This window comes from Hippocampus bargibanti, linkage group LG18 (genome assembly GCF_051943395.1).
Source record: "Hippocampus bargibanti isolate YZ-2025 linkage group LG18, ASM5194339v1, whole genome shotgun sequence".
NCBI lineage: Eukaryota > Metazoa > Chordata > Actinopteri > Syngnathiformes > Syngnathidae > Hippocampus > Hippocampus bargibanti.
The window spans coordinates 6,577-77,364 of NC_142751.1; the positions used below are offsets into that span (position 1 = coordinate 6,577).

Genomic DNA, 70,788 nt, shown 5'->3' on the forward strand with positions numbered 1-70,788 from the left:
TACATGTCATTGTTTCTATGTCTGCTTTTCAGGGTTATAAATAATGGCATACATTTTCATGTACGCTGATGCAAAATCAATAAACTGAATGTAAAAGTCACATTTGAGTGAAGAACGTTCAAAATGAAATAACTGCATTGGAACAAAACAAAATCACATTTACTCAACAAACCAAAGCGGCTATTTCATCCAAATAAGTGGGAATAAGTCAACACAACATTCAAAGAGAAACGAAACATGCATCCCAACATCCATTAACCGATTCAAATTTCCAAACAAGGGCCGCATTTTGTGTCAGGAAGGGCATCCGACGTAAAAGCCTGGCCAAAACAAACATGCCAATCAAACCTCTGATGGAGGAAACTGATTCGCTGTGGCGACACCTTGAAGGGAAATGCCGAAAGGAAAAGATTTATATGGTTTTATTTTGAAATCTAACATCAGATCCATTGTTCGATACCTGAGGTGGTTTTGTGTGCCTTTGACCTGGTCTAGTTGCGGGGAAACGTTTTTTTCATGATGTAAATTTGTCATTTTTTTATTGAGCGTTTATGTTAACTTTCTTTCCTGTCTTTTCTCCTTCGTGCTATTCAGAGACCGTTCTCATTGTGTCCGAGTGAACGCGTCGTTGCCTGAATTTTAAACATTATTTTAAATCAAAATCGCTGACGGTTTAGATCGCTTTTATGTCGAAGGTGTTGAACGGCGTTCACTGTGGACAGATTTCCGGTATGCAGAGTATTCACAATTGCTGACTTCACGCAAGGTCGCACGGATGCAGAGTCAGGAAGGGCATCCGACGTCAAAGCTTGACCACAACGCGGTCGACACCCGTTGACCAAATTCTCCTGAATTTGTCGGCGAAGTGCTCAAAACGCCTATTCTTCGCGCCCACCACTAAAACATCTTTCGTTGAAGCTTGTGTCCGATTAAAGTCGTCTCGGTGAACGTTGAACTTTCTAGGCCTCGTCTAGTTTAGCCAAGTTTGCTAGCCGCTAACAAAGAGGCCCACGGGCTCAACGCACCGCTCCGCAGAGATTGTCTGTGAACAGAGACTGTCGTGTGAACAATGTATGCAAGGAGGACACCAAAAGACGAGAAAGACCTTTGTGAAGAAAAAGATGGACACAAAGGAAAACGTCAACTGCAGGACGCCATTTTGAGGATGCAGCCAAGAATTGTTCCTCACGGATTAGGTTGGCTCTTACTGCCCGTCTCGCTTGTTTTCAAGTCTTTTTGAACAGACTTCGTGTGTTGTTTTTTTCCAAACCAGACCAAATGGAGCATTCGCTGCCAAATCAGTCTCTCTCGCGCTTTCTCTCTCTCTCTCGCTCTCTCATACCTGTCAACCTTGGCTAATAGCTGCCCTAATAAATGATTACAATTCCCATATAAAAGTTGTATTACGCCGTACATTATTTGAAATTATTAAAAAAGCAGTTTACCGCGCATGCGCACATTATGCTTTCATAATCGACCGTACGCAGCGATAAAAACATACCTGTTGTGCTAGTCCTTCTGGCAGCAGTCCTAGCGTTTTAACAGAAATCACAATGGTAACTTTTCGTAGCGATTGAAAATACTCACGAGAGAAAAATGATGCACAGCCGTGTCAATCATTGGTCTGGGAACTCGACAAACATTTTATTCTGCGCATGCTCTTAAAAAGGCTTCACAATTTCCGGGTATCACATGAACAGCTCGCAGGTGACATCAATCATGAAATTTCCCCAATCGTGTCTTTGCCTCACACACATTTACCCACGCACACTCAACACATGTCAACCTTGGCTAATAGCTGCCCTTAAATGATTACAATTCCCGTATAAAAGTTGTAGTACGCCGTACATTATTTGAAATGATAAAAAAACGCTAACACAAGCGGAAATGCAGTTTACCGTGCATGCACACATTATGCTTTCATAATCGACCGTATGCAGCGATAAAAAAATATATAATAATAATAATGGACATATGATTATTACTTTTGCTCCCCCTATTAATGATTGCAATTCCCCTTATTAAGCGATAATAAACCGTACAAACACAACCCGACACAATTATTTACTTATAGCAAGACTAAAAACAGAGATAGAATAAAAACAAATGTGTTTAAATTATGTTATTTACTTAATACACACTACAAGCAATTATTTCATTTTTTTTCTTGGTGCTCTCCCCACATGTGGTAAATTTAGTGTTGCTTATAATATGCAGCAGTGCAGGATTTCACAGACTTCATCTGTTCTTAAGATGGTTTTACTCTGTAGCACACACTGTCACAATTTAGCTTCATTCACCTTAGCTGCATTCACCTTGGAGACCATTCTTTTTGGTGGCCACCCGATCCGAGAGTTTTTCTCTTCTTACTTGCCGGTTCTCCCATGCTTACTTCTACGTTATAACTTGTTGATTCCTCTATTGCAACACAAATGCCGGACTTCAAATACGGAAACGGAAATACAAAATCAAACGAAAACAATGTAAAGCGCATGCGCATATCATGCTTCATCGACAGAGACTCGATAACCGCAGAAAATAAATGCCTGATCGAGGATAACTTGCTGCTATACCGCGGACACGTGACAAATTAAAAATTGACGAACGCGTTGTCGTTTACTACCAGTGACCGAGACAATCCGGATTGCAGCCAAAATGGGTAAGACAAGATCGGTCTTATTAAAATCGTTTTGTTTTTAAATTTTTGTCGTATACAAGTTGTTATACGGCGTACACAATTCAAAATGATGAAAAAAAACGTATAAAATACGGGGAAAACGTATAGGCTGGCAGGTATGCTCGCTCTCTCTGTCACCCTCCGTTTTTTTGTGTGTCTGTGCGTGTGTGTGTGTGTGTGTGTGTGTGTGTGTGTGTGTGTGTGTGTGTGTGTGTGTGGCGCGGAGTAGCATAGACGGAGATGCACACGAGAGGCAGAGATTCTCCCACAAGATTAACCTGTTGAAGCACCAGTAAACGCACACAGTAGAGCAGGGGTGGCCAACCAGTCAGAGGCTAAGAGCCACATTTTTTACTATGTTACTGCAAAGAGCCACATCAAGATGGCGGTGCGTGTACACGTAGCGGCTCCCCTCTCTCTCCTGGCAAATTGGCAGTTTTGTGTTTATTATGTTTGTTAAAGTCATTATAAGTGCCTTGCACGCTGGGTCCGAGAGCACAGTCATTTGATCTGTGCTGTATGTCATGCATATGAGCATATTCGACAATAACGCTGACTTTGATAAACATGGGCACACATGAACACTCCATCGCCCCATCCCTCACACACACAGACCTCTGCTCAGACAGATTTATTATAAGTATCACCTTTTAAATACTCTTAAATTAATCTTATCCAGGGTGTCGCTGGTGACTTGCCCGCTGGCTTTTAGCAGAGTGGAAAAATGTGTTAAATCTCCCTTTTGAATTAAGCGCCCTGAACGGCTTCAGTTTGTTGACAAACGCAAACACACTTTGCACCAAGTCAGGCAGAATTTTTGACTTACCCTGCAGGGTAAGGTTCAGTTTGTCCAAGTGACACAGCATGTCGACCAAAAAAAGCCAGATCCATAATCCACTCGTGGTCTGAGAGCACGGGACAGTCCTTGTCTTTCTCATCCATGACCAGTTTCACGGCATCCTACAGCTCAAAAAAGCAAGAAAGTACTTTGCCTTTTGACAGCCACCTCACAGTGCAGTGCAGCGGCAGGTCACCTGGAAGCCCTTGGTCCAGCTCAGCGATGAGATTCTTGAATTGTCTGTGGTGAAGCGCATGAGTGCGGATACACTTGACGATTTCCGTCACAGGCTTCATGACATTCTCTAAATTCAATGATTTAGACACGAGTTGCTCCCTGTGGATGATGCAGTGGAAATTCCAAAAATCAGGAAATGTTTGGTCAGCTTTGCACAGCCCCACAAGCCCGTTCACAGATCCGATCATGGCAGGTGCTCCATCCATGGCTATTGCAGTCAGTTTTGGGATGGGCAGATTTGCTTTTGCAAATGCAGCCATCATTGTTTCCTTCACATCTATGCCACGGGTTCTGTCTTTTAATGGCACAATATCAAGGAGTTCTTCTTTGAGCACACAATGCTTTGTCACACACCTTGCAAATATTGCCAACTGAGGCTTGTCTTGTATGTCACAACTTTCATCCAATGCGACACTAAAATACTCACATGCTTGAAGGTCAGAGTGCAGCTGTGATTCAATAGCGGTGCTAATGTCTGAAATTCTGTGTTCAACAGTGTGGCGGGACAGTTGGACATCTGCTACCATTTGTTTTAGTTTGTCGTTTTTAGGAGACAAGATTTCAACAGCGTCACTGAGGCATTTCTTAATAAACTCCCCTTCGTTGTATGGCTTTTTAGACTGTAGATGCAAGCGTTACGGTCTCTGGTTGCGTTGTACATTTTCGGAAAAAAATTATCTGCTTTTCAGTCTGAGTTTTTAAAGTGACCAACTTGTGCTTGCGAAGTTCAGTACCTTTGGGGAATTCTTGGTCGATGTTCGCGTGGAGTGAGCTGAAGTGGCGCTGAAGATTTGACGCTTTGAAATGCGCCAATGACGCCTGACATATAAGGCAGAATGGCTTGCCCTTACGCTCAACAAAAAAATATAAACTCTCCCACTGTTAAAAACGTCCTGTGTTCGTCTTCACATTTTCGTTTTGCTGTGCATTTTTTCCCTGCCATTTTGAGAGCGAACTTGACGCAAATTAATTGTTTACGTCGTAAACAACTTGTGTCGAGTCTCTGATTGGTTGGCCACCCTTGGTTTACGACATAAATGATTGATTTTCATCACACGCACATGCGTGTTAACGTCACATGGGCGCCTTGATACCGTAATTTCACGACTATCAGGTGCACTTAAAAGTCTTCACGATTCTTAGGTGCCCTAAAAAAAAGTCTTAAATTTTCTCCAAAATGTGCAGCGCGCGCTATGGTCACGAAATTACGGTACATAGAGGATGAATGGCAGCGTCATGTGGACCCCCCTTACGAGTCGGCCCCTTAAGAGCCGCATGAAATCAGCCAAAGAGCCGCATGCAGCTCGGGAGCCGCGGGTTGGCCGGGCCTGCAGTAGAGAATAATAATACATTTAATTTCCAAGCGCCTGTCATAATCCCCCTGGCTGCACCATGTAAACTAAGAAATTCGACCAAAAGACGCATAAGAACTCAAACACGCAAAAAAAAAAACGTTTGCATGCTTACCTTAGGCTTGTTTGAACAGTTTGGACCAGCACATCCAGACGTACAAGGACGAAAAAAGCTTTACATGCTTCGTGTTCTGCAAAATGTTCTAATTCAAGAAGTTCTTGCACACTAGACGCATCCGGGTGTGAAGCCCTTCGGCTGAGAACGCATGCGGGCGGTAAAAGCTGTGTATGTGAGTGTGTGTGTTGCTAGAGAAGTGTGTGAGCTGAGACAGACAAAGAGATTGTGTTTGCACGAAAAAAGTAGCACGTCTGGAAAAAGCAGCACTTATCTCAGTGCCTCCTTCATGATCGAAACATAAACACATTGGCTGCGAGAGGTGGAAGCAGCTGGCCAGCAGGTCGTTGCAGGCAAGGCAATTTTTCGCGTCAAAGTCTTTTGAAATCCACCACGAATGTGATGCTGTTCATGTCACATTTTGTGTTGGAATCTGAACTCATTTAGCTCTGAGTAACTTTCACCATAATTGCATGTATGTCTGTCTTTTTGTGTCATGCAGACATCAGCGAAGATGCTTGTCCTGCGCAGCTGAATGCAGAGCCCTCTCATTTTCAAGAGGAAGCCCGCGACATTAAAACAGAAGAGGAGCCAGAGCACCCTTGCACCAAAAATAACAACAGATCATCAAATGATGATGATCAAGATGTAGAGTCTGGCGGTGATCTGACATGTCACACTGACAACAAATCCTGCAAATCTTCTCTGTGTGACAAAACGTTTACTGATCAGAGTCATTTGAAAAAGCATGCGAGAACCCACTTTGGTGAGAAACATTTTGCCTGCTCGGTTTGTGGCAAAGGATTCTCTCAGAAGGGCCATTTAATTAGCCACACAATAATCCACACCGGTGAAAAACCTTTTGCCTGCTTAGTGTGTGGGAAAAAATTCTCCAAGAAGCAAACCTTAATTCGCCACACAAGAATCCACACAGGTGAAAAACCCTTTTCATGTTCCGTTTGTGGCCAAAGATTCTCTCTGAAGAAAACCTCAATTGTTCACAAGAGAACCCACACTGGTGAGAAACCGTTTTCCTGTTCAGATTGTGGCCAAAGATTCGCTGAGAAGCAAACCTTAATTAATCACACAAGAACGCACACTGGTGAGAAACCTTTTTCCTGTGCAGTATGTCACAAAGCATTCTCAAGGAAGGGCCATTTAATTAGCCACACAAGAATCCACACTGGTGAGAAACATTTTGTCTGCTCAGTTTGTGGCAAAGGATTCTCTCAGAAAGGCCATTTAATTAGCCACACAGGAATCCACACTGGTGAGAAACCGTTTGCCTGCTTAGTGTGTGGGCAAAGATTCTCTAAGAAGCAACCGTTAATTCGCCACACAAGAATCCACACTGGTGAGAAACCTTTTTCCTGTTCTGATTGTGGCCAAAGATTCTCTGAGAAGCAAACCTTAATTCACCACACAAGAATCCACACTGGTGAGACACCCTTTTCCTGTTCAGTATGTCACAAAGCATTCTCAAGGAAGGGCCATTTAATTAGCCACACAAGAATCCACACTAGTGAGAAACCTTTTTCTTGTTCAGTTTGTGGCAAAGGATTCTCTCACAAGGGCTCTTTAATTTGCCATACAAGAATCCACACTGGTGAGAAACCTTTTTCCTGTTCAGTTTGTGGCAAAGGATTCTCTCATAAGGGCCCTTTAATTTGCCACACAAGAATCCACACTGGCGAGAAACCTTTTTCCTGTTCAGTTTGTCGCAAAGGATTCTCAAGGAAGGGCAATTTAAATCGCCACGCAAGAACCCACACTGATGAGAAACATTTTGCCTGTTCAGATTGTGGTCAAACATTCTCAAGGATGAATCACTTAAAAGCGCACACAAGAACTCACACTGGTGAGAAACATTTTTCCTGTTCTTATTGTGGTCAAACATTCTCAAGGAAGGGTCATTTAATTCGCCACACAATAATCCACACTGGTGAGAAACCCTTTTCCTGTTCAGTTTGTGGCAAAGGATTCTCTCAGAAGGGCCATTTAATTAGCCACACAAGAATCCACACTACTGAGAAAGATTTTGCCTGTTAAGAATGTGGTCAAAGATTCTTAAGGAAGCATCACTTAAAACTGCACGTGAGAATCCACACCGGTGAGAAACCTTTTGCCTGCACAGTTTGTTGATGAGAAGGTTTCTTCAGCCGTCATCTGTACAAAAGTGAAGGTTTCGGACGTTTCGCCTCCTATCCAAGAGGCTTCGTCAGCGAACTAAAGTCTGACTGGTCGTATCGGCCCCATTTATATATCCCTAATGTCCAGACCTGGTGGCGCCGGACACAGCTATGATAGGTCCCTACTCTCAGGTTGGGGGAGGCGCGGGACCCCCCCCTGTGGCCCCACTGATTGTTCCTACATTCCTGACTAACGATTGGCCTATTACACCCACTCCCCCCGGTATCACCTCATCAGCATAACGACCCTCATCAGCATTGCGAAAGTTGCCTAACCTGTTTTGCCTGAGCAGGCTATTGTATGAACGATCCAAATTGAACCTCACACCACCAGACCGGTTTAATGAAGGATTTTGTTGTTTTATAAGAATCGCCTCTTTTACCCCCCTTTCAAACCATCTGGTGGTTTGAAAGGGGGGTAAAAGAGGCGATTTTAATCAAACCATCTGGTGGTTTGAAAGGGGGGTAAAAGAGGCGATTCTTATAAAACAACAAAATCCTTCATTAAACCGGTCTGGTGGTGTGAGGTTCAATTTGGATCGTTCATACAATAGCCTGCTCAGGCAAAACAGGTTAGGCAACTTTCGCAATGCTGATGAGGGTCGTTATGCTGATGAGGTGATACCGGGGGGAGTGGGTGTAATAGGCCAATCGTTAGTCAGGAATGTAGGAACAATCAGTGGGGCCACAGGGGGGGGTCCCGCGCCTCCCCCAACCTGAGAGTAGGGACCTATCATAGCTGTGTCCGGCGCCACCAGGTCTGGACATTAGGGATATATAAATGGGGCCGATACGACCAGTCAGACTTTAGTTCGCTGACGAAGCCTCTTGGATAGGAGGCGAAACGTCCGAAACCTTCACTTTTGTACAGATGACGGCTGAAGAAACCTTCTCATCGATGGACCACTCCTGTACGACTGAGAGCTTACACAGACGTATTGCACAGTTTGTTGCAAAGGATTCTCGAACAAGGGCAATTTAATTTGCCACACAATAATATGCGCTGCTGAGAAACCTTTTGCCTGGCCAGTTTGTGGCAAATAATTCTCTCAGAAGAGCCATTTACTGTAATTAGCCACACAAGAAAGAAGTGAGATTTTTGGAAGGCGCTTATAAATGAAATGTATTATTATTATTATTATTAAATACTTTTATGTTATTATTACTATAAGAATCCACACTGGTGAGAAAGCCTTTTCCTTCCCTGCTTGTGGCCAAAGAATTTCTGTGAAGGGACTACTAAAAACACACTCAAGAACCGATACTGGTGAGAAACTGATCAGAGCAGGCTTTATTAGGCTGGTTTTAATTTATTTACAATTCCAATTGGTTTCATTCAATTCTCTGAATAGCCACATCCATTTCAGATAATGATAACTCTAATGGTCCTTCGGCGGGTGTTTGGCAGATTTTGTGTGGCAGGGAAGTGGAGGCAGTATGGGGACCAACGGGGCATTATGACTAGACCTGAAAGAGGCTTTTATCTCTTTGATTTTAAATTAGCCCATAAACCAAAGCGGCGGAAGGAAGGAAGGAAGGAAGGAAGGAAGGAAGGAAGGAAGGAAGGAAGGAAGGAAGGAAAGAAGCAGGGTTACAGTAGGAAATGAAAATGGAAAGATAAAGAAGGAAAGAAGCTCAAATCTTTGGGCAGGCTTATAGGGGTACAGTATATTTGCTTTCTTGGAAGACAGTGGTCCTTTCCTGAGACATAAATATGTCTGAATAATTCAAATAATTGTAGAATAAAAACCACAATTAGGCTTTTTGTGTTCCCTGAAATGGCATCATCAAAGCTTGACGAGAGTTGCGCTAAATCTAAGATAGCCATCTTTGACGCCAGTGTGTGTCCCCCAAGAACACACATTTAACACAAGAAACATTTCTTAGTTTCGGTACACTCAACAGGATTAAGTCTTCACAAGAAGGAGAAACATCATCAAGATGCATATGCTAATGGAGCAACATCATTAAACCATGTGCGTGACTCAAGATGAATGTGCATGCAGTGATGACTTTCATGATGGGCACAAAATAGGAATTTCAGTTGCCAGTGTTTTTCTGCAAGCACTACACTGAAGAAACTTGCTTAGATATCCATGTCACCCCATTAGATGTTTGAATTAAGATACCATATTTATTCGAGTATAACGCACAAACATTTCGACCTGAAAATGAACTCAAAGTTTGGGTGTGCGTTTTAAACGAGGCCTGGGGGAAAAATATATACGTATATTTAATGCTTTATCCCTTGCAGGAGGGGGCAGCAATTCCATAGAAATTCTCCATAGTCGTGTTTGCCCTTCAGTTTCGATTCTCGGAAAGACCCGGATCACGGGCATTCCTTTTTTTTATTGTTGATGACAATTTCTTTAGCTTATATATACACTGTATATGTATTTGCTCTGTACGTCAATGTGCAACCACATGCTTTGTAATACTACTGTTGAATATATGTTTGAAAGGAACCAAGGTCTGTTCTCAGACATCTGTCCCAACTTATGTATATCTGATTGTTCTTTCTTTACACACGTAATAACCCCCATCACCCCTCCCCAGCAAGCCAGCTCAAACAAAGGCTAATGTTATTCTCATGAAATTAAAATAGAAAGTGTGTGTATAATGGAACAAAAATGGAACTGTATAGTGCCACTTAGCAGGTTTTTTTTTTTTTTTGACGACGATACTAGTGCAGCGTGTTCTACCGGAAACAAATTCCTTGTGTGTTCTACATACTTGGCAATAAAGATGATTCTGATTCTGATATTCTTGAAGAATACAGACAATAGCATATAAAACAAAGGAGAGGTTCTCAGCCAAGCTTTGTTATTTATTTTTTGAAATTGTCTACGAGTCACAAGATATGTCATCATGAGACTTAATGCTGTTTGGAATTTACTTCCCCATCTCGATACACTCCAAAGAAAGATGCAAAAAAAATCTGCAGAAAAGAATGCTCATTTTTGGAATGCCAATACTGTAATAAACAGAGATGCAAAATATGACAATAAAGTTGTACTTCACTTCATCTTCCAAAATACACACTGGGCACCTTTTAACAGAATGGAGCACTGTCAATTATAAAATTAATATAGTAATAATAAGAATCATCATCATACATTTATGCTCAGTTCACGGTACGATCAGAGCATTGTCATCAAATGGTGAGCATAGTTTTGCTTTTTTGAATGTTGCTGTGCCGATGACCATTTTGTGTTTTGGAGCCTTTGACTGAGCATCTTTGGGAGCTTTTGACTGAGCATGTGCCTGTCCCAAGCCCGGATAAATACAGAGGGTTGTGTCAGGGGCATCCGACGTAAAAGCTTGGCCAAAACAAACATGCGAATCAAACGTCTAAAGATGGAGGACACTGATTTGTTGTAATTTATTTACATTCTTTTTTTTTCCCCTTGGGAACATTGAAATATTTTTTTTAACTTTTAGTTATGGTTTTGGATTGGATTGGATATGCCTGTATTAGTCTCACAGTGGAGAAATTTACATTTCACAGTTCATTTCATGGTTTATTACAGTAAAGTCTCGTTATATCGATATCGGATATATCGATAGTCCCGGTTATATCGATACTATTTCTATGCACGCACGGAGAAAATTACATGCAAACAGGGTTGGATATATCGATAGTCCCGGTTATATCGATATTTTTTCGGACTCCCTTGAATATCGATATAACGAGACTTTACTGTACATGTTTTTTTTCACTCATTTTCAAGTATTTTTCCCCCCTGTACCATCGTTGACTGTACAGCACCCTACGTGTTGTGAAATATGTTTAATCATCTTTTATTATTAAAAAATCCTGGGAAAAAATGAATATATACTTTATAGTAAGGCGTTTTTCGGCCAAAAAACTCAGGCCCGCGGCCCAATCTTGGCCCACACTACAATTATATTTGGCCGGCGAGATGATTTCTAATATGTATTACATCTGACCCGCCGGCCCGTTATACAGAGCATGTACCGCTAAAGGTGCCTACACATTGAACACGTCAAGCGCTGGGTGGCGTGAGCGCAGCCATTTATTGTGTATGTGTGACGTCAGCGGTAGAGCAAGCGTGGCGTTTGACGCCTGATTTAAAACATTTTTAATTCGAGCGTCAAAACGCTGTGATTACATCTACGCGCAACCAATAGGAGAGCAGCCGGTGCAAGGGGCGGGAGTTCTCAATGTGGAGCAGGAAGCGAAGTTTAACTGCTGCTAAGCAATAGAAGGAGCACCGCCGTCCGTGACAATTCCGTTCGTGTCTTAAAAACAAACGGATGGGAAATGGAGCAGGCTCGATGTGCGACAGCCTCCATGTGTGGCCATCGTTCCCCAATTGCGGCAGCGTTTTTCGATGAGTGCCGGAACTGTCTGTTTTGATTGCCAAAAACGCCGCGGCATTGGCGATACTCTCGGTTCAAAGTGTCGGCATTTATAATAATAATAACACATTTCACTTATAAGCACCTTTCAATGCCCGCCGATTTGCTGACTTTCAAGTCCCAAAATGTAGATTTGAACTTTTTAGTTCAAATCTTAAGTTTGATGTGAATAACGCACAGAGAAATCTACAAACGGAGCTTATTGAGCTGCAGTGTCATTACACGCTCAAGTCAAAATATGACTGTCGGTGCTGCGCAATTTCCACTTGACTTCCCAGACACGCTACCGGAACTCCGTGCCCAAGCTGGGCAAATGCACTCTGTTCGGGAGCACATATCTGTGCGAGCAACTCTTTTGGTTCAAGAAGATGAACAAAACACCACATATGAGTGGTCTCACCGATGAATACCTTCATTCAGTCCTGAGGATTTCTTCTGAGCAGAGCCTGACTGCAGAAATTGATGCACTTGGACTTGCACTTAGACTTGGACCCATGTGCATCATCAGAGGAACTGAACATCGAACAATACAGTGAGACCTCAACTTACACACACCTTATCTTACAAACTTTTCGTCTTACAAACGTCAAATTTATGAAAATTAAACCTTATAATAAGCACTATTTTCATAATATACACCCACCACGGCTGGCGGAGTGATCTTCGGCGGAAGCACACGACCGAAGAGCACCAGAGGTTAAGTTACCAACAGTCCTTATGGAAGGTGACTCTCCTTCCATAAGCCATCAACGACCATCAAAAAGGTAAATAAAACTTTATTTTACAGCACAGTTTATTTCTTTAATTACAGTCCTCATGTAATGCGCCTCTCTTTCCAAACAGCAATTCCCTTTGACCTTCGACCTCCAACGCCATTCCATCAAGCCATAAATGACCATCACAAATGTAAATAAAATTACTTTATGATACAATGCAGTGTATTTCTTTCATTACAATACAATAGCACATTTATTATACATAGAATAAGGTATGTTGTGTGTAGTTTTAAGGCTTATTTAGTTGTAAAGTATATTTTATGGAAACCCGGGAAGGGATTATTCCCATTTTAATGGTTTCCTATGGGAATTTTTTTTTGAGATACACACTTTTCGCCTTACACACTCTGTCTGGGAACCAATTAAGTTCGTAAGTTGAGGTCTCACTGTACTAAAATGGATCTGTATCTACCCCGGTCAAGGATGACGCTTCGTACTGATGTCACAAACGTTTATTGTGGAACACTTGGAACACCGTGAAAACGCGTGCACCTTATAAACCGAAAGTAGATAAACTGTGAAGATGTCGAATTTAGACCAGGGGTCGGGAACCTATGGCTCTTTTGATGATTGCATATGGCTCACCGATAGATCTAAATCAGGGGTGCTCACACTTTTTCAGCATACGAGCTACTTATAAAAACTACCAAAATGATCTACCCATGACAAAAATGCAAAACATAATTATTTTCAAATGTTTTAAGGATTCTTTGTATGTACAATATATGTTGATGTACCTTGCATAACTGAATAAGCCAATATTGCACAACACACGTAATAACTACATATACACAACATAATAAATAACTATTAACATTTTTTTGTAATTACCTGAGTTTACTTTGATGACTTGCACTGAATTGAATCAGCCAGGGATGCATAGTCCGGACAGTACCTGCTGACAGCCAGCCTCAAGCACATTTCCAAATGTTCATCATTCATGGTGGAACGGTATTTGTACTTAATGATCTTCATGTAGGTGTCGTGCGGCAAGACAGCATGCACGTGGAAAGTTGATAAAAGTTCACTCAGCCAGATGCAGGAAGGGTATTGTGAGTTTTCTTTATTTGAAGTTGATATCAGTTTTCGGCAGACCCCAGGTAACACTGCTCTCCAGGTTGTCCTTTGTCCCTCTTCTTCCTCCTCGAAGTGACTGGCTCAGGCTGGCTTTAAAGGTGCTTCACCTGAGCTTCTGGCCAATCAGGTCCCAGCGGCAATTGGCCATTCCCAGGTGGTTGCAATCACCTTCTCAGAGTTAATTAGTGGTCGCCCAACTCTACTGTTTTGCATGGGGAGAAATGCGCACCTTTCTCCCATCCAAAATCCGGAAACACAAAATTATTTAACATTTCTTTTAGCATCATGACATCATTCACCCCCTCTCCTCAGAGTTCAGACATTCTTGTCAAATAATCAGCAATAACATTTGTTGTCAGGGCAGAGAATGTCATATGTGACAGGTCCTATTCTCCTAGTCACAGCGTATGGGCCCTGCCACTTTGCCAGTAGCTTACTTGATCCCATATGCAACAATATTAACACCTTCTGTCCAGGGTGCCAATCTCTCCCTGATAAATTCTTGCCATTATTCTCGCTGGAGATCCTCTTCCAGCTCCTGACGTTCTGCATCTTCCGTTTCTTTCTGGAATTCTGGGTTCAGAAACCATGGGAATTCCAGCTTGTCTTAGATGATGAAACTGTGGAGGTTGGGCATGTTAGGTAACCCAACTTGGAAGTTTCTTGTGCGGGAGGAAGGTTCGTTGGCCTGGATGTTCGAGAGTCAGCGCCCTGGGGCTGCGGTCCCAGAGGAGGATAATGTTGACTAGATCGACTGTCAAATGTCCATTCTTACTTGTTGGGTGCATCTGATCTCTAGATCTGTTCAATCAACATCACCTCTTGTCTGAGTCTTAGGCTTCACCACTGGTTCCATCTCACTCTACTCAGTTCCATCCTTGGCTTGGCAACTGTCAGACGCCTCATGGAAAAGAAGAACGGCATCTTCTTGGGGCAACTCAAGCTTCTGGTTTCCTTGATCCCCTTCAGAACTCTTCAGTCCAGTTTGGTTGGCCCGTGCTACACAACTTCTTACTCGTCCCACCTTCTTCCTCTCGGCTTCCTCTTATCCTTGTCCACTTCAGCAAGGCGTAACGATCCCACCTTCTTCATGCAGGGTGAAACGATCCCTTCGCTGCCACCAATTGTCGTGCGGCGAGACAGCAGGCAGGTGGAAAGTTGATAAAAGTTCACTCACCCAGATGCAGGAAGGGTATTGTGAGTTTTCTTTATTTGAAGTTGATATCAGTTTTCGGCAGACCCCAGGTAACACTGCTCTCCAGGTTGTCCTTTGTCCCTCTTCTTCCTCCTCGAAGTGACTGGCTCAGGCTGGCTTTAAAGGTGCTTCACCTGAGCTTCTGGCCAATCAGGTCCCAGCGGCAATTGGCCATTCCCAGGTGGTTGCAATCACCTTCTCAGAGTTAATTAGTGGTCGCCCAACTCTACTGTTTTGGATGGGGAGAAATGCGCACCTTTCTCCCATCCAAAATCCAGAAACACAAAATTATTTAACATTTCTTTTAGCATCATGACAGTAGGAAAAGGCTGACTCACATAAATAAGTGGAGCCGAATAATGCAGTCAAGGAGGTAGCACATTTCCTCATGTTGGGGTACTTTTTCTGTGTGAGTAAGTTACAGAACTGTCCATGAGCCCTGGACTTCAGCAGTGAGAACACTCACAATCTCCGATGTCTTTCCACATTTGCTGGGTTAAATCCTCAGCCGTGGCTTCACAGCGCCGTGTAACTGTATGTCTTGACAGCTGCAGAGCTTTGATTGAAGATAATATCTCTGAACAAGGAGTCAGCTGCTTCAACGAATAATTCTTTTACCATCTCTCCGTCTTGGAAGGACTTATTGTTTTTAACGTCTGTGTAAGCTCTCAGTCGTACAGGAGTGGTCCGTCGATGAGAAGGTTTCTTCAGCCGTCATCTGTACAAAAGTGAAGGTTTCGGACGTTTCGCCTCCTATCCAAGAGGCTTCGTCAGCGAACTAAAGTCTGACTGGTCGTATCGGCCCTATTTATATATCCCTAATGTCCAGACATGGTGGCGCCGGACACAGCTATGATAGGTCCCTACTCTCAGGTTGGGGGGGCAGAGGACCCCTCCCTGTGGCCCCACTGATTGTTCCTACATTCCTGACTAACGACTGGCCTATTACCCCCACTCCCCCCAGTATCACCTCATCAGCATAACCCCAACCTGAGAGTAGGGAGTAGGGTGTTACTTGAATAAGTGAAATCGGATCGCTAAAGGGAGAGGGCATTTCTCGGCCCAGAGAATTTGGGATGGCTTCAAAAAAAAAAAACGCTTACAGCACCTGATATTCCCAGACGGTCTCCCATCCAAGTACTAAGCAGGCCTGACCCTGCTCCGCTTCCGAGATCGGCCGTTCTCAGGGTAGTGCGGCCGTAGCGAGGAAATGCACCGGAATTGCGCTCGTTATAGTGTTTCAGGAGAGCGGCTTTCTTTCCCCGGCGTGTTCGTTATTGACGTAATCACCCAGCAGAGGGTGCTCTCAGTCTCAATCCAATGTATGCAATTCCAAGCAGGACATTTCCCCATTGTGGTCACTGACCTCCGTGCGCCGTGTCTATGCGTAGACGCGGTGGAAAGACGCGGCGCGACCGTTGCGGAAATACGTAAATTAAACATGCGCATGGGCAAATTATTTCGCTTTCCTGGCCCATTTTGTGACGTTCAAATATTTCTCGACAAATCAACGCTACTCAGACAGCGGAAAAGGAGGAACACCCGGTAGTACAAAATAATAATAATAATACATTTAATTTCAAGCGCCTTTCAAAACACCCAAGGACACTTTGCAAAAAAAAAAACAATAAAACAAAGCACATAATAAAACCATAAGTAAAATGATATATAATAAAATAGCATAATGAATTAGACATTGAAAGCAATTTTAAACAAATGGGTTTGAATATAAACAGAAGTATTTTGAATTTGATTCGATGTTTGACAGGTAGCCAGTGAAGTTGCTGGAGGACAGGGGTGATATGGTGTAAGGAGGGTGTTCTAGTGATGATCCGGGCTGAAGAATTTTGGACGAGTTGGAGTTTATGGAGAAATTTCTGATTGATACCGAAGAGAAGCGAGTTACAATAATCGATGCGGAAGGTGACGAGACTGTGGATAAGGATAGCAGCGGAGTGAGGGCTGAGCGAGGGATGGAGACGGTTAATATTACGGAGGTGGAAATAAGCAGACCGAGTTATGTTATTTATATGGGAGTGAAAAGATAGTGAGCTATCGAGGATGACACCCAGGCTCTTGACCTGAGGGGAGGGCCACACGGTTGAACTGTCAATGGTGAGAGAGAAACTGTTAGTTTTGTGGAGGGTGGATTTGGTGCCGACAAGGAGAAGTTCAGTTTTTTCACTGTTAAGCTTGAGAAAGTTATAGGAAAGCCAGGATTTAATTTCTGAGAGGCAAAGTGAGAGCGATGAAGGTGGAAGAGAGGCGTCGGGTTTGCTGGAGAGGTAGAGTTGGGTGTCATCCGCGAAGCATTGAAAGTGAATGCCAAACTTATGGAAAATATTGCCAAGAGGGAGTAGGTAGATAATAAAGAGAAGTGGCCCCAGGACAGACCCTTGAGGTACACCACAGGACACAGGAGAGGACCGTGAGGTGAACGAGTTGATTTGGATAAATTGTGAGCGATTAGAGAGATAGGAATGAAACCAGCGAAGTGGGGTGTGGGTGATGCCAAGGGTGGAAAGTCTGTCGAGCAGGATAGGGTGGGAAATGGTGTCAAAAGCTGAGGTCAGGTCGAGAAGGATGAGGATGGAGAGTGAACCGGCATCGGCTGCCATAAAAAGATCATTTGTGATTTTTATGAGAGCCGATTCAGTACTGTGGCGGGGGCGGAAACCAGACTGGTATTGTTCGTAGAGGTTCCACCTCTATTCCACCATGACGTCCCTGATCCACTGCTGACATGGATGCTTTGATCCTCTCCTCTTTTAACTAGAACTGCTTCATGTCATCATAAAGAGGGTACAGCAAGTCCTGAAGAATGAATGACTGTGTCTTTGTGTTGTCATATTTGTTATTTTTTCTTTTTTTTTTCCCAAGATGGCGGCGCGTGAACACGCAGCGGCTCCCCTCTCCCGGCAAATTGCCGTTTTCATGTTTATGTTTGTTAAAGTAATTATAAGTGCCTTGCATGCTGGGTCAGAGAGGACAGTAATTTCATCTGTGCTGTATGTCATGCATATTAGCATATTTGACAATAAAGCTGACTTTGACTTGACTTTGACTTATTGTGAGTGAGGTGAGAGTGAAGCTGGGACACAACTGTCATTTCAAGGATTTTGGCAACGAATGGAAGGTGGGAAATAGGGCGTAAATTATTGAAATCGTTTGGATCTGAGGCAGGTTTTTTCAGGATTGGAGTAACAGCTGCGGTTTTGAGTGGGATAGGAACAATTCCATTGATAATGAGGAGTGAATAATGGTTGAAATAAATGGGAGACGAGAGGGTAGGCAGGACTTGATAAGGATAGTAGGGAGTGGGTCGAGTTGACAGGAGGAGTTCTTGGATTTGGTGATAATGTCTGAGATTATAGAGGGATGGGGGAGTTCAAAAGCGGAAAGTAGTTGGGAAGGAGTAGAAAGGCTGGGAGAGGGGGGGGGGGCAGAGGACCCGAGGTGCTGATGGATTTTGTTGATCTTTTCACTAAAAAACATAAGCAGAGTGTTGCATGTATCAGAGGAATAAAAGTGTGAGGGGAGAGAGATAGGAGGTTGTATGATTTTGTGATAGAGGGAAAAGAGGACCCGTGAGTTTCCAGGTTTAGTGTCAATGAGTCCAGAGTAATATTGCGATTTTGCGCGTGAGATTGAGTCCTTGTAATGGGTGAGGTGAGTTGTGTACATGTCCTTGTGAGTAGTGAGCCCGGTCTTCCTGTAGTCTTTCCAGTAGGCGAGATTTTGTCTTGATGGAGCGGAGATAGGCGGTGAACCAGGGGGCAGACCGGGTAAATTGGACGGACCGGGACTTTACAGGAGCAAGGGCGTTGAGGGTGTTCGTGAGGTCCGCGTTGTACTGGGAGACAAGTTCATCAGGGGATGAGTTGTAGTCCGGAGTCAGGGTGGCAATCATTTCAGCGAGGGTGGCAACGTCGATGTCCTTGATGTTGCGATATGTGATGACACGGGGTGGTTTGGGGAGAGAGAGGGTGATGGAAACGTTGAATGAAACCAGGAAATGGTCTATTATAGGAAGTTCATTAGCCGTGCAATTCTTTGGGATAAGGCCAAACATGCAAATGAGGTCCAGGGTGTGGCCTTTTATGTGGGTGGGAAAGTCCGAGAATTGATGCAGACCAAAGCTGTCAAGTGAGGAGGTGAAATCTTTAGTGAGGGGAAGAGTGGAATTGTCCATGTGGGTTTTGTCCCACCGAAGTCCCCGAGAATAATTACATTTGGTGACAGGGTGGAGAGGTGTGTGAGGACATCAGAGAATTCTTTTTCTAAAGTCACAATGTGGTTTTGGTGCACGGTATACAGTGGGCGAGGGTCCAGAAATTTTACATGCAAGGCATTCGAATGATAAGGTTTCCTGGACAAAACAGCGCCAAATACAAAGGTACAGTGTGCCATGTCAGCGCGCTACTTCGATGTTTCCTTTTTGTGATCACAATTGTCTCTTGCAACACCGTGTCTGCCTTGATTGCCTCGCGTACTAATTGTGCACATTTCTCTTGTGTTGCAGCTTGTTCTCACGTAGCTGATTCAAAGTAAGTATTTTGTTTTTTTGACATTTTCGCCTTTGCTATTGCCTGTGATGCCTTTCGCACACCGGCAGTTTTGGCATGAAATTGTTATTTTGTGTATTCTGTAGCAACAAGAGGACATAAGTCTTCTTGTGCCGGTCCCAAACCCGGATAAATACAGAGGGTTGTGTCAGGAAGGGCATCCGACGTAAAAGCTTGGCCAAAACAAACATGTGAATCAAACCTCTGAAGATGGAGGACACTGATTCGCTGTGGCGACCCCTGAAGGGAAAAGCCGAAAGGAAAAGTAGTACAGTGAGACCTCAACTTACGAACACCTTATCTTAGGAACTTTTCGTCTTACGAACGTCAAATTAATGAAAATTAAACCTTATAATAAGCACTATTTTCCTTGGACCATGATGTTTGCAGATGACATTGTGATCTGTAGCGAGAACGGGGAGCAGATGGCGGAGAAACTAGAGTTGTGGAGATATGCCCTGGAAAGGAGAGGAATGAAGATCAGTCGCAGCAAGACGGAATATGTGTGAATGAGAGGGATCCAAGTGCAAGAGTGATGCTACAGGGGGAAGAGATAAAGAAGGTGGATGATTTTAAGTACTTGGGGTCAACTGTCCAGAGCAATGGAGAATGTGGAAAAGAGGTGAAGAAGCGTGGCCAGGCAGGCTGAAGCGGCTGGAAAAAAATGTCAGGTGTGATGTGTGATAGAAGGGTTTCAGCTAGGATGAAAGGAAAAGTGTATAAAACAGTGGTGAGACCAGCCATGATGTTTGGACTGGAGACAGTGCCGCTCAAGAAAAGACAGGAAGCAGAGCTGAAGGTAGCAGAGCTGAAGATGTTGAGGTTTTCTTTGGGAGTGACCAGGTTGGATAGGATTAGGAATGAGTACATTAGAGGGACAACTCATATTAGAGGCTTTGGAGAGAAAGTCAGACTGAGATGGTTTGGACATGTCCAGGGGAGAGAGAACGACTATATCGGGAGAAGGATGCTGAGCCTTGAACTGCCAGGCAGGAGACCGAGAGGAAGACCAAAGAGGAGGTTTTTGGATGTGGTCAAAGAGGACATGAAGGTAGCTGGTGTGAGGGAAGAGGATGCACAAAACCTGGTTAGATGGAGGACATTGATTCGCTGTGGCGACCCCTGAAAAGAAAAGCCGAAAGGAAAAGAAGAGAAGAAGATAATAAGCACTACTTTCATAATACACACCCACCACGCCTGGTGGAGTAATCTTCGGCGGAAGAACACCAAAGCACACGACCTTTGGATCTGGTGGAGTGATCTTCAGCGGAAGCACATGACCGAACAGCGCTCCAGCCGGCGCTACTTTCCACACGCCCTCTCATTGAATGCACACGCCTACTTGGAGCTTTTTGCTGATAATTTTACTATGATGGGACCGAAAAAAAACACCACACGCTCGTTCAGCCCAAGAAGACACAAAATAAAATCACCATCGCTGAGAAGAAGGAGATAATTGAAAAACACGAACGAGGTGTGCGTTTGTGTGATTTAGTGGCCGAGCACGGCTATGCTAAGTCAACCGTTGCTACCATTCTCCCGAACAGAGAAGCCATCAAAGGTGCGTCTGTTGCAAAAGGTGTTTCCGTGCTCTCAAAGCGACGGTCTCGGGCAATCGAAGAAGTTGTAAAACTTCAGTTAATTTGGATTAACGAAAAGCAGCTATCCGGCGACAGCGTTAGTAAAGCTATTTCATGCGAGAAAGCACGGCTAATTCACGCCGATATCGCCAACCTGGAAGTTCGGCGCTTATTGAGGATTTTAAAGCCAGTAACGGATGGTTCGCAAACATCTGAGCACAGGAGGAGATGGCTGCAGCATCAAGTGAGCACATAAATCCTTTCATCACTTTGCTGCAGTGAAATGTAAATTTCTCCACTGTGAGACTAATAAAGGCAAATCCAATCCAATCCAATCCAATAAAGGCAATGTTGGCAAAGTGGAATGATGTGCAGGCTTTTACCGAACAGTTCCATCCAGAAAAGACTGTGGCTATGACAATCATCAACATGATGAATGATAATGTGATGCCTCAGCTTCGTAAGACCTTACAAGTCCGAAAGCAACAGGTGCCAATTAAGAGATTTTTAATCAGCAAAAATGATGAGGAATCTCCAAAGAAAAAAGCCACACCAGAGGTTAAGTTACCAACAGTCCTTATGGAAGGTGACTCTCCTTCCATAAGCCATAAACAACCATCAAAAAGGTAAATAAAACTATTTTACAGCACTGTTTAATCCTTTAATTACAGTCCTCGTGTAATGTGCCTCTCTTTCCAAACAGCAATTCCCTTTGATCCTCGACCTCCAACGCCATTCCATCAAGCCATCAATGACCATTACAAATGTAAATAAAGTGACTTTAAGATACAATGCAGTGTATTTCTTTCATTACAATAGCAAATGTATTATACATAGAATAAGGTATGTTGTGTGTAGTTTAAAGGCTTATTTAGTTGAAAAGTATATTTTATGGAAACCCGGGAACGGATTATTCCCATTTTAATGGTTTCCTATGAGATTTTTTTTTAGATACACACTTTTCGCCTTACACACTCTTTCTGGGAACCAATTAAGTTTGTAAGTTGAGGTCTCACTGTATAGAGTAACTTTCTCCACCATTGCCACCATCCTTCGCCTAAAAGCTTTACAGTGTAAAGGTTCGGTGACACCGCCCCAGCTGTCAACTCGCACGTGACAATTTTGGCGTCAGTCACGTGAAAGCATCAACTAAATAACGCATTTGTGTAAACTTTACACAACACTGTAAAGCTTTTAGGTGAAGGATGGTGGAAATTGTGGAAATGAAGAATGTTACTCTCAGGGAAGTGACACACAGCGTGTGAGATGTGTCAGGCTGAGATTCACATGACAGCCGCGGTGTGCACATGTGACGGCACAAACGCACACCTCTTTCGTGTTTCTCACATCGACTAACGCCTTTGTGTAAAGTTTGCACAAAGGCGTTATTTAGTCGATGCTTTCACATGACTAATGACGCGTTTTATTCCGCATCCGTGGAATCATCGGACTCGCGCCTTTTGTTGTAATAAAATCTCTGCCAGCACCTACGGGACTCAAAGTGGATGCAGATGACATCGAGGAGCTTGTTGCTGACCCTAATGAGGTCCTCAACACTGAGGATTTGATTTGTGCAGGCTTTTATTAAACAGTTCCATCCAGAAAAGGCTATTAGAATCATCAACATCAGAATCAGAATCATCTTTATTGCCAAGTATGTAGAACACACAAGGAATTTGTTTGTTTGTATGAATGATAATGTGATGCCTCAGTTTCGTAACACCTTACAAGTCAGAAAGCAACAGGTGTCAATTAAGAGCCATCAACGACCATCACAAATGTAAATAAAGTGACTTTATTATGCAGTGCAGTGGATTGTAAAGTAATTATAAGAGGACAGAGTGCTAAGAACAGAAATCTTTAGGAAGGCCACGCACACTGACCAATACTTACTGTTTGAATCTAACCACCCTCTACAACACAAATTAGGAGTTATCAGACCCTCCAGCATAGGCCTTAACGAATACCAACAAGCGAATGTTAATCAAGGGCGTGGTTTCACTTTGCAAACAACTCAGGGGTTCACGTTTGGTGAAGTTTGTCAAAGTGGAGTTGCCGTGCCTTCTCAGTGGGAACTGCAGCTAGTCTTGCTCTTCCCGCGGACTTCACTCCATACTTGTGCTGGTTCCGCGCTGAACAAAGCCTGGCGACCGTGGGGAACACACTTCGCTACTCTCTTGGATCCAAAAATCACTCATGAAATCCTCCATTGTGGTAAAGGAGCATCCGTGCACGTTGAAGATTCTGGGCCTTTCTGAGCATTTCTGTGCTAGCCGCAAACAAAAGGGATGGTCGCCAACCAGATCGTGACAAATGTAGGGAAAGATGCCCATTTCACGGTAAGATCAGAGCATTGTCATCAAATGGTGAGTATATAGTTTTCTGTTCCTCATGATTATAGACAAACAGATGTATTTTAGATTATACTCAGGGGAGGCCACGCCATGCATCTATGACGTGCCAAAAATACAGAATGAAGGGTTCCCCCTCAGACCCATTGTTTGTAGCATTGACTCATCTACATACAATGTAGCCAAATATTTAAAAACTATCTTAGCTCCGTTGGTTGGTAACACAGAATATCACGTAGAGAACACCACAGGGTTTGTGGAGAGGATTAAAGACCTCATATTGGAACCTGAGGAAACATTGGCATCTTACGATGTGACTTCTCTCTTTACATCTGTCCCAACCCCAGCAGCAGTCTCAGTGGTGAGGATGAGACTGCTGGCGGACGTTTCTCTGCATGAAAGAACCAAACTTAAACCGGACCACATTTGCCAATTATTGGAAATCTGCCTTATTACTACGTATTTCCCAGGGAGACATTTTACAAACAAATTCATGGTTGTGCTATGGGCTCACCAGTTTCACCCATAGTGGCTAATCTGTACATGGAAGAGATGGAGAAACAGGCCCTCACATCCTTCCTGGGGACAAAACCTAGACACTGGTTTAGCTATGTGGACGATACTTTTGTCATATTTAAAAAACAAGAAATTCAATCCTTCGCAGATCGTATCCTTCGTAATTGTAAAGTAATTATAAAAGAGGACAGAGCACTAAAAACAGAAGTCTTTAGGAAGGCTACGCACACTGACCAATACTTACTTTTCGATTCTAACCACCCTTTACAACACAAACTAGGAGTTATCAGAACCCTCCAGCATAGGGCTAAACTAATACCAACAAGCGTTGAAGGTAGAGAAAAGGAGTCAAAACATATCAGGAGAGCACTCACAAACAGTGGGTACCCTCAGTGGTCATTTAACAAATATCAGAAAGAAAGAATAGGGAATGAAACCAAAAATTCTGAAGATACAAAAAGGAGAGTAGTAGCAGTACCTTACATTGCAGGAGTTTCTGAAAAACTACAGAGTCCTTTGGCAACACAAAATTCCTACTTATTTCAAACCGATAAACACTTTAAGGCAAAAATTAGTGCATCCAAAAGATAGGCTGCCAAATGAAAAACAAAATAAGGTAGTTTATTCAATACATTGTAAGAATGAAAATTGTAAAGAGCAGCACTTCGCAGAGGATAATACTAGTGGGCCTCAATCGGCAGTACATGTGCACCTAAAAGCTAGCAACCACTCATTTGACGACAATGAGGTTAAAATCTTAGCGAAAGAACATAGATGGTTTGAAAGGGGAGTAAAAGTGATTTTCATAAAACAACTAAATCATTCATTAAACCGGTTTAGTGGGGTGAGGTTCCATTTGGATCGTTCGTACAATAGCCTGCTTTGGCAACATAGGATTAGTAATACTGATGAGGTGATACCGGTCGAAGTGGGGCAATCAGGCCATTCGTTAGTCAGACAATAGGAACAATCAGTGGAGCTGCAGGGAGTAGTCCTCTGCTCCGCCCAACCTGAGAGCAGGGACCTATCAGAGCAGAGTCCGGCACCGCCATGTCTGGACAGTGGGGATATATATATAGGGCCTAAACTACCAATAAGACTTGTTTGCTGACGAAGTTTCTTGGAGAAGAAGCGAAACGTCCGACACCTTCAAAGAAGTACAGATGACGGCTGAAGAAAGCTTTTCATCGATGGACCACTCCTGTACGACTGAGAGCTTACACAGACGTAATGGTGAGCATAGTTTTTGCTTTTTTGAATGTTGCTGTGCCGATGACCATTTTGTGTTCGGGAGCCTTTTACTGAGCGAGTTGCTTGTTCTGTAGCCACAAAGGGACATAACTCTTCTTGTGCCCGGATAAATACAGAGGGTTGTGTCAGGAAGGGCATCCGACGTAAAAGCTTGGCCAAAACAAACATGCGGATCAAACCTCTAAAGATGGAGGACACTGATTTCACAGTCTGGGAAACAGTATTTTATTCATGATCGTAGTGACACTTATCAGAAAAAAACCTCAAAGGTCTGTCAATCAATCATGTACTTCTTCAACATAGACGTCATCAAAACGTGAGAGAAATTAGACGCGGTCTTGGGCGGTTTAGAGCGGGTGCTAATTATCAACGCTTGCCCACAAGAAGAAGATACAGAGAACGCAAGTAGGTAAAAGACAAAAGGTTTGTGACCTTTCAAATCAGTGTCAGTGAAATCAATTTTCAAGACAAATGCCAGTGTCTGAAATAACGTCTGCCGGACATCCGGGGCGTGCAACTTTTATGTTGGGCGTACAACTTACAAAACATCTTCGCCGGGGTGGCCGACAACTTTTTTGGAAGAAAAAAAAAACAAAAAAAACAAGAACAAAATATTTTTTTCAAATCAAACGTTTGCTTTATTAAATAAAGCAAAGGTTTGAACGATCAAAATCGGAATTATTCCGATTTTGAAATATTCGGTTGGTTTGGAACCTTTGGAATTTCGGTTCATTTGGCAATTTGCATATTCGGCAAGGCAGCCAATCAGAAGCCTGATTCGTGCTTCCGGACTCACCCGAGCGTTATAAGGTCATGCATTTGCGTATTTTCCAAAGTAGATGCACAGAACCTCAGCCCCAGAAGATTCAAAAGAAGCTAACAACATTTATGACGCTACAAAATAAATGTACATTATCCCGTGACTGTAAAGTTTAGAAATTAAATGTATGATTTATATTATTAAAAGCATCATGGAAAGAGGAGTTCACGTGGCTTGTAGCAGACAACGCAAACTGCATTGTGAAACATGCGGACAAACGACAACTGGAGCAAAATCATCAGAAAGGGATATTTACGATAAATTAAGCAAGGGAGAATTTGTGTTAAGTACATCCTTTATAATAAAAATCCTTAATACTTTACAACATTATTTTATTTTATTTTTTGCGATTAGTCGTCTTATTGTGTTTCAAGTTGGGAAAGGTGGGGCAGGTAACTTTTCAGAGTTGTCTGCCATGTGTCTGTCCGGTAACTTTTTGTCATGAGTTTCTGACACTGCAAATGCCAATTTTCATTCCAAGCTTCACTGATCTCGGCTGCGCTCACCAGCACAAATGTGTCTTTTCACCTGATCCTTACGAGAGAAACTTTGACCACATACAGAACAGCCAGTGTGAGTTTTTGAGTGCGCCCTAAATGTCTCTTTTCGAGGGAATCCTTTGCCGCACACTGAGCAAGTATATGGCTTCTCTCCACTGTGCCCTTTCGTGTGACGGTTTAAGTTGCCTTGGTGAGCAAATCGGTGACCGCAGACAGAGCAGGCAAAGGGTTTCTCACCAGTGTGTGTTCTTGTGTGTGCTTGGAAGTACCTTCGTGAAGAAAATCTTTTTCCACACAGCGAGCACGCAAAAGGTCTCTCGCCAGTGTGCGTTCTCGTGTGCGTGGTCAAAGTGCGTCTCTCGCAGAACCTTTGGCCGCAAACCTGGCAGGCAAAGGGTTTCTCGCCCGTGTGCGTTCTTGTGTGCGTTTTTAAGTTGGCCTTTGTGGTGAAGCTTCGGCCGCAATCCAAGCAGGCAAATGGTTTCTCCCCGGTGTGGGTTCTCATGTGTGTTGTCAAAACGCGGCTTTCGGAGAACCTTTGACCGCATACTGAACAAGAAAAAGGTTTCTCTCCTGTGTGTATTCTCGTGTGAATTCTCATATTTCCTTTGAAAGAGAATCGGAGGTCACAGAAGGCACACGCAAAAGGTTTCTCTCCTGTGTGTGTCCTCGTGTGCGATATAAGGTGTACCTTTTGAAAGAATCTTCGGTCACACACAGAGCAGGCAAACGCTTTCTCCCCAGTGTGCATTCTTGTGTGATTGGCCAAAGTGTGTCGATAAGAGAATTTTAGGCCACACACTGAGCAGGCAAAGGCTTTTTCTCCTGTATGTATGATGGTGTGTCTTCTTAAGCTTCCTTTTTGAGAGAATTTTTGACCGCACACCGAGCAGGCAAAAGATTTCTTCCCTGTGTGCGTAATTGTGTGTCGTCTTAAGCTTCCCTTTTGAGAGAATTTCCGACCGCAAACTGAGCACGGAAAGGGTTTTTCTCCAGTGTGGACAATCATGTGCATTTTCCAAAGAGACTTGTAGACAAAATTCTTCCCGCACTGAGAACATTTCCAGGGTTTGCCGTCAGCGCGACGTGTCGTATCACCTTCCGACAGCTCATCATCGTCATCAGTGTCAGGAGAGTCTGACTCCATGTCGTCACCATCTGACAGTGGTGCGAACAGGCTGTTTGCATGTGGTGCTCCACGGTGTTCGCCATCACCTTTTGTTTTCATGGCTTGACTTGAGCTGCTGCCTGGAGGCTGCGTCTCTTTTTTCTCACCCCCATGTGGATCTTCATCTTCAGTCTTCAAATGGACACCGGTCACTGCCAACTCTGTGAAATCTTCCTCCTCCTCTTTAATGTACAGAGGCTGCGGCTGCGCCTCCATTTTAACATCAAGGGCCTTCAACGCCTCCTCCTCCTCCTTCATGTCACTTAACTCTGGCTCCTGTGGCTCAGGAGCAAGATATTTTTCACTGGCGTCTGCACGACACAAGACAAATGCAGGTGGTTTAGTCATTTCAGGTGTTGGGTATTTGAGATATTTTCTAAAACTATTTTTGAAGTACGTTTGTATTTCGTTTTTCAGCATGGAAATACAAGATTATTCGCTTTTAATAATAATAATACATGTCATTTTTAAGCGCCTTTCAAAACTCTCAAGGTCACTTTAAAGTGACAGGATTATTTTTTTGTATGGGTGAATAACGGCAGCCACACGCGCCAGCGTTCACTCAGCCCGGAAGTAACTGATAGAATAGTAAGACAAATAGATAGACAGCTAGCTAGCAAGCAACTAGATAACTAATAGCTAGATAGCTATTGTACGGTATTACAGAAAAGACAAAGTGAATTGACTTTTTTGAGCACAATATTTCTTACTAATGTCGACATAAAACAAAGTCAAAAGACCAAAAAACTAAATAACAAATAATATGACAACACAGAGTATCCTTCATTCTTCAGCACTTGCTGTACCCTCTTTGTGACACTTTAAAGACATTTGTTTGTTTAAAGATCATTTGTTCTTGTGTTCGCCTCGGCCGTCGCCAACTGTCTGTGTCCTTTCACCCCCGACAAACAAGGGCGGGGGGGACAGGACTGTCAGGTGTCCTTGAGTTTTGAAAGGTGCCAAGAAATGAAATGAAATGGATTATGATTATTATTCTGGTGTTTTCTTTACACGATCTTTAGGGGTGTTCATTGTTTGGTCTGCCATTTTGTTTCACGTCTCAAGTACTAAAAGCTATCTATTCGCTAGTTAATAGCTATTCGCTAGCTAATAGCTATCTATTCGCTAGCTAATGGCTAGCTATTTGCTATCTATTCGCTAGCGAATCGCTAACGAATAGATAGGTGTATGTTGTGTATTGTGTATTTTTTTCAACCTATTCTATTGCCTGAGACCGTTGCTATCTATTTGCTAGCTAATAGCTATCTATTCACAAGACAATCGCTATCGATTCCCTAGCTATTCGCTATATATTCACTAGCTAGCTAGCTTGCTATCTATTTAAGTTACTTCGGGGGTAAGTGAACGCTGGCGCGTGTGGCTACCTTTGCTCACCCACAGAAAAAAAGAATCCCGTGACTGTAAAGTGACCTTGAGAGTTTTGAAAGGCGCTTAGAAATGAAATGCAATATTATTGTGATTATTTTGTATTCAGATGCTATTCATTAAATGTTGCAGCACATTACCTCTGCCTTGTGTATGAAATGATTGATCAACAAAGCTGTCCCGCCGCGAGACTGAGCTTTAGATACGCCTCTGATTGACGTGGAAAAAAAGGTTCATCAAGGTAGCTCAATCCACTCGCATGTGAGCAAAATCCGCTTTCAGCCATTGACTTCTTGACGTTCTGTTCTTATGTTTGATATAACACAATGCTGCATTCCTTATTTACAAAGCCATAGCCACAAATATGTCAATATGTATACATGTCAGTCTGGGACTGGGTGGAGTAGAGAGGGTGTCGAACGAATAGCATTTCATTTCATATTAATCGTGAAAACTGATCGGGTCACCACATAAATCGTTTTGACTACCTCTGCTTAAAAGTGTGACTTTTGTTCGGGATCACATTAAGACTTTGCAAAAAGAATCTGTGAACACAAATGGATCAAGCAAAAGATTTCTCATCAATATGGATGCTACAGCTGCATGTTTGCTTTCAACATTTAGCTTGTAGTCGACGTGTACATTCTACCATGATGTCCCTGATCCACTAGTGAAAACACACATTGATCCTCTCCTCTTTCATCTGGAACTGCTTCATGTGACAAAGAGAGTACAGAAAGTGCTTAAGAAGGAATGATTCTATGCGTCTTTGTGTTGTCATATTATTTGTCATTTAGGTTTTTTTTTTTTGCTCTTTTGACTTCAAGACGGCGCCGCGAGAGTGGCAGCCTATCCAGCAGCTCATGTTTTTCTACTTTCATTCCTTTGCTGCTGTGAAATGTCAATTTCTCTACTGAGAGACTAATAAAGGCAAATCCAATCCAATTATAATAATAACACATTTCTTAGCGCCTTTCAAAACTCTCAAGGACACTTTACAGTTATGGGATTTTTTGTGTGCGGGTGAGCAGCGGTAGCCATTCGCGCCAGCGTTCACTCTACCCGGAAGTGTGAAATTTGACGTCCTTTTGAGGAGATGTTTTACCGTAAACCGAGCAGACAAAACATTTTTCTCGTGTGCATTTCATTTTTACAATTGCCATGTGGGAGAACGAATGGCCGCAGTGGGGGCAGGTAAAAGGTTTTTTTTTCTCTCCTGCTGTAGCGTAGCATGTGTGTTTTCAAATGTGCGTCAAGGGCCAAAGTGTTCCCACACTAAGAACATTTCCCGAGTTTGTTGTCAGTGTGACGTGTCACATCACCTTCGTCATGACCATCTTCCTCGTTTTCATCACCACTGTGACAAGCGTGTGACACTGAGTCGTCACAATCTGAATTCGGAGGAAAGAGGCCGTATGCATGCAATCCTCTTTTGTGTCCATCACCTTCGGTTAGTAATTGTTTTCTGGAGGCGTTGTTTGGAGGCTCCAAGCCTTCGTTCTCCTCCCCATATTGACCTTCATCTTCAGTCTTCAAGTGGACATCAGTCACTGGTAACTCTGTGAAATCCTCCTCCCCTTGAACGCAAGGTGGATGCTGCTGCTCCGCTTGATTTGTGTCGAGGTGGCGCAGCGTCGCCGAATGCTGCGGATTCTCCTCACCTTTAACTTGAATAAGCTCAAAGTCCCGCTCCTCTTTCATGTCATGGGGCTGTGGCTGTTGCTGGTCAGGATGAAGGTATTTTTCACTGGCGTCCGCAGGACACAAGAAGAAAAAAAACAAACAGTTAGGTAAAGCGGCTGAGATGGACCATCATGATTATGATCAAATTTAGATTCCGATCATACGTAGAGTCCTAATTATCTTGCTGATATATTCTGTGACTCGGCTTGTCTAAACAGAGTTTATGATTAATATCACTTTTGTGGAATAGCAATTTATTGATGAACGACGTTCAGCAAACCGGCTAGGAAGAGGCAAAAAAAGGAACACATTTGCATGCATTTTCCATCCAGCCCATTTAATACCTCAAAGCTATTCCATTTTAATAGCCTTCGAAACCAACCCTGCTGAAACCGGCCCCGCGCAACGACATACGGGAAACATCTTTGGATGTTGACACAAGTCATGAGTGTCATGCGGTTCCCAAATGAGAATTTGGGCGACAATGAAGGCGTGAATACGTTTGAAGATCGACTGGAGGGAACAAAAGGGAAAAAAAGAGTGAACAAACCTCCGGGTGATTGTTCTCTTCTTCTGTTCGGCCAAATGCCCCATCGTACCTTACTTTCTTGTGAGCATTTTAATACGATAATCAATCACAACGCTTTTCACCTTACGCTTAGTTTTGTTAAGAACGGGGTGTTGAAAAGCAAACAAACATACGAGTCTCCTTTGTTAACGGCCGGATAGAAAAGCTCAACTAAAAGAAGCTAAAATAAGAAGAGCTAGAATGAAGTCGAAAAGCTCCGAGCACCCAAACGAGGTTCGTGAGAAGCAAGCATGTCATTCATGAACGTACCGTTCCAATCAAAGACGACTGTGTTGACTTTTTAATGCTCTGCGCGCATTCAGGGAGAATGGTTAGGCGTTCGGGGGACTTGGGTGTCACAAATAAAGGACGTCAGCGACAATCCAAGCGCGACGCACAATATACGGCAAGTTCACTTGGACAAATTTGACCCGTACAACTAAAACACGTGTCAACAAACGAGAGGCTTTTCGGAAATAGAGCAATTATACCAAGTCAAATGATATTTTCTGGAGAATGAGGGATAATAATCCAAACGTATGTGGCAAAAAAAAACGCTAACCGTCGGCTAATGGTGCAAATTTCGCAAACCTTCACCCACGAATTTTCAAAGCACGCATGAGTAAATGTGAAATCACAGTTGATTCCTCCAACGTGGAGTGTGCACGAAGTTGTTTACAGAATGCACATACGAGTGCAGTTGACTTTTCGTAAATGACGTGATATTTTGGACTCACCCCGGCGTTGAACACAGAATGACATACAGTGCATCTGCTTCCTAGCCTCTCTCCTTTTCCAACGTGGAAGGGCTGAGCAGCGCCTTCGGTGGCGAGTTTCATCTGAGCACTTTGTGAGTGCCGCTTCCGTAAAGTCGGGCAATACAAAAACCACCTCCCCATTTTGTCTGAGGCGGTTCTTATTTGATCTTGGATGCAAATAACACCGTGCTGGCTGGCTAAAAGAGCACCTGACACAGGTCCTCTGTTACGCTTTCAATTGGACCTTGGTCTGATGGTACACAAAAGATGTTATTTATTTGACGTTGCGTCAGGTTGTTGGATGCCTTTAGTGGATGTCTTCTTGTTCAGCTATTCATTATCCTCATTTGTTTTTTATTGGCTATTTTTGATCAGTCCTCGATCTGCGTATTTCCACCTACGCAATATCAATCGTCTTCGCCCGTCTCTCACCCCTCACACCACTGCTATCTTTGTTCATCGTCTTGTCACCTCCTGGATTGACTATTGCAATTCACTTCTCCTTGGTGTCCCTCAGAAACTTCTCCACAAACGTCAACTCGTCCAGAATTCTTCAGCTCGGATCATCACCAGAACCTCATCCTTTCACCACATCACCCCTGTCCTCCATGAGCTCCACTGGCTCCCGGTCAAATTTCGAATAAACTGTAAAATTCTACTTTATACATTTCAAGCTATCTGTAACCTTGCCCTCCCATACATTTCTGACCTTCTTCAAATTTCTATTCCCTCCCGTTCCCTCAGATCTTGTTCCTCCCTCCGCCTCCGTGTGCCCACCCCCCTTCCCATCTCAGACGATGGGGGACAAAGCTTTTAGCTGCTCTGCCCCCAAACTCTGGAACTCACTTCCTCGCAACATTCGTAATACTGATTCTCTTGCCACCTTCAAATCCCATCTCAATCCCACCTATTTCAAATGGCATTTTCTGTGTAGCTCTATCTCTCCTTTCTGTTTATAATTGTATTTTATTTATTACTTTATCTATCCTTGTCTGTGACTGTAAAGTGTCCTTGAGAGCTTTGAGAGGCGCTTGAAATAAAACGTATTATTATTATTACTTGAAATTTCATAAGTCTTCTTGTGCCGGTCCCAAGCCCGGAAAAATACAGAGGGTTGTGTCAGGAAGGGCATCCGACGTAAAAGCTTGGCCAAAAAAAACATGCAGATCAAACCTCTAAAGATGGAGGAGACTGATTTGCTGTGGCGACCCCGTCAAGGGAAAAGCCCAAAGGAAAAGAAGAAGATTAATACTTTAAATTTCCAAGAGGGGAAGGACAGTTAACAGTCTTTGGAATTTTGTGGGAGAAACTGATCGTGTCTCAGGCCTTGCCAGGTTTATAATGTACAGACATTTTATGCAATAAAATCTCACGTGTGAGAACATGGTGGCCAACTGGTAAGCACGTCGGTCGGCCTCACTGTGCAGAGGTCAAGGGGTTCTTGTGCGGCGAGTGCACGTTGTCCACACGCCGCATTCCAAAAACACCCACGCGAAGACCACTATTCCAGGATCGCCACGTAATCCATACGGTTGAGACAGTCAGTCGCTTCTCTCGTTGTGTCCAAAAACAGCAGCCTCTTTGGCGAGTCTCTTGATTGGAGGATATCGCATTCCCAGAGTTGAGGTGAGCATTGCTCACGCACAAAAGCATTTGTCGACAGAAGTATCACAGGTGTTCACGGCGTCGGCATACGTCTTCCACAGGAAAACGGCCTCAGCAAGTGTCATGAGGCGTCCTCAGAAGGTGAGGACATGGCGGCTAAGTTGGATTTTGACCTGAAACAAAAAAGCCAACCACGGCCTGGCATCAACATTCATGACAAGACGTCAAAGGTTCAAACATTTTCTTTCTAACCAGATTTGCTTCTTTGAAAAAAAGCACTTTTATTATTCAATTAAATAATACCATCTTTTTTTAATAAGCGTGACACCCACCTTTAATTCCCCAAAATTGGACCTGAGTCGGCAGCAGACAGACATTGCTTTTTCTAGAGCTGCCGGAAACAAATTCCTTGCGTGCTCGACATACTTGGCAATAAAGATGACTCTGATTCTTTTTGGCTGTCATCCACGAGCACAGGGGTGGCCAACCCTAGGCTTGTGAGCCGCATGTGGCTCTTTGGCTGTTTCAATGCGGCTCCCGGGCTTTCAGACGACAACCAAAACGCCTCGCTGATGGCGCTTCCGTTCAAACGTTTCTGAATATCCAGAACGAACCGCATCAGCCTATCATCAGTCCCGCTACTTGATTAACATCAACAATCAACAACTTGATTAACAACATCAGATGACTGGATCACCACTCGTGCGCAGAAATCTGTGCTAAGTGGTAAATGCTAAGTCCATTGCAATCGACCAAGAGCCAGCAGATTGGTCCCAAGTGGACTGCGGACAGTGGGAGGAGGATATTGGGGAGAAAAAAAAACATTTGTGTGTTTGTGTTTTTAGGTTTTATTTATGTTCGGGCACTCTGGCTGCTGCTCGTCGTGCATGCAATGTCCGTGTGTGCATAGTCATGTATGTGCATGGTCATGTGTGTGCGCGCGGGTCTGCGCATGTGTGTGCGGCTCTTTTATTTTTTATTTTTTTTATATGAAAAAAATGGCTCCTCATCTCTGACTGGTTGGCCACCCCTGCACTAATCATTTCGTCCCTGATCCATTGCTGAAAAGGATACTTTGATCCTCTCCTCTTTCATCAAGAACAGCTTCATGTCACAAAGAGGGTACAGAAAGTGCTGAAGAATGAATGACTCTCTGTGGTGTCATATTATTTGTTAGTTTTTTTACTTTGTTACTTCCGGGTTGAGTGAACGCTGGCGCGTGTGGCTGCCACTGCTCACCCGCAGGAAAAAAAAAATTCTGTGACTGTAAAGTGTCCTTGAGAGTATGGAAAGGCGCTTATAAATGAAATGTATTTTAATATTATTATTACTATTATTATTAAATGGTGAGTATAGTTTTTGCTTTTTTGAATGTTGCTGTGCCGATGACCATTTTGCGTTTGGGAGCCTTTTACTCAGCGAGTTGCTTGTTCTGTATCCACAAAGGGACAGATGTCATCTTGTGCCGGTCCCAAGCCCGGATAAATAGGGTTGTGTCAGGAAGGGCATCCGACGTAAAAGCTTGGCCAAAACAAACCTCTAAAGGTGGAGGACACTGATTTGCTGTGGCGACCCCTTGAAGGGAAAAGCCCAAAGGAAAAGAAGAAATGTGTGTGTGTGTGTGTGTGTGTGTGTGTGTGTGTGTGTGTGGGCAGGGGTCGAGTTCTCCTTATGGAAGGGGGAAAATGCCATGACAGAGGGCGGCCGGTTTCGCAGTGCAGAGGTTGTGAGTTCAAGACCCGGTCCGGCCTCCCTGTGTGGAGTTTCCATGTTCTCCCGGGCGCGTGTGGGTTTTCTCCGGGTCCTCCGGTTTCCTCCCACATTCAAAAAAAATGTGTGACAGGCTGATTGAACACTCTAAATTGTACCTAGGTGTGAGTGCGAGTGTGACTAGTTGTTTGTCTCCGTGTGCCCTGCGATTGGCTGGCAACCAATTCAGGTTGTTCCCCGCCTCGTGCCCGAAGACGGCTGGGATGGGCACCCCCGCGACCCTAATGAGGATAAAGCGGTCTGGAAAATGGATGGATGGATGCCATGGGAGTTATTTGTTTCTCGTCTCTTCTTGTCAAAAGCAACGGGCAAGTGTTTGGCCGCACCTGTTGTGGGTCATGTGACTCCTGACGAGTTGTCCCGCTTCCAAAGCTGCCATGAGGGAGAGTTCTCCAGCCAGGACGGTAGCACAGACCACGCGGGCCAGCTGCCGGGCGTTCTCGCCTGGCTGGTCTGGCCTGGTGCCTTGGACTCCAAGCATCTACCCACAAACATTAAAAAAAAAAAAAAAGGAAAACACTTGTTAAAATGAAGAAGTCACGGGGTGATTACTTTTCATCATCAAGAAGAAATGTGGTTTCTTTGCTGTCAAGGTGATTTGATATCCTTTTGCTAGGAGTCGGGAACCTTTTTGACTAAGAGAGCCATACAAGCTAAATATTTAGGAATGTTTTTCAGTGAGAGCCACGCACACACACACACACACACACACACACACACACACACACACACGCACACACGCACATATATATATGTACAGGTAACATCCGATTTACGACCGGTGCGAGTTACGACCACGACCGCCAGACACCTTTTTTTTTTAATTATACGGCTGGGACTGCTACGGTTGCAGCCCAGCAACACTGTTGAAATCTGCAGCGTGTGTGCGATGCATTTGGTAGAATAAAGACTTGAGATGGCCCTTCTTGTTTAGATTGAACAAGTAGGATGTTTATTAGCTTTGAGCAGAGAGCAAATGCTTCTCTCAGCATTGGATAAGAACTATTTTTTTATTGCTGTCAAAGGACCATATGTAGCGTTGTGGCTGCGTTGCCAGATCCGCTCAACATTCAGCATGCCTCATTTATTTTAACAGAGAATATTGAAACTGAGGATACAAAATAACTGTTTATTCACAAACGCGTATGACAGTTTTGGCCACCCAGCGCGTGATGCTGTTTTGCTATCTGTCACAATGACATCGGCGGGGGAGGGAATGTCCAGTACACAGAGGCGGGTGGGCGTCGGCGCTCGGGTCGAGGGTTCCCCCAAGGGCGTCCAGGGCGAAAGCCGAAGCGAGTCGGCCGTCGGCGCGACGAGAACGCCGTGTCGGCCCACGCCGCCACCACCTCTTTGAGACTTTTTTTCCTTCGGCGTCTGCCAAATCGGCAGTACATTTGCACCTAAAAGCTAGCAACCACTCATTTGACGACAATGAGGTTAAAATCTTAGCGAAAGAACATAGATGGTTTGAAAGGGGGGTAAAAGAAGCGATTCTTATAAAACAACAAAATCCTTCATTAAACCGGTCTGGTGGGGTGAGGTTCAATTTGGATCGTTCATACAATAGCCTGCTTAGGCAAAACAGGTTAGGCAACTTTCGCAATGCTGATGAGGGTCGTTATGCTGATGAGGTGATACCGGGGGGAGTGGGGGTAATAGGCCAGTCGTTAGTCAGGAATGTAGGAACAATCAGCGGGGCCACAGGGAGGGGTCCCCTGCCCCCCCCCCCCCCAACCTGAGAGTAGGGACCTATCATAGCTGTGTCCGGCGCCACCATGTCTGGACATTAGGGATATATAAATGGGGCCGATACGACCAGTCAGACTTTAGTTCGCTGACGAAGCCTCTTGGATAGGAGGCGAAACGTCCGAAACCTTCACTTTTGTACAGATGACGGCTGAAGAAACCTTCTCATCGTTACCTGTGTATGTGATTTCAATAAAATGTCAGCATGTATTATTTAAAATAACTTTGTTATAATACTTACCATTAATATGAATGGTTTTCTGCTCCTCCTGATTGATAAAAATCCAGCCAAACAATTGGAATGAAAGTCAACTTGCCAGGTCTATAGGCAAAGTTACTGCTCGTTAGCCTGCACACTGCTTATTAGCTTGCGCCCTTGCTTTCTGCTGTCTCTCGCAGAGTATACTGATGCTAACACTCGCATGGGGCTTGTCAAAAACACTCGCATTCGACTGTTTCATTGATGATATTGTTTCATTGCAAATTAGCAGAGCGTTTTCTCTCAACAAAGGCAAATCCTTCGGCGAAACCTGAATCGTCTTTTTTAACCGTCTCTTATTCAAAAGGGGGCGTACACCTGTTTAGACATCAACGGCACCTAAGTCATTATCATCCAATCAAATTGCGCTTTCAGCCAACCTTGGTCAGTGTCATCCAATCAAATTGCGCTTTCAGCTAACTGCAGCCTAATAGGGAAATGAACCTCGAAAAAGCGACAATATGTATTTTGTTTTATCTGCGAGCCAGATGCAATCATCAAAAGAGCCATATATGGCTTGTGAGCCATAGATTCCCGATCCCTGCCACAAAAAAAACAAAAACAACGTTTAGTTAAAAAAAAAAAAGAAACTTTCTTCCTGGAAATGTGATTTTTTTCCCCCCTCGCTTAATGACAATGACCAACGTGGTTTCCTGTCTTTATTTGTTACCTGCAGACAGGACTGCTGCGCCGGCAGGTTGGTGCCCCCGCCGACAGTCCCCAGCTCGATGGAGGGCATGGTGCAGCTGATGTAGAGGTCCTCACCATCGGAGCCAGCCACTTCCATCTGCGTGACGCAGTTGGCGCTGCTGACAGTCTGCGCGGGGTCCTGCCCACAACACAGCATCTGTTGTGAACCAACCTGAAGCCCTCCGCTTCATTTTTCATTGACAGTGACGAATCGTGTGCCACCGTCACCTTCAAACTCACTTCACTCTACACATAAAAGCCATACCACGGACATCCATTACCATGACGGACGGGATCGGGAGTCGGTTTTGTCATTTTTTTCTGTGTTTTCTGTTTTCCTGCCATTTGGCAGGATACAATTCCAAGAAAGTCTTCATCGCCATCTTCTTTAGGAATAAAACTAGATGGCAAGCTAGAAAATGGCTCAAATAACTTCATTGCGCACTCACTTGGCCGCAGGCGATGAAGATGGCGGCCACGATGTTGGCGGCATGTGCGTTGAAGCCGCCAACGCAGCCCGCCATCGCTGAACCCACCAGATTCTTGCTAATGTTGAGCTCAACCAGTGCAGCTGCGTTGCTCTTCAGCACCTCGTTTAACAAAAGACAAATACTAAAATCACTTCAATGCCAAGATCCCAGTGTCCCTTACTTTCAAAATCTGAGTAAAAAAAATACACATTTTGTGAACCCCTAAACATATTTTGTCAAAATATAGTTTAAAATATTTTTATGGGGGGGGGGGGGGGGGGGGTTATAACGAGAAAATCGGACTCAGCAAAATACAAGAAACTTGGGAAAAAAATTCTTTCAATTCTTCAGATGACGCGTGATTTAGGATGTCTTTATGCTTTGCTACCTCGCGGACCACCTTGGCAGGGACGGTGGCCTCGCAAACAGCGCACTTGCCGCGCCCCAGGATCCAGTTGATAGCGGCCGACTTCTTGTCGGTGCAAAAGTTCCCGCTGACAGACAGGACCTCCACGTCGGCATGCTGCTGCCGCAGTCGTTGCAGGGCCTTCTCGCAGCCCTGCAAACATCATCATGAGCTCCATCAAGGAAATGCATTTTTGCCAAATTCATTTCTATATTTAGGCCAAAAGAGGTGTAACTGTAACAAAGAAGTCTCAATAGAATCTTACACATACAAATAGAGAAATAAATAACCCAAAAAATAAATGCATCAATTCCCAGTGATAATTTTGCTTGAAACTAGACGGAAGGCAAAGAGAATCGCACTTAGTTTATCGATGAACGTGGGAAGCTACCTTGGTGAGCATGTTCATGCCCATAGCGTCTCCGGTGTGCGCCTCAAAGCGGATGTAGAGGTTCCTCCCCGCTAAGCCAACCAACAGTTTCTCCAGCCGGGCAAATCTGGTTGAAACGAAAGAAACAAAAAACAAACAAAAAAACGTGGTCAACAGCCTGGCGGCAGGCTTGACGACGCAACAATGAGCGGCTCGGGCGCAACGTCCGTCATGGCACCTGCTGGTCTGGTCAAAGGCGTCTTTCATGACGGCCAAACCCTCCTCGCTCTCCAGCCACGCCTTGACCTCGGCGGCGCGGCAGGCCGAGGGCAGTCTCACGGCGGGACCCCGAGTCATGCGGTCAGAGAGCACCCTGCTGCGACAGCCCCCGCTCAGCTGAGACAACCCAACCCAAGATGAAAATGACAAGAGCATTCAAATATTGCAAGTTGACTTGAATTTGTTATCGTTTTCATCGACTTGGGGAGAAACAAAATTTGTGATGTTTTATTTGTTGCGTTTCTGTATTTCTACTAGTTTGTACTCTAGAGTTTCTTCATTGCAAACCTTTTTGACGGACTGGCCAACTTTTTTTCTCCCTGTGCTTTTTCTTTCACGAGTTTGAAAAAGGTCGCCGCGTGACACGGAGCAGCACTTACAGAAAGAGCCCGGCAGCCCCGGTTGGTGCTCGCCACCAGGCAGCCCTCGGTGGTCGCCATGGGAACGTAAAACTGCTTGTCGTCCAGGGGCAGCGGGCCGGCCACACCCACCGGCACCGGCATATAGCCGATGACGTTCTCGCAGCACATGCCCATCACCTGCCAAACGGGAATGCGTCAAGACCGAGTCCGTTCCAAACAAAGGCGGGAGGGTGAAGGTCGCCTCACCTTGGCATAATCGTAGTTTTTGTACGGAAGTGACGACAAGGCGGCAGGAAACGGGAGTCTGCAAGACAACATCTCCCTTCTGATGGCCACACCCCTTTCGGGGGTCTCCAGCACGGCGTCCAGTTTATAGTTGAGGATGTGACGCGACGCCACAAGGTTGATCACCTCGCCGTCGCTGAGGCAGCGGGACCCTTGCTGGAAAGATGCCAAGCCGTCGCGGTCGGACACCCCAGCCCCCAACTAAACCTTGCCGGAGTCGGGTCGGAGCTCACCTGCGGATTGGCCAGGATGTCCAGACATTCCTCCAACGTGCGTGGACAAGCGCCAGATTTGGAGCCATCGGGCGAGGTGGTCTCCGCTGTGGATGACGTCACAAAATAGGATGAGATTAGCCTTTATTAGCCGCACACTGGAGAAATTGACATTTCACAGCAGCAAATTTTCTGTGACGCTACACATCAGTCTTGATCACTCAAAATGACCCGGAAAACCTTCTTTAATCAATTGCAAACATTTATACTTTCCTCTTCAGAACTATTTGAATCATATTCTTAACTGGATGCGTAACAATAAAGCATCTTCTCCGAACCTGAAGCCATTGTTTTGATTCTCGAGCAATGCAAGACGTCTTGGCATGACATCACGAACTGGGGGCGGGACTTTCTGAAAATGCCCAATTCGCAGCTCAATTTTTTGCAGATTTTGGACACTTTAAGTCATTTTTATTGGTGTTTTGCATTTGACTAAAAATATCAGCCTGCGTGTTTTGGGTATTTTACATGCTATAAAACGTTTTTCTGATGTCAGTTAGGAAACAAAAAAGTGATGGCGGGTGTCCTTTAAGCCTTAGAAAATTAGAAAGTAGAAAATTATGTTTTATGGGAACTAGTAACGGATTATTCTCTTTTTAATGGTTTCCCATGGAAAAATTATTTGTTTGGATACACACTTTTCGCCTTACACACTCTGTACGGGAACCAATTAAGTTCGTAAGCCAAGGTATCACTGTACATTTAATTTCTAAGCGCCTTTCAAAACTCTCAAGGTCACTTTACAGTCACAGGATGAGTTTTTCTATGGGTGAGCATCAGCAGCCACATGCGCCAGCATTCACTCTACCCAAAAGTAACTCAAATAGATAGAAAGCTAGCTAGCTAGCTAGGCAATAGAAAACTAATAGCTAGCCAGCTAGATGGCTAGCCAGCCAGATAGCTACATAGCTAATAGATAGCTAGCTAGATAGGCAGCCAGGGAGCTAGTTTGCAAATAGATAGCAAATAGATACCTAGCGCGATAGCTAGCTGGATAGAGAGATATATAAGTCAAGAAATATTCACACTAAATGCTGAATGCCATGTTTACAAATTTGTCAAAATGGTAGTGAGGCGTTTCCGAACCATGCCTAATTGTGACATCATCATTGGGCTAATTAACATAAATCATTGCACATTCAGTAATCCAATTCCTGTGAAATAAGTAATTTCTGGAATAGATTCAATTATTTACCGTCCTCCTTGCACAAACGTTTGGAGTGCGCGGCCGCGCCGCGATTGGCCGAGTCCAAGCCGCGATAGCCGTGGGCCGCAGGCGAGTCGCCTGCGGCATTCTTGATGGGTAGCGATGACTCGGTCTCACTCTGCTCAAACAAGACGTACTTGACGGCAAGCAGCAGGGCCAGCCCCAGCGTGATCACCTGCTCCATGTCCACCCTGAGGAACGCCAGCGGCGGGATTTGGACCCATGTGCACCACCAAATAAAGAAATGTCGTTTTTTTGGTCCCAAGAGCACAAAAGCAGCCAAAAGGGTGTATTTCCCTGCAAATAACCGATGATATGTTTCAAACAGAAAATGCGGCCAATGTCTATGAGGGGAGAACTCGAATTTGGTTCATGGTTCCCATGCCGGCTTGTGGGCGAAGGCATCAGAATTGATGTGTGTGTGACCCATGAAATAAGAAAGCCAAATTCAGTCCAGTGGGCCGTTTGGCAAATTAGACACGAGCCTAAAATTGAAGGGGGCGGGGGGGGCGTACAGTGATACCTTGGCTTACGAACTTAATTGGTTCCCAGACAGAGTGTGTAAGGCAAAAAGTGTGTATCCCAAAAATTAATTTCCCATAGGAAACAATTAAAATGAGAATAATCCGTTCCCGGGTGCCCATGAAACAATTTTCTACTTTCTAATTTTCTAAGCCTTAAAACTACATAAAATATACTTTGTTTTATGTATAATAAATGTGCTATGGTATTATAATTAGAGAAATAAACCGTACTGTATAATAAAGTCATTTTATTTACCTTTGTGATGGTCGTTGATGGCTTGATGGAATGGAGTGGCCGGTTTCCTCAGCATTAAACACTTGATGAGGAACGTAGCCTTCTACTTTCACCATCTTGAGGAACGATCCCTTGTAGGTGCTTTCTCTGCGATAATTTTACCTAGTTCCTCATCAATCGTGTTCTGTTTAGCTGGGTTGGTAGCTTTTTGCATCAAGTGTACAGGTGGTTTATGCGGGTTATTTGTGGAGCCTGATTGATGGGATATTTTAACCTTGCAGTCTACACTCTGCCTTTGAACTATCAAAGTTAAAACTCTCACTGTCATCTGCCTGTCTCTTTAATGTTTAAACCACCTCCCCTCACTGCTGCATTCTTGACCAATCACGTGGCTTTAACCAAAGACTGGGGGCGGGGAATAGAGGACAAAAAAAGGTGGCTGCCATTTTCTTTTTTGGAGAACGGCCTCGCTCTCTGTCTGTAACCCCCACACCCTCACTGCTGCGTTCTTGACCAATCACGTTGCTTTAACCAAAGACTGGGGGCGGGGAATAGAGAACAAAAACAGTCGGCTGGAATTTTCTTGTTAGGAGAACGGGCCCTTTCGCGAACGACATCACTCATTGTGGCAGCTCCGTGAGTATCCCGGAAAATAGTTCATATGCCAAGGTAAAATTTTCATCAATTTAACGTTCGTAAGCCAAGGGGTTCGCAAACCACTGTACTTGTTTTTTTTACATTTGATGTTGCCAATTGAGGAAGAAAAAAAAAAACAATGACAGAAAAAGACGACAATCTTACTGTTGATCGGACTTTTTTTTTTTTTTTCTCTCATACCCATTCAGCTGCAGCGGCCGCATGGAGGAGTCGCGCTCCAGCGTCCTGTCCGCGGAGCCCATCTCCGTCCGGTTGTGGGCCGGATGCTCGGCCGCCAGTCGCGCGTGAGCATGGACCAGAGCGAGCCCCAGCGACTTTAAAGACACACGTGATGACGTCGCAGCGTGCGCGGACAAAGTCCCTCCCGCTACCACAACTCACCATGATGAGCTTGACCCTCTGCGTCACAGGATTGGGCTTGTTGTGCTCTTCTTCGGCCAGAACGCGGGCAAAATGGCTCAGCTGCCAGATGGGACGACCCTGGTGGCTTTCCATCGACAACTGCACATGGCAGAGGGAAAACGGCAACATAAAACAGCAAAGACTTCCGACAAGGCATGTGGAGAGTTCCTGAGAAGGTGACCGACTGCCAGGGAATTACGATTCCACTGTACAATCAAAGTACTACGTCGCCACGCGCAGGGAATTCTCAACTGGCTGCAAAATATTGGGAAGAAAACAATCCTATTTAGCGGGAAAACAAAAGTGTAAGGTGGGTGGGTGGGATGTGAAGAATGATAAAAAGAACAAAAACTGGCTCAAGTGCAGAGTTTAAAAACCGGAAAAAATAACTTTGGACACCCATCAAATTTGGATTTTCCACGCTTGTGTTGAAGTTTCAATTTGGATCAAAGAAGGTTTGGGACCAGATACGACATGGATGGAAATAGGAAGTTACTGGTAGCCATTGGCTTCCAAATATGCTTGTGGGTGTTTTACTTGTCTCCTACAAGAGTGCCCTTGGACATTTCAGCAAATAAAACAGACGAGGCTTCAACATTTTTAAGCGGATCAATGAAATGCAAGTCAACATTTAACTACCTTTGAACATGACTTAACTGTGCACACAAGGGCCTTTGACCTTTCGTCAATTACAGAGTACCTGTTTTTGTTTTTTTTCCAGGGGGGGGGGGGGGTGAGCGTGGGGAGGAGAGGATGCGAGCCCTGCTTCCATTTGTGCCAGAAAGTGCTCAACAAATTGTGATGAAACTAACCTCGAAGCACCCAAACTCCGTAGTCGCAAATGGTCTCTCCTTGGTGCGAGAGACAATCTGCTCTCATCTACTCTAATCATCCATTTCATTTGTAAGCACATTTAAAAACTCTCAAGGACACTTTCCAGCCACGGGCTAGGTTTTTCTGCGCGCAGACATCCTGGCGGTCATTTTCAACCAGCTCACCTCAAGGACCAGCGAGACGCAAGCAGGGAAGAAAGTCATGAAGACAAAGTAGTTGGCCAGCACCGAAACACAGCCGAAACAGCACATGATCTCCAGTTGCGGCACACCTGGACGAGATGGATTCCAGTCGGGGATCTTAACTACTTATGGGGGTCGGCGGCGGGTCCTACCCGACACGGTGCCGATCCCGATGACCAGACACTCCACCAGAGCATCCAGCGTGAAGGTGGGGCCCAAGATGGCCATGCCCTGGGAGATGTTGTCCCTCACCTCGTCCTAGGGCGAGACACGCACGCAACCACAAACGCCGTGAGCCCAGCGGCGTTCAGGCTCCCCGCCTAACAGTTGCCACGTTCACCTGAGAGTTGCTGCTGAGGGCAAATTTGGCCAGCGTGCAGGCTTTGGACAGGTCGATGAGAAGGAGGAAGAAAGGTAGCGCTTCACTGGGGGGAGGAAGAGCACCGCGTTGGAAGCAAATAGTCTTGAGGAGAATGGGGAGTCCCCACTTCACTTGTAGTATGTCTTCAAATACTATGTCAAACTTCAGTTTATACTATACAAGTGAAACTTGTGTCATTCATACATTCATTATATCTCATTCAAAGAAATACATACATACCTAGACACAAAAATGTCCATTTGAAATCAAATAGTTCAATTTCAGGACTCATCAAAATGTGGCCAACTGAAAAGTTTATACATGTCCAGCACGCAAGATGAGTTGGGGCTCCTGTTGCCTAAACAGGAGCCCCAAACACTATGGAAAGGCGTGTGGCACCGCACGAGTATAATCATAATCATAATACAGTAAAGTCTCGTTATATCGATATCGGATATATCGATAGTCCCGGTTATATCGATACTATTTCTATGCACGCATGGAGAAAATTACATGCAAACAGGGTCGGATATATCGATAGTCCCGGTGTTATCGATATTTTTTCGGACTCCTTTGAATATCGATATAACGAGACTTTACTGCAATACATTACATTTTAAGCGCCTTTCAAAGCTCTCAAAGGCACTTTACAGTCACAGACAAGCATAGGTACTATAATAAATACAACACAATCACAAATAGAATGCAATAAATAAAATTACAATTACAGCTCCAGTTGCTCCCAGAGAGGCCCGCGGCTCTGGCACGTTGCTGGCACTGGCAAATGGCCTCTTCTTTTTCACAATACCCCATCGATTTGCGATGGGGTGATGGTCAGGCCTGTTTGTCGGCCAGTCAAAAACAGCAATACCACGGTCCCGACAACAGGTACAGAAAGCTTTGAAGCTGCGAGCTGGTACCAAGTCCCGTCAGAAAATGAGATCTGCATCTCGGCAGATGCCCTCGCTGAAACTAAGGCCTCGCATAACATTTTCACAATACGTATTTACATTCTCAAAGAGAGTGATTTTTACCCAATGAGTTTTCAGATAGAATCATCTAAATCAACTTTTTCAGCATGCTACATTTTCTGGGGCGGACGAGAACCTGTGCGATCAATGGGGACCACTTACTTGAGGCCTGTCAGCTCTCTGCCAAAGAAGTGGATGACGACCGAGCTGAAAATGAAACTGGAGAATAATGTAAACAAGCCGGCAATACCTATGCTCCCCCACAAAAAAAGGGAGAAAAAAGGGTAAAAAAAAGTCAGTAAGCTTGAATGGCAGTGCAAACGTCTTCAGGGATGCCGCGATACCAACCGAGAATGTACTTGGAGCCCAGCTGGCGGAGGTTCCTGAACTGGAAGTAGATGTAAATGAGAGCCACGCAGCGCGTCACGGTCAGGATGATGGTGTCACTGCTGTGGGTCGGCTGAAAAGAAGAAGCCGTATCATCAGGTTTCGGGCCCTCCGAAACAAAGCCCGGGCCTGAAGAGAGAGCATCGAAAAAGTTTCACCTGGTGCTCCACTTTGGGACAGTGGTTCCAGCTGCACGCGTGGCTGCTGGCGGCCAATCCGTTCATGGACATGAGGCAGACAGTGAGCGCCAGGGTGCCGATGATCACCTCCCACGGGTGGGCGGCCACCAGCAGGCCGTGGAGGCGGAACAGCCTCGCCAACATGCTCTGTGGAAACAAGGACGTCAACGGCGAGAGGCGTTGTGCCAGTCACGGCTCACTGATTGCGTCCACGGTGGACTTTTCTATCAAAATTGACTGAAAAAGAAAAGTATTGCGTATCAAGCAGAGCTAAAGTGATGAGTGGTAGAATAAAATACGATATGTTGGCGCAGAAAATCAGTGAAGCGTTTGCCCTTGAGTGCCTCAAAAGTGTCTGGTGGTGGGGGTTATAGAGATCGGTGACAGTGGTTCACGCCAGTGCAGAGTTGGAGCTACGATGACGAGAACGGGATGCTGTTCCACAGGGTTGTGCAAAATTGCAAAGAGACTACATTAAATCACTTTATATACGACACTACCACACTTGACATACGTCACTACCTCACTTTACATTAACACTACCTCAATTTATTCAGAAATTACATGCATTGTCTGTTGTCAATTGTATGTCTTTTGGGCCACGTTATAAGTGCCTTGCACGCTAGGTCTGAGAGGACATAGATTCATAGATTTAATCTGTGCTGTATGTCATGCATATTAGCATATTTGACAATAAAGCTGACTTTGTAATGTGTTGCCATCTTGTGGACGGTCAAGTGAGTTTGGGAGCGAAACGGTGCTTTTGAGTTGTGTACGTTTTTACTCAGACGCAGATTCGAATCCCTTCAATTTAAGTGTCATAACTGTAGTGTTCACACCTAACTCCCGTCCGAACAATCATTCGGCAGAGTGAGGCTAGCTACTTCTATCGTCAAATTACAAAAGAGGCGAGCCAACGTTCGACGAACAGCTAACATGTCGATTCCATATAAGTGTATAGACCGAAACACCGTTTCATACAGAAGGCCAGTAAATTTGAAAACATTTGTGGCGTCAACAAGAACACACGGCGAGAACATGAATGATACAGCTAGCGACCTAGCGTTAGCATTAGCAGCCGTCCGTCACGCCTACATTGGTGACGTCGTCCTCGCCGGAAAAAAAAGTGATTTGATCGGTACGCGGGTGCCAACGATCCCTCGAAAGAAGACAGTTAAAACATACGCACTCGTGAGCACGTTTTCTGATCCTCAGTGAGTTGTTTCCATCATAATGATCCGACGTCCACGTCGTCGTCCGTTGGCGTCAGTAAGGGTGAGGAGCTACGGAGACAGTAACCCGGAAGTGATTACGCAACGCACCCATACGTCACTTGGTATGGGGTTAAAAGGGGTGGAGCCGGTGTCGTAACTTGAAAACAGAAATGTAAGATGAACATAATAAAACCGCCTAAATAAAATAGTCTGTTTGAAAATTGAACACTCAGCCAAAACTGAAGAAGGAGTACATAATAGTCTATATTATGAATATCGACGTTCCTCGACATCAGCCGTGCTACACGCTGTGCCCACTAGATGTCGCTGTTACAACATTCTTTGGCCGCATTGCAAGCGGTGAGGACCTGAAACGTCATCTCATAAATTGACGTGGGCCACAGTCGTGCACCTTAACGAAACCACCACGAGTGTAAATCTTTTGTGCGGAGTGGAAATATTGCACTGGAATCAAAGCGACGAAGTGTTGTTTATTTTTTGTTCTTCTTCTTTTCCTTTCGGCTTTTCCTCTCAGGGGTCGCCCCAGCGAATCAATGTCCTCCATCTATCCCGGTTTTGTGCATCCTCTTCTCTCACACCAGCTACCTTCATGTCCTCTTTGACCACATCCATAAACCTCCTCTTCGGTCTTCCTCTCGGTCTCCTGCCTGGCAGTTCAAGGCTCAGCATCCTTCTCCCGATATAGTCGCTCTCTCTCCCCTGGACATGTCCAAACCATCTCAGTCTGACTTTCTCTCCAAAGCCGCTAATATGAGTTGTGCCTCGAATGTACTCTAATGTTCCTCATTTTTTGTTACTTTAGTGAAATGGTTTGTGAAGCAAGTCCAAGATGGCACCCGAGTAGGCAGACTCAGCAAGTGCTCTCATGAGCCTTGCTTTTTTTGGTTGTTTTTGTCTTGTTTTGTGTTTTTTTTTTTTTTGTCACTTTGTGTTGTTGGGCGTCGTGTGGAACGGATACCGATTGTTTTTCAGCATTTTTGACCACGACATTCATCAAGGAGAAGACTGTGCTGAGCGGTTGCGCCTTTTCGGCAGCATGAATATGCCAGTACTCTTTTTGAATGGGAGGAATGTCGCTGCCATTCGACTGTCATCGCTGGACACCAAAGGGGCCATTGTGCTTCTTTGCGCCTGTAATGGGCAGCATCTTCACAGCCCCGCTTTGTTCAGTGGAAGGTCAGTGCTGTTGGCAGTCTGCGGCTGGGTGGATGCATGGCTTGAGGAACCCGCGATAAGAAAGGAGCGTCAGCGCAGAGCGCCGATGCGTATGTGGAACTGTTGCGGCTTGGAATTGAAGTAGATTTATGTGGGACAGGAGATGTGAGACAATCTCTTTTCGTCAATGGATGCTACAGCTGCGTGTTTGCTTTCAACATTTAGCTTGTAGTCGACGTGCACATTCCACCATGATGTCCCTGATCCACTGGTGGAAAGACGCTTTGATCCTCTCCTCTTTCATCTTGAACTGCTTCATGTCATCACAAAGAGGGTACAGCAAGTCCTGAAGAATGAATGTCTCTCTGTGTCTTTGTTTTGTCATATTGTTAGTTTTTTTTTGTTATTTTGACTTCAAGACGGCGCTGCGAGAGTGGCTGCCTTTCCAGCAGCTCATGTATTTTGTTTTTCTACTTTCATTCCTTTCATCACTTTGCTGCTGTGAAATGTAAATTTCTCCACTGTGAGACTAATAAAGGCAAATCCAATCCAAGCAATTTGTTACCCCAGCAGCTGTTGTGAGAGCGCAATACAAATTGTATTCAGAATCAGAATCAGAATCAGAATACCTTTATTCGTCCCGCAATGGGGAAATTTGCAGTCCACAGCAGCAATTGAAAAGGGATGGGGTTGGGGTAGGGGTGAAAGGATAGAAAAGAAGATATTCTAAGCATAACAAAATAAAAATGTCAACTAAACTGTGCAAATGTAGATGTGCAAAAAACGTTCCATAAACAAAACTGTACATAGTGCAGAATCAAGAAATGCATTTGATATATTGCAACAACCCATATTTACAAGTGTCCAGTTTTTTATTGTCAGTATTGTATTGTGTTGTATGGAATTGAAATTCGTGCTGTGGAATTTGTATTTTATTATTTTATTAGCAATCACAGTCGTGTTACTTTAAATAATTTATCGTTTTTAAAAACGAATATGTTCGCATCCACCTCTCACTGTATGCCTCCTAAGGTGGTGAAAGGAATTGGAAGTGTGTGCGTGTGCGTGCGCGCGCGCGCGTGTGTGATTTGGTAGCGGGTACAGAATGGAGGGTGGAGTGATTTATAACATCAACTCTTGCTTGTGCCTTCTCTCCCGTAGCAGGGCTGCAAGCACATCCATTACAAAAGTATAATGATGGTAATGGCAATTGTGTGTGTGTGTGTGTGTGTGTGTGTGTGTGTGTGTGTGTGTGTGTGTGCGTGTGTGTGCGTGTGTGTGCGTGTGTGTATGTGGAGTGGGGGGGGGGGGGTAGAGAGTGAGGGCTCACCTTTGTGTGTGAGTGCGCACCGCCATGATAATCATACACTCCTGGCTGAATGTGATATGAAGATTAGTGAGTGTCTTTCCCATGTGTGCGAGTGCATTTGTGTGTTCGACTGGACTCCCTCGCACCTCCCCACACACACTTCATTTATCAATCATCAATGTTTGTTCACTGAGCCCCAGCAGACATGGGCAAACTACAGCCTGCGGGCCACATAACTTTGCTGCTGTGAAATGTAAATGTCTCCACTGCGAGACTAATAAAGGCAAATCCATCCATCCATCCATCCATACGGTCCATTAGGCTTTTTAATCCGGCCCGCCAAATTTCTCCAAATAATTGTAAAAACAGTGTCTGAAACTCATGACAAAAAGTTAGCGGACACCTGGGCAGACAACTGAAAAGTTGCGTGCCTCATTTTTCACAACTTAAAACACAATAAGACGACGAATCGCAAAAAAAAACGTAAAGTATAAAGGATTTTTTTTTATTAAGGATGTACCTACCACAAATACCCCCTTGCTTAATTTATGGTAAATATCACTTGAAGATTTTGCTCCAGTTGTCGTTTGTCCATACACTCTTCATCACGGTGCACAATGCAATGTTTGTGTTGCGTTGTCTGCTACGAGCCACGTGTACTCTTCTTTCTAAGCGCCTTTCAAAACTCTCAAGGACAATTCAAAGTCACGGGATAATGTACGTTTACGTTTTGTAGCGTCATAAATGTTGTTAGCTTCTTTTGAATCTTTCTTCTGAGGCTGAGGTTCTGTCACGGTTTGCGAGGTGGTGATGGCGGGTTCGGATCCCAAAAAGCAGGCAGGAGGGAGCAGGAGGTTGTTTGACAAATTGTATTAAAATAAAGTCAGCAGGAACAAAATGTAAAACATCAAAATGATCTGAATGGAAAAAATACAAAGTCGCAAAAGAAAACCAAGAGTAAAAGTCCGCCAAGGTTAAACAAACACGTACACGATGCATGCCGCAACCAAGCAGCAAACAAACAATGAATCGGCACCGGATGATCGTGCCAGGTGTCCTTTTAAGTGTCATTGATTTTAACGACCAGCACCTGCGAGGCTGCCGGCAGGGCTGACGTCTCTACCCGCTGGTCGCCAATCTGATCGGGACGACCAGCACCTGTGCAGGTGCAGGCGGGGCCGACAGCGTCCCCCATTGGTCGCCAACCAGATCATGACAGGTTCTGTGCATCTACTTTGGAAAATGATATGCAAATGCAGGACCTTATAACGGTCGGAAAAGTCCGGAAGCACGAAGCAGGCTTCTGATTGGCTGCCGTGCCGAGTATGCACATGTCAGCTGCCTATGTCTGTGTCAAAGTCAAAGTCAGCTTTCTTGTCAAATATGCTAATATGCATGACATACAGCACAGATGAAATTATTGTCCTGTCGGACCCAGTATGCAAGGCACTTATAATGACTTTAACAAACATAATAAACGTGAAAAGGCCAAATTGCCGGGAGAGGGGAGCCGCTGCGTTCTCGCGCCGCCATCTTGGGAAAGAAAAAAAATAACAAAAATAACAAATAATACGACAACACAAAGACACAGAGTCATTCATTCTTCAGGACTTGCTGTACCCTCTTTGTGATGACATGAAGCAGTGAATCAGAGAGGATCAAAGCATCCATTTCAGCAGTGAATCAGGGACGTCACCGTGGAATTTGCACGTCTACTACAAGCTAAATGTTGAAAGCAAACACGAAGCTGTAGCATCCGTTGACGAAAAGACATTGTTTCACATCTCCTGTCCCACATAAATCTGCTTCAATTCCAAGCCGCGACAGTTCCACATACGCATTGGCGCTCTGCGCTGACGCTCCTTTCTTCTTATGGCGGGCTCCTCAAGCCATGCATCCATCCAACCGCAGACTGACCAACAGCACCGACCTTTCCGCTGAACAAAGCGGGGCTGTGAAGATGCTGCCCATTACAGGTGCAAAAAAGCACAATGGCCCCTGTGGTGTCCAGCGATGGCAGTCGAATGGCTCCGACATTCCTCCCATTCAAAAAGAGTACTGGCATATCCATGCTGCCGAAAAGGCGCAACCGCTCAGCACAGTCACCTCCTTGATGAATGTCGTGTCCAAAAATGCTGAAAAACAATCCGTATCCATTCCACACGACGCACAGCAACATAGAGCTGACGGCTGCCTACTCAGGCGCCATCTTGGGATCTTGGTAACGATACACGTGTACTGTTTGTGCGTGAAGGCGAGGGCGTCACTGGCAAGTTTGTAGAGCGTGCGGTTAGATTGGATTGGATATGCCTTTATTAGTCTCACAGTGGAGAAATTTACATTTCACAGCAGCAAAGTGATGAAAGGAATGAAAGTAAGTTATGAAAGTTAGGACAATCCATCCATGATTTTGCGGAGTTTAACTCAAGTAGATATCATTGAGCTTGAGTATTTCGTTGTGTAATAATATGTATTGAATGTTGAAAGTGATTCCATTTTTCAATTAATGTTGATTTCTTTAACTTTGCACCTTTGATTGAAACTTGTTAAAAACAGATGCAATCTTGATGAATCACAGTGTGTCTGTTATTTTAATCGACAGTGATACCTTTGTTTACAAACTTAATTGGTTCCCAGACAGTGTGTAAGGTGAAAAGTGTGTATCCCCAAAAATAATTTCCCATAGGAAACCATTAAAATGACAATAATCCGTTCACAGGTCCCCATAATTTTCTACTTTCTAATTTTATAAGTATTACAACTGCAAAAAATATACTTTGTTTTATGTATAATAAATGTGCTATGGTATTATAATTAAAGAAATAAACTGTACTCTATAATAAAGTTGTTTTATTTACCTTTGTGATGGTCATTGATGGCTTGATGGAATGGAGTGGCCGCTTTCCTCAGCATTAAACACTTGATGAGGAACGTAGCCTTCTTCTTTCACCATCTTGAGGAATGATACCTTGTCGGTGCTTTCTCTGCAATAATTTTACCTTGTTCCTCATGAATTGTTGAGCTGCGCCTATAGCTTTTTGCATCAAATGTACAGATTGCTTGTGCGGGTTATTTGTGGAGCCTGATTGATGGGATATTTTAACCTTGCAGTCTACACTCTGCTTTTGAACTATCAAAGTTGAAACAAGTCCACATTTCACTGTTTTCTATCCATTTTATCACTCTCTCTCTCTGTCGTCTGCCTGTCTCTTTAATGTTTAACCCCCCCACTGCTGCGTTCTTGACCAATCACGCGGCTTTAACCGAAGACTGGGGGCGGGGAATAGAGGACAAAAAAAAGCCATTTTCTTTTTTGGAGAACGGCCTCGCTCTCTCTCTCTGTCTGTAACCCCCACCCCCTCACTGCTGCATTCTTGACCAATCACGTGGCTTTAGCCAAAGACTGGGGGCGGGGAATAGAGAACAAAAACAGTCGGCTGGCATTTTCTTGTTAGGAGAAGAACGGGCTCGTTCGCGAACGACACATAGTTCGTATGCCAAGGTAAAATGTTCAGAAATTTAACATTCGTAAACCGAAAAGTTCGTAAGCCAAGGGATTCGTAAACCGAGGTATCACTGTAGTTACATTTCCTCCTCCCAGTATCTCCGAAATAGTATGTGAAAACCATAGCTTGCATATTCTTTGAGACAAATTTATGAACTGATAAGGGCTATTTTTCACATTTGAAAGACAGTTAATAAATTGGGTTGTAGTGTTCTTTCTGCATGTGCTATGAGGTTTGCACACACCGCATTTAATGCTTTGGTATATCCGGCCCAAACACTCCCTCCCAATGCTCCTGGCCCGGCCCCTCTGTCAAATTTTAGAACCCATTGTGGCCCGCGAGTCAAAAAGTTTCCCCACCCCTGGACTAGTGAGTCACTTTGGAGCAAGGGATACAAACATGGAGTCATCGAAACATAAGCCATTGTCGTTATTCCGTGTCAGTTGAGTAACCAACATGGAATATCATCAATGTTTGTCCTATATAGAGACAGACCGGTCAATGTTTGAAGAAATGACCTTAAAATTGTTGTCTCAAAGCACAATGGTTACCTTCCTTTGTACATCGGGCATGGTTTGACTGAAATTGGCCTCAAATATTGCCCTTTCAAAGCCCAATGGCAACATACTATTTTGAGTATGTGGCCTTTTGAGACTTTTTTTGGGGTCTGGTCTCACCCACTACAGACGTGCCTCCCAAATCTCATCATGTTGATCAGCAAAACTGGCTTGGGGGTGTTCATGCCCCCCGCCCCCTAAAAAAATCATCTGATGGCATACATTGCGATGGTCTGCACCCTGACCGCGCATTTCTGCTTTATTCTGACTTTATGGGAAGCGGCAGTGATCCAATTTGGTGGGGGAGGCGGGGGTAAGACCTCTTGAAAGAAATGTCTGGAGAAGGGATGGCTGGATGCTGAAGATTACGTCGGCCTTCTGTGTGTGAGTGTGCGCGTGTGCACGTGCGTCTCTCCTCTCACATTAGCCTTTACATTAAACACATTAAAGGCAGTCAGGTGGAAAATGAGTGCGGACCTAAGCCGCACCATACACCCACCTGGCCCAGAATGAGGAGATGAGGAAGGCACCAAGAAAATGAAGAGGAAGGGGCGCTGCATGGGTGGGTGGGGGTTGGGGAATTAAACAAGGTGATTGGATTCTTACTATTCACATCACTGCAGATAAAAAAAAAAAAACAATAAATCTATGAATACGTCTCTGGCACGGAGCAGCTGATGAGGTGGACTCTCAACTTTCAAAAACACGTGATGGAATTAAAACCGGATATTCATCATTCAAATCCTATTCGTGTCAATATTTCATGAATGTAAATTCATATTGTCTTCTTCCCGAGAAAAAAAGTCTTAAGGGACAACCGACGTCTCCGGACAAGTTGTGTCCATAATTTGTAAAATGGCTTCACATGACTTCTACTGAGCGTATTTTACAAAGATTCCACCGCATATAGCTCTATTTTACGTTGTAAGACTCGCGCTGAATATTCAGGAAATCTTGTTTTTGAGTTGGTGACGAGTCCGGACGTGACGTCACTGAAGGAACGCCCCTGACCGAAAAAAAGACACATTGTAGCAGTCTTCCATCACGTCAATGTATTTTGCTGTACTTGTTTGGTCTGAAAACCTCGCGTTGCACCAAAAAGCCGCCAGAAGAGGGCGACCAAGCTCCATGGAAGGAATTTATCAGCCTGTGGAAACGGGCTGAGTAATTCCCTACACGGCTTTGTCGCCATTTTCTGCCTCCCTTGGGTGCGACATTTCCCACCCCGGATGCCTAAAAATGACATGGAATAAATTCTTTAATCGATTGCAAACATGAATGCTTTCTTCTCCAGAACTATTTGAATCATATTCATAACTGGATGTGTAACAAGAAAGCATATTCTCCGAATCTGAAGCCATTGTTTTGATTCTGCAGCAATGCAAGACGTCTTGGCGTGACGTCACGAAAGGGGGGCGGGACTTTCTGAAAATGCCCAATTCGCAGCTCAATTTTTTGCAGATTTTGGACACTTTAAGTCATTTTTATTGGTGTTTTGCATTTGACTAAAAATATCATACTGCAAAACAAAAAAGTGACGTCGGTTGTCCTTTAAGGGACAACCAACACCATTTTTTTGTTTCCTAACTGACATCAGAAAAACGTTTTATAGCATCTAAAATACCCAAAACGCGCAGGCTGATATTTTTAGTCAAATGCAAAACACCAATAAAAATGACTTCTTCTTCTTTTCCTTTTGGCTTTTCCCTTGACGGGGTCGCCACAGCGAATCAGTCCTCCATCTTCAGAGGATTGATTTGCATGTTTGTTTTGGCCAAGCTTTTACATCGGATGCCCTTCCTGACACAACCCTCTGTATTTATCCGGGCTTGGGACCGGCACAATAAGACACTGGCTTGTGTCCCCTTGTGGCTCCAGAACAAGCAATTCGATGAGCTTAATAAAGATGAAGATGCTCGATAAAAAGGCAATGACAGCAAGTAAAATAGTCGGTCGGCAATAACAAAGGGAGAAAATCAATGCGTTTTGGCAATGAATTACACGATTGAAATTATAACGCAGCATTTTCTTAATCACTCTTTTTCATCAGTCAATTTCAACTACAGTGTTCATTAACCCCTTAGAGCAAGCAATTTTGGACTATTTTTAAGCCCCCGCAAAAGAGCTTCCAAATTGCACTGACTCAGTATGCTGAGGGCAGGTGACATATTCTACCATACAATAAAAATGACTTCAAGTGTGCTAAAACTGCAAAGAATTGAGCTGCAAATTGAGGATTTTCAGAAAGTCCCGCCCCCAGTTCGTGACATCACGCCAAGACGTCTTGCCTTGCTTGAGAATCAAAACAATGGCTTCAGATTGGGAGAAGATGCTTTCTTGTTACTCTAGTTATGAATATGATTCAAATAGTCCTGAAGAGGAAAGCATAAATGTTTGCAATCGATTCAAGAAGTCCTTCCGGGTCATTTTGAGTGATCAAGACTGATGTGTAGAGTCACAGAAAATGCAGAAGATGGCGCCCAAGTTCCGTTGGAAATGGGTTGATTTTTCTGCTGGAAATTTGTGTCAGCGAATATCAAATAGTAGTCTTGGTGCAACACACAACGATTCACCATCGCGTTATTGATGTGTTTTCTTTCTAATTTCGCCATCAACACGAAGTTTTCAGACCAAACAAAGTACCGTAAAGTGCATTGTGTGTCGCTTTCTCGGTCAGGGGCGTTCCTTCAGTGACGTCACGTACGGACTCGTCACCAACTCAAAAACAAGACTTCCTGAATATTCAGCGCGAGTCTTAAAAGGTAAAATATAGCTATATGCGGTGGAATCTTTGTAAAATACGCTCAGGAGAAGTCATTTGAAGTGATTTTACAAATTATGGACACAATGTGTCTGGAGGCGTCGGTTGTCCTTTAAATAACACAACAACCTGTTTGTCTTTGCTGTTGGGTTTCTTTGAAGCGATTTTTAATGCATCAAAATCATCGTTCAGGTGAATCAGTGAGCCTATATTAGATGTGTCCGAAAGTGTTTTTAAACAATGTTGAGGAAGATTTGAAGTCTAAATTTGGAAGACTAACATTTGCCCATGAAAAACAAACAAACGTACATTCGCTTCATCGAAGATAAAAGAGTCTTTGAGCAAAACGACGACAATGTTTATAAAGCCCACGTTCGGTTCACTGAAGACAAAAGTGGTTTACGAATAACAATACTCATTGAAGTCATTGATCATGTTGTTTTTGCATGTGGACATGGCTTCCTGACATATTAAAGTATTTCCTCTAAAAAATGTAGCGTCCGGCCAATGAAAGACTTGACGTTCCCTGGTGGTTCACAACGAGCACGCATTCAGTGGAGTTTTGTCAACGCCAATGATGCTTTCGAGAAGTCTTTTTTGTCCGCTCCCCGCGGGGGAAAAACCCTTCAAGTAGTAAGAGACAGATTTTATTATCAGTGCTATTTACATAGAAATAAGACAAGCCATCCAACATGCACACGCGCACACGCACGGCCATCGACCCGCCCGCGTAGACCTCCAAGGAGATCCGAGTCCACCAGTAAAGAAAAGACTTCACCGTTGCTTTCCCCAAACGATGTCGGAAGGAATGAACTGGGAAAGGCTCATTGGAGCTGAGAGACAGATGGGAAAACAAGCACACTAGGTGGCGCTTGTGCTTTGCCTTGGGGTAGGATAAAATGGGGGGGGGGGGGAGCAGCACTGAAGGGGTGCGGTGTGCGGTCCGCCACAGATGTTGCGTGGCCCCTCTTTTGTTGGCCCCCTTTAAGAGGCAGGAGACCTCAGCTGTTGAAGGAGATTCTCTATTATGGCTTCAGTGTGCTTTTGAAAATCATTTCCATTAAAACATGTCTTGTCAAAAAGGGAGCGGAACAAAGGGAAGGTCGCAGCCGCCTGAGTGTGTGTGTGTGCACGCGTGCATGTGTGTGTGCACGCGTACATGTGTGTGAGCGTGTGGGAATAAAGGTGGAGCCGCTCTTGTTTTAACATCTGATCATCATTTCGTGGAGTGGCATGAAGGTAGAAAGGGGCGGGCGCATATTCCTTCAAATGATCCGCCGCATGGGTTTCCTCCGTTGCACATCATTGCTCCAAAAATGTGCATTTCTAGCCCAAATGAGCCTAAAATGCAGGCAGAATCGACATATACATACGTGTATACATATATATATATATATATATATATATATATATATATATATATATATATATATATATATATATATATATATATATATATATATATATATATATATATATGTGTGTGTGTGTGTGTATACACGTACGTATGTACATACATATATATGTCGAGTATATATATATATATATATATATATATATACACACACACGTATGTATATGTCGATTATGCCTGCATTTTAGGCTCATTTGGGCTAGAAATGCACATTTTTGGAGCAATGATGTGAAATGATGTACACACACACATATACATATATATATATATATATATATATATATATATATATATATATATATATATATATATATATATATATATATATATATATATATATATAAACTTAATAAAGTGTGCCTACTATATTATTGTTTCAAAATGGATTTGCTCCTTTTCACTTTGGTCTCAAATTTCCTTGCTTTAAGAAAGGAATCGGGGAGCAAAACATAAATGGGGGCCGGAGGTGTTGGCATCATTTTTTACACCTTATTTAATTAATTGTTTGCTATTTGTGGCAGAACTCTATTCCCGTCCACCACAAGTAGCAGCAGTTTCCCGTTGGTATCCTTATCATGACATTTGTTGGCCGCCGTGCATCGGCTGGGTGACTGTCGGGAAGGTTTCGAATGCGGGAAAGGGGAGGGAGGGGGAGGTCAGGCTGTCCTCGTCGTAGGTGGGGTGCGCGTTGAAACAAACGACGCTCTAGGTATGTCGAAAGCGATGTTTAGGTATCTGTTATCACCTCAAAGAGCGGCGGCGGCAGCTGCGCGGGTGACAGATACCGGCCTTAGCGTTACGCCTCCGAGGCTCCAAATTAGTAGCTTGCCGACATGAACGCAGCCTGAAAGGGGTGACGCGTGCCTTTCCGAGGCTAAAAGTGAATTTGACGGAAAGCCAAGTCCAGAGCGGGTTACCACGTCGACGGTGATTTTGCGGTACCTCGGCCAGAGGATGGATGGAATCGACGGAAAGCCTTTTGTCGCCGATGGCCGGAGTGGAGCGTTCCGGGACAGCTCGCGGCGCGCTTTGAGGCGTCCGGCGTTAGTCAAAAGCCAGCGTCGGCCCGTCCGGGGTGGCCGGCGGCTTCACCAGGCACCGGCCTCACCCATCTCGGGGCCTTGGTGGGACATGGGGGCGCTGTAGCTGGAATTACTAGCCAGCGAGAAAGGAGGACTGGGCCCGGCCCCGTACGCCTCCCCCGCCGCCGGCTGCAGAGAGCCCGGCTCGGGACTGGGCGTCTCGGCGTGGGAGATCATGTCCGTGAACCTTTGGTCGTCTGAGGGGAGGTGCGCCGGGCCCTCCATGGCCCCGGGCCCCGAGCCCAGGATGTAAGGCGAGTCGGCGGGCGACTGGGCCTGCGAGGACGGGGGGCCGTGCGTGAAGAAGTCGTAGTTGCTGCCTGGTCCGTAGTAGTCCCCTTGGTACTCTGCGGGGGGAAAAAAACCACAACAATCCCATCAAGGTCGTTGCCGAGGATGTTGTCGAGGACGCTGTCAAGGATGTCGTCAGCGCCGACATTACAGAATGGCAGAACGCCGGCCGCGACGTTCCTTTCAAGGCCATTGTGGACGATGACGTCAGGGATGTCCTCCATGACACTCCCTAAAATGGACATGTGTGGCGTTTCCAAGTCAAGATGGACTTATCCAGAGAAAAAAAGCGGCGTTCCACCTGAGCGAGCGGCGTCAAAAGCCTTTTCTATCGGCTTTGTTTACAAAAAGACTGATTCTCATAAACTGGTTCATCCTCTCCGTGGCGACTAAAGAGGGCTCGTATTTTGACTTCATTTTTTTCATTGTTTGAATTTTTAGTTTTGTTGTTTTGGTGCAACTGCACGACGCCGAGAGATCGGAGGGAGGGACCTTCCGCCTGGAAATCTGCTTCCGTGTTAGGCTTAGGGTTAGTGCACTGGTTCTTAACCTGGGTTCGATGGGGTTGGGTGAGTCGATCTCAGGGGTTCGGCAGAGCCTCCACCGACGGAATTACGGAAACGGAACATTTCGTCCGGCCCCAGAGGTCATTTTATCCGTTATTATGTCCGTCTAGCAATCGGTAGAGCTCCGGACGAAACGGAGAAATACCACAGGAAATCGTGGGGGCAGTATACAGTCAGAAGCGTACCAAATCGGAAAAATGAATACAGAGAGAGAAGAAAAGAGGCCAGCTAGACTGCTGCGGCTTCGCCCATTCACAAGGAATGAACAGGCTAGCCAGTAGCTAGCAGTAATCAACGGGTGACTGTCGTTTATATATTTTATCCATACTAACTATGTCGGGTAAAAGAAGAAATTGGCCGGATGAATATGTACAACACGGATTCACATGTATCACGGAACGTGATTGGAGTTAGCGTCCTTCCTACCTGCATGATTTGCAACACCAAGTTGAGCAACTCTAGTCTAACACCAGCAAAACTAAAGAAACACTTTGTCAAGCCGCTTGGAGATGGACGGAGAATACAAGAACACAACACTTTTTCAAGGTGAAGAGAGCTTGATTCAATGAAAGGGCCACTCGCCCTTCTCTTGGATTTGTACCTGTTAGCAAAGTTTATGCATTGTGTTTGTTTTGTTCTTTGAACAAGGTGATGCTCATGCACGGCTCATTTTGTGTAGCAGTAAAAAAACATATCTATGTCTTCAATTTGAAAAAAAAAACATTTTATTATTCAATCAAGAGGGGTTCGGTAAATGCACATATGAAACTGGTGGGGTTCGGTACCGGTTCAGAACCACTGGCTTAGTGTGTCAGTGGCTAAGAGCAATGTCTAAAACTCATGACAAAAAGTTAGCGCACACCAGGGCAGACAACTCCAAAAAGTTGCCTGCCCCATTATTCACAACTTGAAACACAATAAGACGACTAATTGCAAAAAAAACATTGTTGCAAAGTATTAAGGATTTTTTTATGAAGGATGCTCCCTTGCTTAATTGATGGTAAATATCCCTCGCTGATTAATTTGCTCCAGTTTGTCGTTGGCCCATAGATTGTTCGTCATGTTGCATAATGCAATGTTTGCGTTGCATTGTCTGCTACAAGCCACGCGAACTCCTCTTTCCATGATGCTTTTAATAATAATAATAAATTTAATTTCTAAGCGCCTTTCAAAACTCTCAAGGACACTTGACAGTCACGGGACAATGTCTATTTACGTTTTGCAACATCATAAATTGTGTTAGCTTCTTTTGAATCTTTCTTCCAGCGCTGAGGTTCTGTGCGTCTACTTTGGAAAATGATATACAAATGCACACCCTTATAACCCTCGGGAAAGTGCGGAAGCAGGCTTCTGATTGGCTGCCGTGATGAGTATGCAAATTGCCAAACGAACCAAAATTCCAAAATTTCCAAACCAAACGAAGATTTCAAAATCGGTATAATGTATTCATTTATTCCGATATCGAAATCTTCGTTCAAACGTTTGCTTTATTGAATAAAGTAAACCTTTGATTTAAAAAAAAAAAATCTTGCGTTTTTTTTTTTCTTGAAGCAGTTGTCGGCCACCCGGGCGGAGACGTTTTGTATGTTGTAAGCTCGACGTAAAAGTTGCACGCCCCGGGCGTCCGGGCAGACGTTATTTCAGTCACTGCTACGAGTTTGCATTTTTGGACAGAAAGTGGAACTGACCGCCGTAGTAGCCGTAGGCGGCGGGTCCCAAGATGTCCGGGTCCTCCAGCCGGCCCCCCAGGGTCCTCATCCTCCTGGGGCCCCGAAAGAAGGCGTGTCTGCGGGCCCCCAAAGCGCTGAGCTGCTTCATTCGGCGCTCCTTGGACCTCCGGTTCTGGAACCACACCTGCAAACGGTCGCAGTCATCAAAACGCCGAAAATCAGCTCAATTTAGGCCAAACAGCCGTCGGGCTCGGCGAAAGGCCAACCGAGGTGAGATGTGAGAGGCTCGCCCGGGGGGGAAGCGTCTTGAACGTGAAGCCGCGCGGAAGCCGAGCGTTTCCCCGTTGACGGAAGAAGAGCGAGATTCTTTTCAATGCACTGGCGGTTGGCCGGATCGCGAGTGGCTCCCGGGCGTGTGAAATTTGGCAAATTACGGAAGGAAACGGAGGGAGCCACGATCGCATCCGACCATCCAAAGAAAAAAATCGCCATGTTTTGCTTGACGACGCATCTCCGAGGAGGAAGCGCCTCGACAATTTGTCACCTCCAATATGGCCGCAGCGTCCACGTCCTTAGGAAGGCGTCTGCGAATGCACCTACAACGACATTTGCTTGCGGTTGCGGAAAACGTTGCCGTGCCGGTCAATTTATAATCCGTCTTTCCCATATTCTATAGGTTTTCTATCATTTTGAATTGTGTACGCCACGGTGACGTGCAGTCAGTGGAGGCAGGTGAGACAGTGCCTCACCTGTCATCATGGAAAGCTGTCATGGAAATATCAAATGAAAAAATAAATTAAACAGTTAGATGTATTTAGTGATTTGTACTTTAAAGTTCTTGTCCATTTAACTTCACCGTTTTAGGATTTTTTTCAAAATCGCTGAATTTTCACATTTACCGTTCAAATACTAAGTAGAGAGGAGTGGTGACGTCATTGATGACGTCAGTGCCTCACCAGCCATGAACCTCACCGCACGTCACTGGTACGCCGTATAACAACTTGTATATGATAAAAAAAAATGTGTCTGCGGTTATCGAGTCTTTGTCGATGAAGCATGATATGCGCATGCGCGTCATATTGTTTCCGTTTGCTTTTGTATTTCCGTTTCCGTATTTGAAGTCCGGCATTTGCGTTGCAATCGAGGAATCAACTACGAAGTTATAACGTAGAAGTAAGCATGGAAGAAGAGAAAAACTCTAGGATTGGGTCGCCACCCAAAAGAATGGGAGAGTCTCCAAGGTGATGGATAAGATCGGCGACAAAAGGTCCTCAGTTTTCGTTCTGCGTTCCGTCTGAAAAGGACGTCAAAGTTGCTGCAAGGGGATTTTACCATCTAAAGAACCACTTAAAAATAATGTCAACAAATTACCTTTGTTTTTATTCTATATCTGTTTTTAATCTTGCTATAAGTAAATACTTATGTGTCGGCTTGTGTTTGTAAAGTTTATTATCGTTTAATAAGGGTAATTGTCATGAATACAATCATTATTAAGCGGAACAAAAGTAATACTCGATCATATGTCCATATTTTTATCGCTGCGTACGGTCGATTGAAAGCATAATGTGCGCATGCGCGCTAAAAAGCATCTCCGCTCGTGTTAGCGTTTTCTTATTATTTCAAATAATGTACGGCGTACTACAACTTTTATACGGGAAATTGCAATCGTTTCTAAGGGCGGCTATTCGCTGAGGTTGACAGGTATGCGTTGCGGCTTGACGGCGCGACGCAAATGTATGGAGCAGGCGCGGAGACGGCACCGACTTCCTCGCCAAAATGGAGTTGCTGATGACGTCACGGCGCGTCTCCTCCTGGAGTCCGCGCGTTCCGTTTTAAACGGAAAACAACAATTCAGCCCACGAACGCGTCTGGCGGACAACGCGAGCGGGAAACGGCGTCTTGGTTCGGGCGGAGCTGCGGGGTCACGCGGGCTGACCAAACGCGAGCGCGCGGGCAACACCCGCTTACTGAGAACAATCGGCGAGGTGTTGCATGGCCACGTTTTGATGGAAATGCTCTCGCTCCCCTCCAGAGACGCAGATGACGCGTGCGCGCGCCCTTGCGATTCCACAAGACACCTTAACGCAGTCCCCGGTTTGGCTTGTGCGAGCTCAGGCCTGCGTTGCATGCTTAGCGCAAAACACAATGATGGATGCGTGAGCGACGAAGGCTGGATGGAGATGCACAAGCGCAAAACACGCGTTTTGGCATGCCAGTGTTTTGTGTGTGTGTGTGTGTGTGTGTGCTAAATACACACACACACACACGCGCACACACACACACGCACACACACACACACACACACACGCACACACACACACACACACACGAGCAGACAGACAGCACAGAGGTGGGAAAAGGGCTGGTGGGGGCCATATGTAAATCTGTGAAATCGGCGCTAATCACAGCCAGCGCACAAAAAGCCGCATCACACTTGGCAGAGATGGCGCTAATCACGGTGACATTGTGCACGCCCAGGCACTGAGCGGCTGCCTCCGCGTGCGCGAAAACGCGCGTGCGAGCCGCGCGGGAAGAGTTCCGGCGCGCTCGCGGTGGCCCTCGGCTAAAACAAGACCGCCACCTACGACTAATTTCACGGCTGTGCGACTGAAACAAACGCGCGGGGGGAGGGCGGGGGGATCGCGCGTGTTGTCTCGCCATTGTGTGTGTGTGTGTGTGTGTGTGTGTGTGTGTGTGTGTGTGTGTGTGTGTGTGTGTGTGTGTGTGTGTGTGTGTTTGTCTCGCCCGGTGCGTCGACGTTAATTGGGGCGAGGGCGGGGGGACGAGCCAACGACGAAATGGGATGCCTGCGGGCGGGCGGGCACAAAGACGGAAGAAGGAACGACTAAATAAATGCGCATGGCAAAGGTCAAAAATCGCTTCTTGGATTTGCTGGTAGGCAAACCAAAGTATTGGACGACGTCGTCGGGGAGACGGGCGAAAGGCGAGTGCGCCGTTCGAGAAGTCGGGCGGGTCCGCGGGGACATTTGGCCGCCCTCCTTTTCAAGCCATTCGGGACTTGCTTGATCCAAACGGCAACGGTGTAAAAAAGAACCACGTCAAATCGAGGAAGAATAAAAGAAAGAAAATAACAGACTTTGCTCCAATTCCAACAACAATTACAAGACTGCGTCTTCAAAGGGCATTTTTTTCCGGCTTCGTGATGGCGTCACATTTGTTCCTGCCCAAAGCTCGCATCGACATTACAGTCGAATAATAACAATAACAATAACAATAATAATAATAATAATAATAAGAAGAAGAAGAAGAAGAAGAAGAAGAAGAAGAAGAAGAATAAGAATAAGAAGAAGAATAAGAATAGAAGAATAAGAACAAGAACAAGAATAATAATAAGAAGAAGAATAGAAGAAGAAGAAGAAGAATGTAAGAATAAGAATAAAAATAAGAATAAGAATAAGAATAAGAATAAGAATAAGAATAAGAATAAGAATAAGAATCAAATATCATAGCAGATCATGTTTATGGGATTCGCAAGCTTGGTTGATTAAACGTTGGGATTTGATTATTTGATCATTATGATGATTTGATTATTATTATTATTATTATTATTATTATTTGATTGTTTTTTTTTCTCACGGAAGGATACCACGTCCAAACAGAAAACGGGTTCTTTCTATTTCTTTCAGAGCATCCTGCCAAATGTCACACTTTCCACCCTCGTGTGCTAGGTGGCCAAAAAAACAACCAAAACGTGACTTGGGCCAGAAATATCGAGGCGAAACACTTTTGAAAAGCGCTTAGAAATAAAATGGATTATTATTGTTATTATTATTATTATGATTATTATTATGATTATTATTATGATGATGATGATTATTATTATGATTATTATGACTATGATTATTATGATTATTATTATTATTATTATTATTATTATGATTATTATTATAAGCAAATGTGTCGTTTCTCTTTGAAAGGACGCTGCAAGGCGCTTCCCCTTTCCTCGAGCGACCTCGCTGCTTGAGTGTCGACCACGTTTGGGACAATTTCAGCCTTTAGAAAGTCTTCTTAAAACGCAGGAGGGACGAGTTCTCGGTGAGGAGAGCGTGCGGGAAAAATGGCAAAACACTCAATGGAAAATTAAGGTGCCTTGATAATAATGATACAACAACGATGATGATGATGAAATAATAATAATAATAATAAAAACCATTTGGAATCATCACATAATCCGATGAAGAAATGGGGCTCGGCCGAACGGCAAATAATGAAACTATGCGCACATTGGAAACATCGTGCATGACTGGGAGAGAGAAAACAAATGTCAACGAAATGATGACATAGTATTTGGTAGTATGTGCATGGGTACAGGTAGCCATTCCCTAATTGTTGGAGTAACCGTCTTGAAAGCAATACGTGTCGAGAAACGATCCCGAGTCGTCAAAAATGGAATGGATTCGGGGGTGCATCGAGTCGCGAGGGCAGAAAAATGAAAGGAGCGGCCAAGCAAGCAGAGAAGACGAGGGCGGAAACCACAGAGCGAGTTTGGGCGCGAGGAGGCGGACGCCGCGACGCGTTTTTCGTCGGCCTTCGGCGCCTACCTGAATGACGCGCATGTTCAGGCCGGTCTCCTGCGCCAGCTGTTCCCGGATGTGACGCGTGGGCTTGGGCGTGGCCACGAAAGCGGCCTTGAGGGTCTCCAGCTGCTTGGCCTTGATGGTGGTGCGCGGGCCGCGCCGCTTGGCGCCCGAGTTCTGCTCCTCGTTCTCGATGTTGTTGCCCTCCTTGTCCGACGACGTGCAGTTGTCCGCCTCCTTCAGCTCGTCGCGCAGGCCGCCGCCGCCGTCCTGCGCGTCCGGCGACAGGCTGCGATCCGTGCACGACGACACTGCGGCCGGCACAGAGACACAATCGTCAAGGCGACGTTCATTCGACTTTTCAGGAATCTCCCGCCACCTCCAAATCAAACCGCCGTTGAGCATCGGCGGGGGACGCTCTCTCTCTCTCTCTCTCTCTCTCTCTCTCTCTCTCTCTCTCTCTCTCTCTCTCTCTCTCTCTCTCTCTCTCTCGTACCCGAGTTGAGGCTGACTTCCTTGATGGTGGCCGAGCTCAGGTAGTCGTCCTTGCACACGAACTTGTTCTCGTCGATGACGTAAAGCTCCTCGCCAGTGGACAGCTGCTTGTGGCACACCATGCACGTGAAGCAGTTGAGGTGGAACACCTTGCTCCGCGCCTTGCGCACCAGGTCGCTGGGCGAGATGCCCTGCAGGCAGCCGGCGCACTTGGTCCCGAAGCGCCTGCGTGAGCGTGAGCGTGAGCGTGAGCGTGAGCGCGCCGACAGAAAACAAGGTTGGCGACAACAGAGCCGACGCCGTAAAGTCCGCGTTCGGAATCAACGTCACCGCCGTATAGTCCGGTTGGGGGGGGGGGGGGGGGGGAGCCAGAAGGGGAAAGGGCCGAGCCCCCCGCCCTCCGAGAAAACATCGCAAAGAAAGCTCCGTGCCGTCCAATCCGCGGCGGCTCAAGTGTGCTCGCGCAAGGCCGCGAAGCCAAGCCAACGACTTGGTGCTCTCCTACCCGAAAAACAAACCGGGGGACACGCATTGGGGGGGGGGGGGGTTCGCTTTTTGTTGGACCTGACGAAACGCAAATTAAAACGCCACGAAAGGTCACGTTTGACCCCCCCCCCCCCAAGGGGTTTCGCTTCTTCTTTTTATCTGTGTCGGCACAACGCGCTCAAGCTTCAAACGTGAAATTGGCTCTCGGGAAAAATACTAAATACTAAACAGGGTTACAGTAATAATAATAATAATATTAATATAATAATAATAATATTAATATAATAATTATAATATAATAATACATTTTATTTCTAAGCGCCATTACGTGAAAATATCGTAGCATATCGTAAAAAGTGAAATTTACTTTCAATCGGTATATAGAACATAGAACATCTCTCTCTCTCTCTCTCTCTATATATATATATATATATATATATATATATATATATATATATATATATATATATATATATATATATATATATATATATATATATATATATGCGCGTCTATACAATTAGACTACCACTCCGTGTATATACACATACGTTTGTAGATAGAAAATGATATTAATCATAAAATAATAAAAGAATAATAATAACGATAACAATAATAATACATTGGCAGTAGGGGGGCAGACTGGTCGTGGCGAGAAAGTCATTAGTGACAATCAGAACATTGTAGGCAAGGATATGAGACGGGATTATGAGGAGTGGGACGTAGTTTAGGCGTGGAAATCTTCCCTTAATCCATAGAAAACGTGTGCGGAAAGGAAAGCGCCCCCCCCCCCCCCCGCGCCACACACAGAAAATTTGTCAGCGCCTGGCATGAAAACAAGAAAGAAACAAAGCGTCTGTTTCAGGGCCACCTGAGTGAGCGCGTGCGTGCGTGGGGGCGGGGGGCGAATCGGAGAAAGCGGCGGGCAACCCCGGGCCCCCGCCCCATCTCTATTGTTTTAGTACTAATGCGCGCCCCGCTGTCCCCCCCGCGCCTCGGCCTTTCTCATGCGTGTCCATTCCACTCAACAATCGGACAAATGGGCGAGATTTGTCCCGCTATCGGCTCGCTCATTTGCATGCGAGTAAGTCGACCGGCACCGGCGTCCCGGTGCCGGTCCCGGTCACCTCCTCGCTCGCTGACTTTCCGAAAGCGTCGGGGCCGAGTCGCGCCGTTGCGAAAAGGACAACGAGACGGGCTCGTCGGAAGACGCCCCCGCGACCGCGCGCGTGCCGGCCGTCGTGCGAAATTAGCGAAGGTCCCGAGAAGAACGCAAATGTGGCGTTTGGCCGCAATCGGCGTGATTTGGTGAAGCCGCCCGTCGAGCGACGGAAGCGACCACTGGCCTACCTGCGCGTTCCGAAAGCATTCTGTTTTCAAATCGCAACGCACAAACCTATTCGCTCGGATTCTTTTTGTTAAATGGCTTTTCCTGGCCTGTCCGACAAAGTACGCTTGAAAAATAGCAACGGCGCCAATGCAAAGCGACAGCAAGTCGCCTTGACGTCTCGTCGCTCGATATGTTTGGACGAGGCGTTTGTTCAAGCCGGCGGACGACTCGACGAGTCTTCTTTTTTTGGCAATTAAAACGTGACTTGAAATAATCGTTTGGGTTATTGGAAGCGCAGAATATTTGCCTAATATGTCCACTTTCTGCAATGCCGCCGAGGCCTCTTGGGACGACCTGAAAGGATTGAAGGACGGATCGCATTTCGGTTGCTTTCAATACGATGACTGAAAGAAATAACAAAACGCGCCTCCCCGAATCAGGTTAAAAAGTGAGCAAAATATAACCAGGCGCCTTTTTTCTTGATTCGCAGATGAATTCAAGTGAAATAGGTGGTCTATTTTTTCGAGTGCGAGCGCAAATTGGCAGTGAACGCGGAGCGCGCGACGACGGCAAAACCACGCCGCTTTCCCGTTCGTTTTGGGCCTTACCGGAAGAAGTCGAGCTTGCAGAAGAGCTTTCCGTCCCGCGAGAAGCACTTGTCGGTCAGCTTGCAGCTGCACTCGCAGCACTGCACGCACTTGGCGTGCCATGCCCGGTCCAGCACGTTGAGCAGGAAGCGGTCCAGGATGGGCCGCTCGCAGCCGGCGCAGTGGACCATCATGACGGCGGCCCGCTGCGAGCCCGCGGCCGACCACCCGCGGCGCCTTCTTCTGGGCGACTGGCTGCGGCTCTCTCCACGCCGGACGGCTTCGGGGATCCTCCAGCCTTTCTCCCCGGCCCACCCCGCGGCGCCCCGCTCGCTGCCGCCGCCTCTCTCTTGCCTCGTGGGCCGGCTGTCACCAAAAAAAAAACAAAAAACAAAAACAAAACACACACACACACACACACAAAAGAAAAAAAAAACAATAATGCCAAGTCAAAAAGGTCCAGACACAGGCTGGGTTCTGGGTGCTATATCCACAATGCGCACATGCTTGTTTCAGACGCCCACACCTGACGAGTTCAAAACCACAACATGAAGAGAATCCTGCAGAAGAAGCTTGTGCTCGTGCAGGCTGGATTTTTTTTTAGGGGGGGGGGGGGGTGTTCCAGGCGCTCTTACGGGCTCCTTTGCTCAACGTGGCCGCTTATCACGGTGTGGAAAACGTCGTCGGCAGCCCTCCGCCTCGGCATCTCTGCTGCACAAACAGATTGGCTGAGCAAGCCTTAATTCCCTGGAGGGGAGAGCCAATCACGACGAGGCTTTGGTTGTCACGGATACCGAACTCAGCTCTGCGGCTTCTCTGCCGACTTCAAGATGAGCAGAATCGAGACTGGGCCCAAAATTTGTCTGTCCTGCTCCCCCGATATTCTTCCACATGTCAATATGATGAGAACGAAAAAGGTCAAAATTGCCCCTGGTAACGTTTCAGGTTGCCAAGGAGCATAAAAAAAAGTGCGCTTATCCACCACCGTCTATTTCCTACCGGCACAGCCCGCCGAGGAGTCCCTCGAGCTCCTGTGGAGGATGACATCGGAGTCGCCGATCTACACGTGCGAGTCGGGCGGCTTTCCGGATTGCGCAGCATCCGCCGCCACGCAGCACTCGCCCATTGGAAGTGGACAAAGGCGAATCCGTCGGCAGATGGAAGGAAAGGCCGCTCCACCGTCTCCAGCGATGCGCAACATTGACCTCGGAAACCTTCCTCGGCCACCGCGGTAGCACAGGAGCGCGGTGCCGGTGGACCGCAAGGTTTTTCTTCTTGTTGTTTGACACCTCTGAATTGCATTCACCATCTGACTGATTTACAATGGTGATACCCAAGGCCACCATCATTCACAACAGCCCAGCC

General features: G+C 45.1%; 4 protein-coding genes across 13 annotated transcripts in view; 1 reads left to right on the plus strand and 3 right to left on the minus strand.

The window, feature by feature from the left end:
• Window positions 1–7,216, plus strand: part of LOC148884115 (uncharacterized) — a 7,428-nt gene extending 212 nt beyond the window's left edge. The window contains 3 exon segments of the mRNA XM_089020607.1: window positions 1–1,196; window positions 5,722–7,028; window positions 7,031–7,216. The exon segment at window positions 1–1,196 is cut by the window's left edge and continues 212 nt beyond it. Coding sequence (XP_088876733.1) covers window positions 1,070–1,196; window positions 5,722–7,028; window positions 7,031–7,081 — 1,485 coding nt within the window. The 5' untranslated portion in view covers window positions 1–1,069 and the 3' untranslated portion in view covers window positions 7,082–7,216.
• Window positions 7,217–24,519: 17,303 nt separating this feature from the next.
• On the minus strand, window positions 24,520–33,157 carry LOC148884116 (uncharacterized). Of its 2 annotated transcripts, XM_089019860.1 has the most exons (4): window positions 31,498–33,157; window positions 30,299–30,723; window positions 27,114–27,901; window positions 26,895–27,028 (listed from the first exon to the last, which is right to left on the minus strand). In XM_089019860.1, the coding sequence occupies exons 2-4, from the start codon at window positions 30,675–30,677 to the stop codon at window positions 27,020–27,022; spliced, it is 1,176 nt and encodes a 391-aa protein (XP_088875986.1). In that variant the 5' UTR covers window positions 30,678–30,723; window positions 31,498–33,157; the 3' UTR covers window positions 26,895–27,019. The 2 variants fall into 2 exon arrangements, with proteins under 2 accessions (XP_088875985.1, XP_088875986.1); XM_089019859.1 differs by having other exon boundaries at window positions 24,520–27,901.
• Window positions 33,158–33,305: 148 nt separating this feature from the next.
• On the minus strand, window positions 33,306–47,751 carry LOC148884117 (3-hydroxy-3-methylglutaryl-coenzyme A reductase-like). Of its 2 annotated transcripts, XM_089019858.1 has the most exons (21): window positions 47,631–47,751; window positions 46,421–46,588; window positions 46,224–46,335; window positions 46,038–46,125; window positions 44,884–44,968; window positions 44,696–44,801; window positions 44,526–44,632; window positions 43,507–43,626; window positions 43,306–43,439; window positions 41,780–41,900; window positions 41,698–41,746; window positions 40,464–40,549; window positions 40,192–40,386; window positions 39,964–40,122; window positions 39,543–39,700; window positions 39,326–39,431; window positions 38,917–39,087; window positions 38,508–38,648; window positions 38,039–38,197; window positions 35,687–35,841; window positions 33,306–33,763 (listed from the first exon to the last, which is right to left on the minus strand). In XM_089019858.1, the coding sequence occupies exons 2-21, from the start codon at window positions 46,583–46,585 to the stop codon at window positions 33,712–33,714; spliced, it is 2,469 nt and encodes an 822-aa protein (XP_088875984.1). In that variant the 5' UTR covers window positions 46,586–46,588; window positions 47,631–47,751; the 3' UTR covers window positions 33,306–33,711. The 2 variants fall into 2 exon arrangements, with proteins under 2 accessions (XP_088875984.1, XP_088875983.1); XM_089019857.1 differs by having other exon boundaries at window positions 41,698–41,900.
• Window positions 47,752–58,700: 10,949 nt separating this feature from the next.
• The window catches only part of lhx5 (LIM homeobox 5), a 38,877-nt gene continuing 26,789 nt past the window's right edge, over window positions 58,701–70,788 (minus strand). For 6 of the 8 annotated variants that reach the window (XM_089020714.1, XM_089020713.1, XM_089020712.1 and 3 more), the window contains 5 exons: window positions 69,445–69,789; window positions 67,022–67,245; window positions 66,550–66,836; window positions 62,006–62,171; window positions 58,701–59,807 (listed from right to left, as the gene is read on the minus strand). In XM_089020714.1, coding sequence (XP_088876840.1) covers window positions 59,467–59,807; window positions 62,006–62,171; window positions 66,550–66,836; window positions 67,022–67,245; window positions 69,445–69,789 — 1,363 coding nt within the window. In that variant the 3' untranslated portion in view covers window positions 58,701–59,466. Of the gene's footprint in view, window positions 59,808–62,005; window positions 62,172–66,549; window positions 66,837–67,021; window positions 67,246–69,444; window positions 69,790–69,926; window positions 70,053–70,788 lie in introns of those variants that run through there. The other 2 variants (XM_089020718.1, XM_089020717.1) reach the window with 2 other exon arrangements.

Bases quoted from the DNA above. Each gene is read 5' to 3' on its own strand.
- LOC148884116 (XM_089019859.1), bottom strand. From the start codon at position 30,677: ATGAAAGAGGAGCGGGACTTTGAGCTTATTCAAGTTAAAGGTGAGGAG. The intron at 27,902-30,298 runs GTGATGTGACAC...TGTGTCGTGCAG, and splicing joins GGAAGATGGTCATGACGAAG to ACGCCAGTGAAAAATATCTT.
- LOC148884117 (XM_089019857.1), bottom strand. From the start codon at position 46,585: ATGTTGGCGAGGCTGTTCCGCCTCCACGGCCTGCTGGTGGCCGCCCAC. The intron at 40,550-41,697 runs GTAAATAATTGA...CGTCATCCACAG, and splicing joins ACGTTTGTGCAAGGAGGACG to CGGAGACCACCTCGCCCGAT. The intron at 40,123-40,191 runs GTGAGGCGACCT...CCCGTTTGGCAG, and splicing joins AAAACTACGATTATGCCAAG to GTGATGGGCATGTGCTGCGA.